Source organism: Trachypithecus francoisi, unplaced genomic scaffold, assembly GCF_009764315.1.
Source record: "Trachypithecus francoisi isolate TF-2019V2 unplaced genomic scaffold, Tfra_2.0 Contig00031, whole genome shotgun sequence".
Taxonomy (NCBI): Eukaryota; Metazoa; Chordata; class Mammalia; order Primates; family Cercopithecidae; genus Trachypithecus; species Trachypithecus francoisi.
Genome location: NW_022680464.1, coordinates 465,610 through 537,698, shown reverse-complemented (window position 1 = coordinate 537,698; position 72,089 = coordinate 465,610). Strand labels below are relative to the sequence as shown.

General features: G+C 42.6%; 1 protein-coding gene, 1 long non-coding RNA gene and 1 pseudogene across 2 annotated transcripts; 2 read left to right on the top strand and 1 right to left on the bottom strand.

The window, feature by feature from the left end:
• The first annotated feature begins 23,202 nt into the window (after positions 1–23,202).
• LOC117083830 (40S ribosomal protein S4, Y-like) lies at positions 23,203–47,844 on the top strand. The gene is given in 9 exon segments (XM_033211967.1): positions 23,203–23,263; positions 24,528–24,595; positions 25,126–25,203; positions 27,015–27,195; positions 28,571–28,668; positions 37,669–37,840; positions 46,300–46,457; positions 47,683–47,713; positions 47,716–47,844. Coding segments are annotated over 9 exon segments (900 nt in total). The 5' UTR covers positions 23,203–23,217; the 3' UTR covers positions 47,784–47,844.
• Positions 28,679–36,277, top strand: LOC117083886. Its single transcript, XR_004437245.1, has 2 exons — positions 28,679–29,375; positions 32,711–36,277. It is a non-coding gene; the product is annotated as an uncharacterized LOC117083886 (long non-coding RNA).
• A 19,396-nt stretch (positions 47,845–67,240) lies between the features above and the next one.
• Positions 67,241–69,548, bottom strand: LOC117083568 (annotated as a pseudogene).
• Positions 69,549–72,089: the final 2,541 nt, after the last annotated feature.

Below are 72,089 nucleotides of genomic sequence, written 5' to 3'. Positions count from 1 at the left end.
CCCAGCACTTTGGGAGGCCGAGACGGGCGGATCACGAGGTCAGGAGATCGAGACCATGCTGGCTAATGCGGTGAAAACCCGTCTCTACTAAAAATACAAAAAAATTAGCCGGGCGAGGTGGCGGGCGCCTGTAGTCCCAGCTACTCGGGAGGCTGAGGCAGGAGAATGGCGTCAACCCGGGAGGCGGAGCTTGCAGTGAGCTGAGATCCGGCCACTGCACTCCAGCCCGGGAGACAGAGCGAAACTCTGTCTCAAAAAAAAAAAAAAAAAAAAAAAGACAAAACATTTGAGTAAAGGATCACTGGCCTGGCGCAGAGGCTCAAGCCTGTAATTCCAGCACTTTGGGAGGCCAAGACAGGCGGATCACGAGGTCAGGAGGTCGAGACCATCCTGGCTAACACGGTGAAACCCCGTCTCTACTAAAAAATACAAAAAAAACTAGCTGGGCGAGGTGGCGGGCGCCTGTAGTCCCAGCTGCTCCAGAGGCTGAGGCGGGAGAATGGCGCGAACCCGGGAGGTGGAGTTTGCAGTGAGCCGAGGTCACGCCACTGCACTCCAGCCTGGACAACTGAGCAAGACTCCATCTCAAAAAAAAAAAAAAGAAATATTCCCTAGACTATTGCCCTGGAGAATCTTCCCAATGTTTTCTTTTAGTAGTTTCATGCTTGAGATCTTAGATTTAAGTCTTCAATACATTTTGATTTGATTTTTGTTTATGGTGAGAAACAGGAGCCTAGTTCATTTTTATGCATATGAATATGCAGTTTTCCCTGCGCTTTTATCAAAGAGACTTTCCTTTCCCCAATGTATGTTCTGAATATCTTTGTCAAAAATGAGTTCACTGCAGACATATGGATTTATTTCTGGTACTATCTTCTGTTCCATTGGTCTATGTGTCTGTTTTTATGTCAGTACCATGCTATTTGATTATTATAGCTCTGCTGAATAACTGCAAGTCAAGTAATGTGATTCCTCCAGTTTTGTTCTTTTTGCTCGGAATGGCATCAGCTGTTCTGGGTCTTTTGTGGTTTCATACAAATTTAAGAAATATTTTTGTTTTATTGTTGTGAAGAGTGTCAGTATTTTGATAGGGATTTCATTGAGTCTGTGGATTGCTTCGGGTAATATGGATATTTTAACAATTTAACAAGATGAATTCTTCTAATCCATGAACGTGGAATACCTTTCCATTTGTGTGAGTGTGTGTGCCCGTGTGTATGTGTGTGTCTGTGTCTGTCTGTGTGTATTCTTTAATTTCCTGCATCAGTATTTCATAATTCCCATTGTACAGGTGTTTTACTTATCTGAGTAAGTTTATTCCTAGGTATATTATTTTATTTTTTATTTTTTTGAGACAGAGTTTTACTCTGTCACCCTGACAGAGTGAGTGCGGTGGTACAATCTTAGCTCAGTACAATCTCCACCTCCTGGGTTCAAGTGGTTCTCCTGACTCAGCCTCCTGAGTAGCTGGGAATATAGACACCTGCCACTACACCTAGATAATTTTTGTATTTTTAGTAGAGATGAGGTTTCACCATGTTGGCCAGGCTGGTCTTGAGCTCCCAACCTCAGGTGATCCACCCATCTTGGCCTCCCAAAGTACTGGGATTACAGGTGTGAGCCATTGTGCACCGCCAACATTTTTAGTCTTAAAAATTTTAAAGTAAGGCCGGGCGCGGTGGCTTAAGCCTGTAATCCCAGCACTTTGGGAGGTCAAGACGGGCGGATCACGAGGTCAGGAGATGGAGATCATCCTGGCTAACATGGTGAAAGCCCATCTCTACTAAAAAATACAGAAAACTAGCTGGGAGAGGTGGCAGGCGCCTATAGTCCCAGCTACTCAGGAGGCTGAGGCAGGAGAATGGTGTAAACCCAGGAGGCGGAGCTTGAGTGAGCTGAGATCCGGCCACTGCACTCCAGCCTGGGCGACAGAGCGAGACTCCCTCTCAAAAAAAAAAAATAAATAAAAATAAAAATAAAAAAAAATAAAAAATTAAAGTAAAATACTGGTTACCAGAGGCTTATTGGTGGGGAGGACTGGGGAAATGCCGATCAAAGAGCACATAATTTTTTGGTTAGGCAGGAGGAATAAGTTTAAGAGATCTATTGTACAACATGGTGACTATAGTTAATAACTAATTTCATGCTTGAAAATTGTGAAGGGAAAACCTAACTCAACAACACATTTAAAAGATTGTTCATCATGTCCAAGTGTAATTTATCTAAGGGATGCAAGGATGGTTCAATGTATGCAAATCAATCAATGTGATACATCTTACCAACAAGATGAAAAACAACCCTCTCCAAATTATAAAATCTTTTCAATTGGTGCTGAAAAGTATTTGATAAAATATGCCTTCTCTTTATGACAAAAACCATCAAAAAACTTGCTATGGAAGGAACATAGCTCAACACAATAAAAGCCATATATGACAGACCCACAACTAGTATCATACTGGATAGGGAAAAACTGAAAGTCTCTTCTCTAAGATCTGAAACAAGATGCAATGAAAGACAAGACAAACATGCCCACTTTCATCACTGTTATTCAACATCATACTGGAGGCCCTAGCTAGCACAACCAGACAAGAGAAATAATGAAGGCCATCCAAATTGAAAAGAAAGGAGTCAAATTTTTTTCTTTGCAGATGATATAAACTTATAGTTGGAAATAACTAACACCTACATCAAAAGACTATTACAACTGATAAGCAAATTTAGTAAAGTTGCAGGGTACAAAATCAACAAGCAATAATCAGTAGCATTTCTACATTCCAACAGCAAGAAATCGGAGAAAACAAAAACCGAGAAAGTAATTTTCACGCCAAATTTCACTTGCGTCCATGTGAAGAGATCACCAAACAGGCTTTGTGTCAGCAACAAGGCTGTTTATTTCACCTAGGTGCAGGTGGGCTGAGTCCGAAAAGAGAGTCAGTGAAGGGAGACACGGGGTGGGGGTTGGGGTGGTGCGTTTTATAGGATTGGGTAGGTAGTGGAAAATTACAGTCAAAGGGGGTTGTTCTCTGGCGGGCAGAGGCGGAGGACAGAAGGTGCTCAGTAGGGGAGCTTTTGAGCCAGGATGAGCCAGGATGGGCCAGGCGAAGGAATTTCACAAGGTAATGTCTTCAGTTAAGACAGGAACAGGCCATTTTAGCTTGGGCTCAGAGGCCTGACAGTAATTCCATTTATGACAGTCACAAATAAAATAAAAAACCTAGGACCTGGTGTGGTGGCTCACGCCTGTAATCCCAGCACTTTGGGAGGCCATATTTGGGGATCACTTGAGGTCAGGAGTTCAAGACCAGCCTAACCAACAGGTAAACCCCCATCTCTACTAAAAACACAAAAATTAACCAGGTGGGGTGGCACATGCCTGTAGTCCCAGATACTCGGCAGGCTGAGGTGGAAGGATTGCTTGAACCAGGAGGCAAAGGTTACAGTGAGCCCAGATCATGCCATTGCACTCTAGCCTGAGAGACAGAGCAAGACTCCATCTAAAAAAAACAACAAAAAACACTGAAAATAGTAAGGCACAAAAAATTTGTATGCAAGCATGAGGTATAATGTGACATTTTTGCTGTATGTATATATGTTGAATGTATAAATCAAGCTAATTAGGTAAGCACATTTAAAGTCTATTTTTAGCAATTTTGAAATATACATTACTCACTGTAGTCACCATATCATACAATTGATCTGTAAAACTCATCTCCACTGACTTATCAAAACTTTGGCCAACTCCTTCCCATTCTTCTTTCCACCCATCTCTCCCAGTCCCTGGTAACCATCCTTTACTCTCCACTTCCATAAGTTCAAACTTTTCGGATTCTACATATAAGTGATAACACGTGGTATTTCTATTTCTGAGCCTCGTTTATTTCACATAACATAACTCCCTTTGGGTTCATACACATTGTCACAAATGGAAAGATTTCCTTCTTTTTCAAGGTTGAATAGTATTACACTGTTCATTTATACCACATTTTCTTCATTTCTTCATGTGCTGATGAGCACTTAGGATGATTCCATATCTTGGCTGTTGTGAATAATGCTGCAATGAACACGAGACTGCAGATCTTCAACATACTGATTTCATTCTTTGGAGATGTATCTAGGAAGGAGCTTGCTGGATTATACTGTGGTTCTATTTTTAATTCATTGAGATATGTCTGTACAGCTTTCCAAAGTGGCTATACTAATTTATATTCCCACCAAGAGTGTACAAGGGTTTTCTTTCCTCAACATTGTCACCAACATGTTGGTGATATCTCAGTGTAGTTTTAATTTGTGTTTCCCTGATTATCAGGATTAGTGACTTAAAGCATATTTTCAGATATGCTGGCTTTTTTCTTTTTCTCTTCACATATAGAACCTGATATGAAGATAAAATCCAAGGCTGGTGTATGCAGCCACAGCCAAGGAATGGCAGCAAGCACAAGATGCTAAAGAGAAACGTAATGGATTCTCAGAAATGTAATGGATTCTCTCCTAGAGCCTCTGTAAGGAGCATAGTCCCACCAACACCTTTATTTCCACCCTGAGATACTGATGTGTGAATTTTTTATCATGTGGAACTGTGAAAAAATACATTTATGTTGTCTGCCACCAAGTTTGTGGTCACTTAGTACAGCAAACACAAGAATCTATACATCCTCCTAAGTTTTTTCCTGTATGTAACTTCTTGTTTATTTCGCAGAAGCACCAGGCACTGATGATCCATACATAAATAAATAGGTCCTGCAAGTTTCCCTGCTCCTTTATAGAAGAGCCCAACACCTAGATTCTAAACATATGGAATAGTACCACAGTGATCCAAGTACTAAGGAATGAGAGGAGAGTTTTTGTTTTTTTGTTTTGTTTTGTTTTTGTTTTTGTTTTTGAGATAGAGTCTTGCTCTGTCACCCAGGCTGCAGTACAGTAGCATGATCTCGGCTCACTGCAACATCGGCCTCCCAGGTTCAAGCAATTCTCCAGCCTCAGCCTCCCAAGTAGCTGGGATTACAGGCCTGCACCACCATGTCTGGCTAATTTTTGTATTTTTAGTAGAGATGGGATTTCACCATCTTGGCCAGGCTGGTTTCAAACTCCTGAATTCAGATGATCCACCTGCCTTGGCCTCCCAAAGTGCTGGGATTGCAGGCATAAGCCACCATGCCTGGTCAAGTTTTTGCTTTTAAGTCAACCTCAGGGAGTTTGGGAAATGCCACTAAAAGATAATCACTAATATTTGAGCAGAGGAGGAAGCCATATTATATTCCAGAAGTGATAACAATCACATGCTTATGGTTCCTGTGATTGAGAATCACTTTATTTCCCAGTGTAAATTTGGAGGACCCACATAATATAAGTTCTGCAAGCTTCACATTTTGTAAATAAAATATCAATTAACATTTCACACTGTATTTATTGATGGAACTTAAGCAAGAAAACAAATTATCAGGAGTAAATTCTTCTGTGTTATTTTACCTGGCTCTTAGATAAACAAAAACCCCATCCACACTTATGATAACAAGTCCTACAGTACACAGTTGCATTTTAGAAAGTAACAAATTTAATCTTATCTCTTTGAGTTCAAAAATCTTTAAGAGTAACCAAGTTTGTATTCTACCACTTTGTGTTAACAAGGTGAATAGACAACATTTACTTACGGTTTTGTCAGATGTTGTTAATGTAAGAGGTCAGTGTTATGCATATCACTCTACTGCTTCTTTTTTTTATGGATTTATTAGGCACACCATAAAAGTTAGAAGATAAAGGATGTCATTTAAATTGTGACAAAGTAGCAAATGTAAGTAGCCAGGCTTGCTTACTGCTTGCCTGCAGAAATTTACAAAGCCCCTCACATAGTGACAGAGTGCAGCCCTCTGGAAGAATGCCCTGAAAATGATAAGCAGGACAGATTTCTATGTCTGTTGCATAAATCACTGTATTTTTAGAAAAGATAAGTCTAATGACCCTGACCCTTGCCTCTTCCTGTATATAAGATACAGGAATTCATGATTGTATGTCTATAATCTATAACCAGATATACCCTTGCACCCAAACTTTTGATGATATTTTGCTCTAGTGGCAACTTTTATAAAAAAATTAGATAAAATTTCCGAGCACATGCAGATGCTCCACCACCTGGGTATGGTGGTGGCTCTTGGTTGAATCATTGTGTTGGAGTAGTCTAACAAAAACTTTCCAAAAGACTTTCCTGGGTGGTAATTCTCACCAAAACTATGAATAACATCAACTTTAATTATTTGAAAGCTTGATTTTCTTCTTTTTAGTTAAAAGTTATCCTGCTATGTGATTCTCTCGAAACATTCATTATGTTTTGCAGGAGAAAAATAGCCTAATATTAGGAAATGGTAAATAATAAGCATCACTTATCATATAACTTCAAAAGATATTATAAAAGACTTTTACATTTTCTAGACTATTTTATATGCTAGCATTACTAGACTGGGTTTGATGGGAATGGATTTCTTGATGATTGGACAGGTATTGGACATTAACTTTTGAACTTTGTGAATACATTATATTTTCAAATGAGTTTATTTTCCAGTTAATTTTTAACTTAAATAGCATGCATTTTTTTGATACTGCAAATTATGCACAATGGAATCCTTCCTGGGGAAACAAGTAAATGTACAAAGATGTAATATGCTTATAGAGTTGTCCTTTTTTTTTTTTTTTTTTTGAGACGGAGTCTTGCTCTGCCGCCCAGGCTGGAGTGCAGTGGCCGGCTCTCAGCTCACTGCAAGCTCCGCCTCCCGGTTCACGCCATTCTCCTGTCTCAGCCTCCCGAGTAGCTGGGACTACAGGCGCCCGCCTCGTCGCCCGGCTAGTTTTTTGTATTTTTTAGTAGAACGGGGTTTCACCGTATTAGCCAGGATGGTCTCGATCTCCTGACCTCGTGATCCGCCCGTCTCGGCCTCCCAAAGTGCTGGGATTACAGGCTTGAGCCACCGCGCCCGGCCTAGAGTTGTCCTTAATAGAAACAGGGGAAGTAAACCTAAATATCTGTAAGTAGAGATGTTAATTTTATTTTATCTAAGTCCATATAATTTACATAAAATTTACATAAAAACATTAATGAAGAGACAGTTAAACTAACCTACATGTAATCTGTAATACATTTGCAGACTGATGTCTTTTCTTTTTTTTTTTTTTTTTTTTTTTTTTTTTTTGAGACAGAGTCTCGCTCTGTCGCCCAGGCTGGAGTGCAGTGGCCAGATCTCAGCTCACTGCAAGCTCCGCCTCCCGGGTTCACGCCATTCTCCTGCCTCAGCCTCCCGAGTAGCTGGGACTACAGGCGCCCGCCATGTCGCCCGGCTAGTTTTTTGTATTTTTTAGTAGAGACGGGGTTTCACCATGTTAGCCAGGATGGTCTCGATCTCCTGACCTCGTGATCCGCCCGTCTCGGCCTCCCAAAGTGCTGGGATTACAGGCTTGAGCCACCGCGCCCGGCCATGTCTTTTCAAGTTAGGAATGTCACCATTTCATTTTTTTTTTTTTTTTTTTTTGAGACGGAGCCTGTGTCTGTCGCCCAGGCTGGAGTGCTGTGGTGCGATCTCGACTCACTGCAATCTCCGCCTCCCGGTTCACTCCGTTCTCCTGCCGAGTAGCTGGGACTACAGGCGCCCGCCACAACGCCGGGCTAATTTTTTGTGTTTTGGTAGAGACGGGGTTTCACCGGGTTAGCCAGGATGGTCTCCATCTCCTGATCTCATGATCCGCTCGCCTCGGCCTCCCAAAGTGCTGGGATTACAGGCGTGAGCCACTGCGCCCAGCCCACCATTTCACTTTAAAATGAGGAAAGAGATAAGTAATAGAGTTTCAGCCCAGCAGACTAACTTTGATATGAGAAAAAAGAATAATGGAAGATAGGAGGGTTAGAAGTAAGCAATCATCAAATAGTTATGAAAGATACCCAGAATTAAATATGAGTTTATATATTGAGAAACCATATATTATATATGGTTTCTGTGACAAGAAATGTGGGTAGAAATGCTCCACAAAATGAGATTGTAAGCCATAACAGAGCTATTATAATGCAGGATTCTGGATTCAATTTGGAAAATAGTTGAAGTAGTTTTAATATGCATAGGATCGATGTGCAGAGGGTGTTAACAGGATTTCCTTTCACAAGATTACATTGAAGTCCCTATGTGAGGCTATACAAAAAAATACAGTTACATGTCTGAATAGTTAGGGCTATCTGAACAAATTTCACAGAGAACTGGGCCAAAGAACAAGCCTTGACACAGGGAAAGGAAGCATACACGTGCAGACACGCACACACACACATATGTAATGCTGTCTAGCAGTGAATACAGTTTACAGTCATAATCATGTAAAAACAGATTTATATATGGTCTTTTTTTTTGTTTTTACTGTTATTTCTTTTTCTAGCTGTTTACTTTCCTGTATAATTTTGTATTTGTAACTTTTTTTAAGATGGAATCTTGCTTTATTGCCTAGGCTGGAGTGCAGTGGTACAATCTAGCAATCTTAAAAGATTCCTGAATAGTGGTTGTGACTAATTCACCTCTTTGAAGGTTTGTTTTTACATTTCAGAAGGTAGATGGAACCTAAGACTGTGGAGGCATTCCAGGAGTTTTAAGCCTCAGATGCCCCTTTTCTCCATGGAGACAGTTCCCAAAAAGAAACTATTTAGTTTGAAGAGTATAAAGCTTTCTTTCCTTCTCAAAAGAGATTAAAGGGACAGAGTATATGCATACATAAGTCAGGTTCAAAACTTCTGGGTTCCTTATCTACAGCACAGACCATGGCTTGTGTAGAGTGACATGGAACTGGCTCTCATCACTTTTCCTCAGAAAATGAGAGAATTGGAGTAAATGGGATCTGGAACAGTTATTGCAGCAAATTGGTGATAGTTAATACATTCTCTTCTCCAGGAACCTGGGGTCTGCTTTCAGGATAATATGAATAAATGTAGATATTAAAAATGCATCACTCATATTCTGATATGTTTCAATATACTGAAAGAATATATGTGCATGAACCTCAGAGCCTCAGAGCTTGGTAATGTATGTGCAAATGGAGCTAAACCCAACAAAAACACAGGGAAAGGAAACACACACCACACACACACACACACACACACACAGTGCTGTCTAGCAGCGACTACAGTTTACACAGTCATAATCATGTAAAACCTGAGATTTACATATGTCTGTTTTTTGAAAGATATTTTACTGCTATTTCTTTTTCCAGCTGTTTACTTTCCTGTGTAATTTTATATTTGTAATTTTTTTTGAGATGGAGTCTTGCTCTGTTGCCCAGGCTGGAGTGCGGTGGCACAATCTCAGCTTACTGCAACATCCACCTCCTGGGTTCAAGTGATTCTCCTGACTTGGCCACCTAAGTAGCTGAGATTACAGGCACATGCCATCATGCCTGGATAGTTTTTGTACTTCTAATAGAGATGGGTTTCACCATGTTGGCCTGGCTGGTCTTGAACTCCTAGTCTCATGTGATCCACCATAGCCTCCCAAAGTGCTGGGATTACAGGAATGAGCCACTGCACCTGGCCTTGAAATTCTTGTATTTTCCCAAATAGACCCTTTGCTTGAAAAGTCATCTCTTTATATCTTATTTATGTTTTTAAAATTTATTTTATTTAAAAAACTGGATGTTCCTCTGTCACCTAGGCTGGAGTGCAATGGCAGGTCCATAACTCACTGCAACTTGAAACTCCTGGGCTCAAGCAGTCCTCTTGCCTTAGTCTTTCAAAGCACTGGAATTATAGGTATGAGCCACCATGCCCACCTATCTCTTTACATTTTCATTTCATGTTAATTTTATGTTATCAAAGAACATAAAATGACTCCACAGATGAAGTCACTTTTGATCTTTCACTCTTTGTGGCTAAGATAATGCACAGGTTTTCAATGGCAGCCTTGTCAATTAGGACCACTTACTTTATAATCCTGGTTCTTGCTATCATCTTTGAGATTTAGAAGTTGCAAATGGAACAACAGCAACAATGGCAGCAGCAGCAGATACTTCTCCAGCTTTACAGCATTGTAAAGAGAAATTTGTTGTCAGGGGCTCTACATTTACTTTCTGGAAAGACTTAGATTGTGACTGCTGTTTTTGGGTTGCCATAGTGAGACAAGGGCTTTAGTGCCACTCTGACGTACCATCATTTGGGTTTCCCAGCTCAGCACATCATTCATAGTTTATTGCAGATTTCTTTCTTTCTTTTTTTTTTGAGACGAAGTCTTGCTCTTGTTGCCCAGGCAGGGCAGGAGTACAGTGGCCTGATTTTGGCTCATTGCAACGTCCACCTTCCAGGTTCAAGGGATTCGCCTGCCTTAGCCTCCTGAATACCTGGAATTACAGGTGTGTGCCCCTTGCTCGGCCATTTTTTTTTTTTTTTTTTTTTTGTATTTTTAGTAGAGACAGGGTTTCACAATGTCGGTCAGGCTGGTCTTGAACTCCTGACCTCATGATCCACCCACTTCGATCTCCCAAAGTGCTGGGATTATAGGTGTGAGCCATCGAGCCTGGCCTGGTTGCAGATTTCTTTCAGCTCTTGTCATTTCAGTTGAAGAGAGACCATGCAACATTCTAGAGATGGCTGCAGGCAAGCATTTAAAACCTTTGAGAGAACACAGCACATCAGGGAGAGTACTGTCATGACTACTGGGGGGATAATACCAAGAATTTGGAGTACGGTCTTTACCTAAGGTCCCCACAAACCAGACCCCTTAAGATTAAATAGATCAAAGGATAAGCTAGATAAAGAGTCTACTTACTTAAATAAACCCTCATTAATCCGCTACCAGTGAATTTCTCCAATAGGCCAAGAGTACCAGCAGCTGGAGAGATACTTCTCTGTTCAGCCAGTTCTGTGGGAACTCCACAAGAGAATTTAAGTTTGTTGTATCCTTTACAGTAGAATTTGCTATAGAGCCTATCATGAGCGTACATTTCTAATCATTACTTCTTTTATTTTAAACCATGGAAGGAGAATCTAACAAATGATGCCCTTCTAGAAGAGTGAAGGCCTCCTGGTAATGTTCTCTTTAACCCAAGAAGTAGGTTAAGAGGATTGAACCAATATTTTGTTTCTGACTGATGTACCATTAAAGTTTCTTACTGACATTGGGCATATCTACCAAAATATAAAGTTATCCATGTATAAGGCTGGCTGTAAACACATTCACAAATAAAGTATACCCCATAAGTGCACTTAAGAGATCTCTTTTCCATTTCTATTGTTCACAGAAGCATAAGCAAGAGAAGATATTCAAAGGTAAGTTTCATGATAATAGAAGTCTTAATCTGTGAACTTCAGAAAAGTTGCTTAAGTCAAGGACACCATGCTCTTCTGGGAGAAACCTCTCTGGTTAGTTTTACCTTAAGGGTTCCAATGGATGTACAGTTCCAAGAGTATGGAGGGACCTTCTCAGCTGTGAGATGATAACTTAAAGTTCAAGGTCCTTACGTTTTGCTGTAGTGTGGATGGCAACGTCAGTTTTTCTTTGATGTTCTCAGAAGATCCAAACTGTAAAAAAGCTTTCGCAGCAAGGCTGCTGTGGCCAGACTGCCTCTCTAGATTCCTCCTCTCTAGGCAGGGTGTCTCTGAAAAAAAGGCAGCAGCCCCAGTCACAGGCTTATAGACAAAACCCCCATCACCCTAGGACAGAACACCTGGGGGAAGGGGCAGTTTCAGCAGACTTAAACGTCCCTGCCTATCTGCTCTGAAGAGAGCAGTGGATCTCCCAGCACAGTGTTTGAGCTCTGCTAAGGGTCAGACTGCCTCTTCAAGTGGTTTCCTGACCCCTGTGTATCCTGACTAGGAGACATCTCCGAGTAGGGGCTGACAGACACCTCATACAGGAGAGTTCTGGTTGGCATCTGGTGGGTGTCGCCCTGGAATGAAGCTTCCAGAGGAAAAAACAGGCAGCAATCATTGCTGTTCTGCAGCCTCTGTTGGTGACACCCAGGCAAACAGGGTCTGGAGTGGACCTCCAGCAAACTCCAGCAGGCCTGCAGCAGAAAGGTTGACTGTTAGAAGGAAAACTAACAAACAGAAAGGAATAGCATGTCCAGAAGGTCATCAACATCAATGACCAAAGATGGATAAATCCATAAAGATGCGGAGAAACCAAAACAAAAAGGCTGAAAATTCCAAAAAGCAGAATGACGCTGCTCCTCCAAACTATCACAAGTCCTCGTCCCCAAGGGAAGAAAAATGGGTATAGAGTGAGTTTGATGAATTGACAGAAGTAGGCTTCAGAAGGTAGGTAATAACAAACTCCTCCAAACTAAAGGAGCATGTTCTAACCCAATACAAGGAAACTAAAAACACTGAAAAAAGGTTAGAGGAACTGCTAACTAGATAACCAGTTTAGAGAATAACATAAATGACCTGATGGAGCTGAAAAACACAGCACAAGAACTTTGGGAAGCATACACAAGTATCACTAGCTGAATCAGTCAAGTGGAAGAAAGGATATCAGACATTGAAGATCACCTTAATAAAATAAAGAGAAAAGACAAAATTAGAGAGAAAAGAATGAAAAGGAATGAATAAAGCCTCCAAGAAATATGGGACTATGTGAAAAGACCAATCTACATTTGATTGGTGTACCTGAAAGTGATGGGGGAGAATGGAACCAAGTTTTACAACACTCTTCAGGATATTATCCAGGAGAACTTCCCCAACCTAGCAACTCAGGTTAACATTCAAATTCAGAAAATACAGGGAACGCCACAAAGATGTTTCTTGAGAAGAACAACCCTAAGACACGTAATTGTCAGATTTACCAAGGTTGAAATGAAGGAAAACATGTTAAGGACAGCCAGAGAGAAATGTCGGGTTACCCACAAAGGGAAGCCTATCAGACTAACAGTGGATCTCTCTGCAGAAACTCTATAAGCCAGAAGAGAGTGGGAGCCAATATTCAACATTCTTTAAAAAAAAAAAACAATTTTCAACCCAGAATTTCATATCCAGCCAAAGTAAGCTTCATAAGTGTAGGAGAAATAATCCTTTACAGACAAGCAAATGCTGAGAGATTTTGTCACCACTAGGACTGCCTTACAAGAGCTTCTAAAAGAAGCACTAAACATGGAAAGGAACAACCAGTATCAGCCCCTGCAAAACATACCAATTGTAAAGACCATTGACACTATGAAGAAACTGCATCAACTAATAGACAAAGAAACCAGCTAGCATCATAATGCAAGGATCAAATTTACACATAACAATATTAATCTTACATGTAAATGGGCTAAATGTCCCAATTAAAAGATACAGACTTGCAAACTGGATAAAGACTCAAGACCCATCGGTGTGCTGTATTCAAGAGACACACCTCACATGCAAAGACACACATAGGCTCAAAACAAAGGGATGGAGGAATATACACCAAGCAAATGTAAAGCAAAAAAAAAAAAAAAAAAAAAAGCAGGGTTTACAATCCTAGTCTGTGATAAAACAGACTTTAAACCAACAAAGATCAAAAGAGACAAAGAAGGCCATTACATAATGGGAAAGGGATCAATGCACTCTAGTCAGTTCCACTCAACATTGTGCTAGGGGTTCTAGTTAGGGGAATTGGGAAGGAAAAAGAAATAAAAGTCATATATATTGGAAAGAAAGAAGGAGACCTATCTCTTCGGGAGGCTGAGGCAGGAGAATGGCGTAAACCCGGGAGGCGGAGCTTGCAGTGAGCTGAGATCCGGCCACTGCACTCCAGTCCGGGCGACAGAGTGAGACTCCGCTTCAAAAAAAAAAAAAAAAAAAAAAAAAAATCAGTTGTATTTCTATACATTAGCAATGAACATCCAAAAGTGACATTAAGAAAACAATGCTATTTGCAATAGAATAAAATACTTTGGAAAATTTTAACAAAAAAGTAAAAATTATATACTGAAAACTCTAAATAATTGTTTAAAAAAAGTTAAAAAAATCTAGCTAAGTGAAAGACATCTCATGTTCATGGATAATATTAATATTTGTTAAGTCTTTAAGATGCCAATGCCCCACAAATTGTTATGCAGATTCAACACAATCTCTATCAAAATCCTTGCTGCCTTTTTTTTTTTTTGTCAGAAATTGACAGGCTGAACTTAAAATTCAAAAATGCACAGGACTCAGAATGGCCTAAACAATTTTGAAAAAGAACAAAGTTGGAGGGCTGACACTTCCCAATTTCAAAACTTACTATAGAGTCATTAAGATAGTGTAATACTGGCTTATAGATGCATATGTATATTGATAAAATAAAATTGTGAAGCCAGAAAAAAAAAACAAAACTTTCTTTACCTGGTGAAAATATCCTGTACCATGATAATTTACTGTTATAACATCAACCCTCTTGCGTGCTAAAGCTTTTATACAACCAGAAAACATGCATTGAAAATGAAAATTGAGGCCGGGCATGGTGGCTCAAGCCTGTAATCCCAGTTCTTTGGGAGGCCAAGGCGGGCGGATCACGAGGTCAGGAGATCGAGACCATCCTGGCTAACATGGTGAAACCCCATCTCTACTAAAAAATACAAAAAATTAGGTGGGCGAGGTGGCGGGCGCCTGTAGTCCCAGCTACTCCGGAGGCTGAGGCAGGAGAATGGCGTCAACCCGGGAGGCGGAGCTTGCAGTGAGCTGAGATCCGCCACTGCACTCCAGCCCGGGCTACAGAGCGAGACTCCGTCTCAAAAAAAAAAAAAAAAAAAAACTGAAAATGAAAATTGAAATCCCTAAAAAATGTTTAAATGGCCCACCAGCTGACCAAGTATACATAAAATTTTGTTTTCCCAGGAATATGGGACCAAACATTGGATATAAGCTATTTTAGTAATTTGTTAAGTTACCACACAAATGTATTCAATTTGGATTATTTTATCTTTTCCATGATGAGTCATGGAATGCAGAATTTTTAATAATAAGGCTTTAAGTTCAGAATGACAAGGTGGTCATCCTGCTGGTTCTTCATGAGTCCATGCCTAATTAACATTAGAGCCTCTGAAATACCAGTTGATTTTCCAATTAGGTGCATAGCACTGATAACTAATGGGTTTATCATTAGCATTGATAATTAATGGTTTATCATAGGTAATGCGACTGAGACTGTGGAGTTTATTCAAATTGTGTATTTAAACAATTTCAGTATCAGCTGTTTAACATGAAAATCTGACAAAGCATTTTCTTGGTATTTAATTTTTTGTTCTACTTGGGTTCGTAGGTTTATATAACAAAATTTGGTTATTCTGTGATTTCAAATTGTAGCAGGACAGGCCACAGACAAAACCTCTCAGACACCAAGTTGTAGAAGGAAGGGCTTTATTCAGCTGGGAGCATAGGCAAGCTACCCTCTTAAAATCCGAGATCCCCAAGTGCACAATTTCTGTCCCTTTTAAGGGCTCACACACTAAAGATTTCATATGAAAGTGACGTGATTGATTGAGCTATCTAGGGGATACGTGACAGGGGTTTCAAGCACTGATAGACAGAAACAGAACAGGGCAGCGAGTTTCACAGTTCTTCTACACAATGTCTGGAATCTATGAATAACATCGGTTTCTACATCATGAGTTGATTTTTAACTACTGGGTTTAGGCCAGGCAGACCCAGGCCTGGTTTCAGGCCTGGTGCCAGGCTGCCTGTCTTTGGTTTCACTTCCTTGTTTTTTTCTTAAAACAGGTACCGAGTATAAAACAATATAAAACAATGTGAGAGGGTTTCTTTTCTTTTTTTTTTTTTTGAGACGGAGTCTCGCTCTGCCGCCCAGGCTGGGGTGCAGTGGCCGGGTCTCAGCTCATTGCAAGCTCCGCCTCCCGGGTTGACGCCATTCTCCTGCCTCAGCCTCCCGAGTAGTTGGGACGACAGGCGCCCACCACGGCGCCCGGCTAGTTTTTGTATTTTTTTAGTAGAGACGGGGTTTCACCGTGTTAGCCAGGATGGTCTCGATCTCCTGACCTCGTGATCTGCCCGTCTCGGCCTCCCAAAGTACTGGGATTACAGGCTTGAGCCACCGCGCCCGTCCGACAGTGTTTTTTTAGAATAAATCTGACAGGGGCTTCTGGCTGATTTCAATCAGAAGCACTTTCTCTTACAGACTATAAAAGTATATATTGGTCTTAGGGTAAGGGGGTTTATTACAAGTTTGGAATGTTTCTGTATGGGAGAGAAGTTTATGGCAGGTATGGAATGTCTCTGGGAGCAGGGGAGGTTATCTGGGGCTGACATCTTTCCAGCAGTAGGGGGTTATCTCTGGGCTAGCATCTCTCTGGATTGGGAGAAGTTTGGAATGTTTGTTGTTGGAGATGTTATTTGTGGTTTATGGTCATGCTGATCTTTGCCATTAGGCTGATGTTCTTTTGATTTAGGCAGTTTTTGATTAAGGTGAATTTTAAAATGAGGTGCTTGTTCATGATGGCGATATTCCTGTTCTGTCAACATGACCAATAAGGACTCCAGTACTGGCACTATCCACATAAAATAGTAAACATAGTGTGAAGCAATGCAAGCATGTTTGTTGAAACTTGGCTCCACACTAAATCCAGCTTTAGGCTTAACTATATGTGAAAAAAAAAAAAGAACCGTCAAACTGCCAATGCATTTTTTACAATACTTCTTACTTTACTTTAATCAAGACTAAGAGCTTAAACTATGAAAATGTTAATTAGCCAAATGTGTCCAATTCTTTATCAGCTTTTAAAGAATATTTTATTATATAACTTTTCCACATTTTTCTCCCCTACTGAATGGTTCATTACTAATTGTTTCATGAATAACCTTTTCAAATCTGTAATTTGAACTACCTTTTGAATAACTATTGAATTAGACAAATTTTTTTTTTGTGTTCTCTTTGGAGTCTGGGGAGGTACTAATAACATAATCCTAATAACATAACCTTTCCTAGCACATTTTGTATATAGAATTATATGTTAACTGGAATTCTTACCCTCAAACTTAATGAATCCCTAAAATGCTAAAACTTAATGAAACCCTAAAATGTAAGAAATTCTGAACTATCAGATATGGGCGTTTAGAAATAAGAACAATTCCACAATTTTAGAACATATTTCCCCACATTACAACCCTTTCTTAATTGGAAATGACCCAGATATGAGATGAGCATCAAAAATAACTTTTAAGATATTAATTTACACAAAAAGTTTACCTAAAACATTTATTCCATTCATTGTACTCAGTTGTTACACATTATTATTATTATTATTATTACTATCATCATCGTCATCATCATTATTTTCTTGAGACATAGTCTTGCTCTGTCGCCCAGGCTGCAGTTCAGTGGTGTGATCTTGGCTCACTACAACTTCTGCCTCCCAGGTTCAAGTGACTCACCTGCCTCAGCCACCCAAGTAGCTGGGATTACAGGTGTCTGCCACCATGCCTGGCTACTTTTTGGCATTTTTAGTAGAGATGGGATTTCACCTTATTAGCCAGGATGATCTCGATCTCCTGACCTCTCCTGATCTGCCTGCTTTGGCCTCCCAAATGCTACACTTTTATCAACGGAGACTTGAGACATGAATTAACACATGTAAAATGAAATTGGTTCCATGTGGAAAGGCAGGACAACTCAAAGTGTGGAGGGGGGTTGGGAACTTTCAGGTCACAGGCAGGTGAGAAACAAATGGTTGCATTTTTTTGAGTTTCTGATTAGCCTTTCTGAGGGAGGCAATCAGATATGCATTTATCTTAGTGAGCAGAGGGGTGAGTTTGAATAGAATGGAAGGCAGGTTTGCCCTAAGCATTCCTAGCTTGAATTTTCTTTTCAACTTAGTGATTTTGGGGAGCCCCAAATATTTTCCTTTTGTAAGTTACTCTTATTCATCAACAGAAAGCCTGCAAACCAAGATCATTTTGTTTTGGCTGAGTTTATAGTTTTATAACCTTCTATGCCAAACGCTGACATGTCAAAATATCTAGCAAAGACAAACATAAAATTCAGACAAAATGTATGCTGACAATTCAGAAGGCATTTCTATTTTTATTCTACCAATAATTTGAAAACCAGCTTGTTGAGTAAAGTTATACTTGAGTCACATGAACTTGAAAATTGCTTATACTTATTTATTAATTTATGAGCACTCTTTTTACTTATAAACCAGTTTGGCAGATGCACCATATAATAATAAGTGTATATACTGATTAACACATTAGACCTGTATACACACACATACACAAAGATCCATAGCTTAGAACATTAGCCATGAGATAGCAACATAAGCTTGCTGATTTTACTCTGTTTGCCCTAACAGATAATTCAGTGAAGTCTGTGGACCAAAATTTCTGGTAAAGGAGTCTCCATGGCAGATTTTTAAAGGCCAAACCTCCCCAGACTCCAAAGAATACTGGGGTCAAACAACACCAAATGAGAGTGTCATACATTAACCAGGCACCTTACTTAAGACAGCAGTACAAAAGCCTGGATACATGCAATGTCATCCCACTTTCCCATTCAACCGTGAACTCCAGGTTCCAAACAATATTGTGGATGAGCAGTATTGCAACTCAGAAAATTCTAAGGAGGGCTTAGAACTAGACCTCTCTGGTACTCTGCCAAGAGTCTCTCCTTTGGAGATGTTGAGGTCTGAAGAATTCCCCTGCCTATGCATCCCCCAGTGGGGTCCAATCTTAGAGTCAGATGTCTCTGACCTTAGGAGTGTACCAGTGCCAGTTGCATGTTTTCCCTTTAGAGGGAGGGAGGAAGAGTTTTTATTTCTACAACCAGTTATAAGGAGAAGGCCTGGAAATTATTGCCAGGCCAACTCAAAATTACAAAATTTTCCAGAGCTTAATAGCTTCTAAGCTCTATATCTACATGTAAGTGTGCATTCATCTAAAGACACATGTGATTACTTCTTTTAATCTATAAGCAAGGTCTGAGTCCTGAAGACCTTCCTCTGGAGTCTCAGCAAGTTTACTTAATCTCAGTGGGTAAAGGTGCTGGGGTGATTACACTTGTTTCCTGCTAAATCATAAAGGTTTGGGAAGTTCCTTCAGACCCCCTAATAAACTTGTTTGTGGAGGCCTGAGGAGTTTCTTCAGACTCCCATTAAAATCTGTTTAATCATGCTTTTAAGGTTCAGGAAATGCTGGGAAAAACTCTAGGTGGACTTTTGTTGCATTCCAGCCTTTGTATAAGGACATTGGTTTTTCAACTTTTAATATTTAACTTAACCCCTCAGTCAGTGCTGAAAGTGTGGTTATAAAGGCCTGCGTTAGTGAGACCTGGCCTGCCACATTAGCACACCCCTTAGCCTGTTTGGCTAAGGCTCTTTCAACACACTGAGACCACGTGAAAGGTGAAAATGCATGCCTGGCACAGAATAAGTGCTCAGTAAACACATCAATTTGTTACTGTTTGGAAGGAAGTTTTATCATCCAATATCTGATTTAAGGTAAAAGCGTTTATTGCCAAGTTGTTTGTTACATTTTCTTACAACTTGATCATTTTGAAATTATGCATATGGCATTACTCAACTAAGAGAGTGTAAAAGGAAAAATAAATGTTGGAACCCCCAAATCACTAGGCCAAAGGGAAATGTCAAGCTGGGAGCTGTGGCAGGCAAACCTGAGATGAGAATAAGACAGTTACAAAGCTAAAAAACAGCTACATAGGGCTGGGTGCAGTGGCTCGCGCCTGTAATCCCAGCACTTTGGGAGGCTGAGATGGGTGGATCACGAGGTCGGGAAATTAAGACCATCCTGGCTAACATGATAAAACCCCGTCTCTACTAAAAATACCAAACATATATATATATTAGCCGGGCATAGTGGCGGGCACCTGTAGTCCCAGCTACTTGAGAGGCTGAGGAAGGAGAATGGCATGAACCCAGGAGGTGGATCTTGCAGTAAGCCAAGATCGTACCACTGCACTCCAGCCTGGGTGACAGAGCAAGACAGACTCTGCCTCAGGAAAAAAAAAAAAAAAAAAGCTACATAGATTCCTCACAATTGTGCCAAAAGAGAAATTCATTGCGGACCTCAAAGTCTTTTTTTCTGAGACGGAGTCTTGCTCTGTCACCCAGGCTGGAGTGCAGTGTCGTGATCTTGGCTCACTGCAACCTCTACCTCTCACGTTCAAGCAATTATCCTGCCTCAGCCTCCTGGGTAGCTGCGACTACAGGCGTGTGCCACCAGGCCTGGCTACTTTTTTGTATTTTCAGTAGAGACAGGTTTCACCGTGTTAGCTAGGATTGTCTCGATCTCCTGACCTCATGATCTGCCAGCCTCTACTATGAGCCTTCATTTTTGTCACTACATGAAGGTCTTGACTGCTAGCATCCTTATAACTTAATAAGGCCATGATTTCCCATGCTTCCCATTCCATGAACTTTAATGATAGGAACTGGAGGCTGGGTTGGGTTTTTGTCCTTAGTGGGTTGAGTAGGATAATGGGAGAATATGAAAAGAAGGTTTACGTCTTCTGAAACATGTGCAAGTCTGCTTTGAGCTGCATCACACATAGGAATCAGAGAGCACACCTGGAACAAATTAAAAAAAAAAAGTCCTTCCCCCTTCTGGACAGTACAATTATTCCCGTTCACTCCTTGCATTCAGGTAACACCAGAGAGTGATCCTAGCCAATTGCCCTCAATTTCCAAGGAGCTACTAGGAAACAGCCACCAAAAGACTGAAAAAAGAAAAGGAAAAAAAAGTCTGAAAAAGACCCAAATGCCTTAAACAAATTGAGCAGTGGTGATTTGGTGCCTCCACAGGGAAACCCCTAGTTTCACCGCCCACAGCCAGAAACCTGCAGTTGACTCTGTGTTTAGGCGCTGCCCACCAAGGGTCTCATATGGGAAAGGGCAGAAGTTCTGGCGTCTAGTACTAAGCCCTCCTTAGAATCTTCCCAAAGTGCTGGGATTACAGGCATGAGCCACCACGCCCAGCCATGCACCTCAAGATCTTTACCCCAAAGCAGTTCTGTTTAATTTCACCCTGGCAATGTACATTGATAGCTCATCTTCATAGACTTAGGACAGAAAGTCCTCCATCTTCACATTTGCAACAAATGTACATCTCATTGCTTCCTCTGCTACACTGTTTATGTAAGAATGCAGACTCACTGAGCCAGACTATGATAGTAACTGAGTATTCCTCTACCCCTCCTGTTTTTTTTTTTTTTTTTTTTGAGATGGAGTTTTGCAAGTGATTCTCCTGCCTCTGCCTCCTGAGTAGTTGGGATTACAGGCATATGCCACCATGCCTGGCTAATTTTTGCATTTTTATTAGAAAAAGGGCTTCTCCATGTTGGTCAGGCAGGTCTCGAACTCCCAACCTTAGGTGATCCATCTGCCTTGGCTTCCCAAAGTGCTGGGATTACAGGTGTGAGCCACCTCACCCGGCGTCTACCCTTCCTCTTACACTTAAATTGTGTATTTAATGAAAGACTGATCAGAGACCCAAAAGAATGCAACCATTCATCTCTTATGACATCAAACTCTATCTCCCCACTGCCCCAACCCCCTACCAACCCACCCCAACCTGCTGCACCATGTACATCTTGCATACATTCACTGAAGTCTCTTGTCTTCCTAAAATGTATGAAATCAACCTGTGCACTGGCCACCTTAGGCACATTTTGTCAGGACCTGATGGGGCATCCTTAACCTTGCCAAATAAGCTTTCTGAATTGAGACCTGTGTCAGGTACTTTGAGTTCACCAGAGACACACAGCAAACTGGGTTAATATATTTAACTTATTCCTACTAAGTGTTCAAAGCCTTCTCATTCTCAAAAGCTCCGAAGAGCAGCAGGCAGTCAGGAACTCTCTCTGTTTAACAGAAGTGTAAACAAATTCTCACAGTAGAGTTTGGTGTAAGCCTGGATAGAGAGGATTCCATACAAATATCTATGAAAACTCACTGTCATCTGAGACACTTCATCTATCCCCCTGCCTACATATGTATTTGACTAAGAATCTTCTGAAAATGATCCAGTCAGAAAAGTCTGTTTTAGTCAGAAAGCAGTATTCTGCACTAATCTATCTGGATGAGTGAATGCATTATTTGGGAGAACAAGAAGAATGGAAAAGAATAGAAAAGTGAGTGTGGAGCTGTCTGCTACCAAGAGTGGGAGGAAGAAGCCCAATTAAGGGTAAGGACTCTCCTTAGGCTGTCCAGAACAAGAACTGAAATCAGGCAGGAGACCTGAGAAATGGCAAAAGGGATCTAGGAATCTTGGAATAGAAGAGATGAATCCCGTTACAGCGCAGAGTGTGGAGTCCAAATCTTTTCCAGTCTGCTCTCACGACAGCTGGCACATACACTACCTGAAGCCTTAAGTCAAGGAATTGAATGCAAAAACAAACAAAACAAAACAAAACAAAAAAAACTTCAGGTACTGTTATGTGCTTACAAATTGGTAAAGTCGGTGGATCTTATGTTGCGTTCTTGCAACAGTTAAAGGAAAAGCAAAGCCAGGAAGTGATGACAGGTGCCTATAGTCCCAGCGCTGTGGGAGGCTGAGGTGGGAGAATTCGCTCGAGCCCCGGGAAGTCGAGGCTGCAGGGAACCTGGGCGACACAGCGAAACCTTGCCTCATTCAAAAAGACAAGAAAAGAAAGAAAGAAAGAAAAGGAAAGGAAAAAGAAAACAAACACTCAGAAAGGAACACAAGAAACTTCTGGAGGTGATGGAGATGTTCATTACCACGATTGTGATGGTGGTATCGTGGGTTTTACGCCTATGTCCAAACTCGTCAAATTGTACACATTGAGGAAATGCAGCTTCATATGGCTGTTTTTAAATTTTATTATGATTATGATTATGATTATTATTGAGACGGAGTCTCGCTCTGTCGCCCAGGTTGGAGTGCAGTGGTGCGATCTCGGCTCACTGCAAGCTCCGCCTCCCGGGTTCCCGCCATTCTCCCGCCTCAGCCTCCCCAGGAGCTGGGACCACAGGCGCCGCCACCACGCCCGGCTCATTTTTTGTATTTTTAGTAGACGGGGTTTCACCGTGTTCGCCAGGATGGTCTTGATTTTCTGACTTCATGATCTGCCCGCCTCCGCCTCCCAAAGTGCTGGGATTACAGGCGTAAGCCACAGCTCCCAGCCTGGCAGGTTGTGCTTTGTATATCAATTCTGTCAGGCGGACGCACGTGAAAAATTCCACCTCAATAAAGCTGTGACTACACACACGCGTGCGCAGTGCAACTTACAGAGCTGACTTCACTCTCTTAAAAGTGAATTGTTTTGGAGGTTTTACCACATGCACAGAGCTGTGCAGCCATCAGGACGAGCTAATCCAAAGCAAGGTATTCAACTTAAAATTCACATGCCATAAAATCTATCCTTTCAATGTTTACAATACAGACGATTTTAGTACATTCCCAAACCTGTGAAATTGGCCCCAATCCAGAACAACGAATGATTTGTCTCTGAAACAAATCATGATTTTGCAAATCACGATTTTGCAGTCACAGTATGTCACAGTCACAAGGACTCATATACGTTATTTCTTACGATTGGCATTTTTTTGTTTGTTTGTTTGTTTGTTTTTTTGAGACGGAGTCTCGCTCTGTCGCCCAGGCTGGAGTGCAGTGGCCGGATCTCAGCTCACTGCAAGCTCTGCCTCCCGGGTTTACGCCATTCTCCTGCCTCAGCCTCCCGAGTAGCTGGGACTACAGGCGCCCGCCACCTCGCCCGACTAGTTTTTTGTAGATTTTTAGTAGAGACGGGGTTTCATCGTGTTAGCCATGTTAGCCAGGATGGTCTCGAACTCCTGACCTCGTGATCCGCCCGTCTCGGCCTCCCAAAGTGCTGGGATTACAGGCTTGAGCCACCGCGCCCGGCCTGTTTGTTTTTTGTTTTGTATGAGACGGAGTCTTGCTCTGCCACCCAGGCTGGAGTGCAGTGGCCGGATCTCAGCTCACTGCAAGCTCCGCCTCCCGGGTTTACGCCATTCTCCTGCCTCAGCCTCCCGAGTGGCTGGGACTACAGGCGCCCGCCTCGTCGCCCGGCTAGTTTTTTTGTATTTTTTTAGTAGAGACAGGGTTTCACCGTATTAGCCAGGATGGTCTCGATCTCCTGACCTCGTGATCCGCCGTCTCGGCCTCCCAAAGTGCTGGGATTACAGGCTTGAGCCACCGCGCCGGCTAGTTTTTTTGTATTTTTTTAGTAGAGACAGGGTTTCACCGTATTAGCCAGGATGGTCTCGATCTCCTGACCTCGTGATCCGCCCGTCTCGGCCTCCCAAAGTGCTGGGATTACAGGCTTGAGCCACCGCGCCCGGCCCCACGATTGGCATTTTTTTAAAGGCTCCTAAATTGTGCTCTTTCAGGGCTTTTGCTAAGTATTTTGAAGGTCGGTGACAGATAAGTTAAAGAGTGCAAACTAGGTCCTCCAACTCAGCCGACCTGACGCGGGGGAGGCCCAACAAAAAGTCCTGCGGCATAACTGACACCTGTAAATCAGTATCAGAAACTGAAAATACTAAGAAATTCAGTTCCAGGCTGTGAACTCTACAGCGGAAGAATAAGAAACCGGAACTGAACGTCTCAGTCATCTGACTTCCTGCAGGTTACGACCACAGAGTTTCGTGGCACCGGAAAGGAAGAGGTTCTCTTCCGTCGCAGGGTTTCGCCATGGTAAGACTGATACGCCCGAACTCCGAATATATCTGCCTCCATCCTTTGAAAAAAGGCCGTTCCACCTTGGCAGTGTTTCGCTTCTCGGTCGCCCCTACTTGGTGGGTGGGAATGCTGCTGGTACTGCTTCAGGAAACCCAATTTGGAGAGCGGAGGTCCCAGAAGTGTGCGTCTAGTTGTGCTCGACATGGGGGCCGGCACAAGAGTCCTTTGACGCAGCCCGGCAGTGGCTTTTTACCCGTATTAGCTTATTTCCACACGTTGAAGCAGCCTCAGATTCTCTTGGAGAGCACTGTGGATGTTTTCGACGTATGGTAGGGAGACGCGCGGTTTTCAAAGATCTGTGCTTTACGCGGTCTCTGTTCTGGGGTCTGGCAGGAAGTAATACTTGCTCAAAACGGGGCGTGAGTATGGGCTGGTCGATCTTTTCTCCTTGGGTGAGGTATTACCCGTTAGCAATTCCTGCAGCTGAAGATGAGGACATTTCACTCAGCGGAGACGAATTTCTCTGAGTTTGGTGTCCTTTTCAGGCCCGGGGTCCCAAGAAGCACTTGAAGCGTGTTGCAGCGCCGAAGCATTGGATGCTTGACAAACTAACGGGTGTATTTGTAAGTATAACTTCATTTTTTTTTTTTTACTCGAGTACATGCTAAATACCTGTGGCTTGGTATTTCTTGGGGGCAGTGTTTGCTTATTTGTTATGTGGGATTTTCGTTGGGAAAGACTTCCTGCACCCGGAACTTGTCCTTGCACTTTTCTGTGCAACAGAGGGCAAGTATATCACGTCCTGGTGGTCTCCTTTGCTGTTTGAGCTCCCCACTTTAGAGGGCACTTGCTGAGCCCAGAGCCGGGTAGGTTAATGAATGTGTCCAATTCCATGTAAGAAAGGAGCTCAGTGATAGTCCACTGAGTCCCCATTGATAAACAGATGCGTTTAATTTAAAGTTACCCTTTGTTTCAGAGGGTGGAGTAACTGCATTTTACGTTGAGCCCGAGTTACTGGTTTAGCAGTAAAGGCTACAGGAGCCCACGAAACAAGGGCAAGAAATTGTGTGAGAAACGCTGAATGCTCTTGAAGTGAACGTGAAGACCTGGTAGGATGAGGGCAGTATACTCAGGTGCACGGGAGGCAAGTATCTCACAAGGAGACTAGGCAGTTTCCACATTGGTGGTGTGGTGATATTGGGGGAGAGTGGTTGAAGCCATAAAGTCTTGGTCTTTTGAGAGAGAGAGGAGTGAGTGTGAAGAAGACAGAACCGAGGTGCTTAAGATGCCAAGGGTTTTTTTGAGCAGGAATAAATGTGGGGCATCCTTAAGAGACTGTATCTACCCGAGGGTCTACAGCCACATAGGAGGCACTTGGTAACTAGCTTGATTTGGCCTCCTCTTTGTACAGTTTGAACTCTGAACACTGAGTAGTAGAAGCTTGTCTTCCTTGTCCTGATATTTTCGGAGAGAACCTAGGCCGTGTGTTCGCCGGGGACCTGGATTTGCAACCTGTCCTTGTCAGTTTCTGCTTCCAAGTGCTGCCTCTGCTACTGTCCCCTACTATCTGACCTCCCTGGGTGGGCCATTGTTTTCTCTATTGTTATGTGGATGAGCAAGGCACTCTTTTTAAGAAGACTTGCTGGGAACTTAGTCCTTTAGTCTTGTGGGCTCTTCTCCTTTTCCCCGTGGCATTGATGAATGTGTGTGGTTAATGATTGTGAGTCCCTTTTAAGAGGGACAAAGCTAAAGTGGGATCTGTAGAAGCAGCTTGAAGAACAGTCTCCATTAGAAGGGATTCCTGTGTGATCCAAGCTTAAAAGATAATTGGGGAGTGATGTTCAAGACCTTGAGGCTTTTGTAGGTACTGGTAGCAGATATCCAAAGGACAGTATAACACTGAAATTGCAAGAGTATAGGTTACAGGATTTGTTGCAGTGTGATTTTGATGACAGTTAAGCCAGCAAGCAGCCAAGAAAGGAAGAACGCACACTGGGTGTTACGGGGTGGTCCAGCAATATAGGCAGGACTTATGTGGAACTTTGAAGCCTGGAATGGTGACAGAGTAGTAGAATATGTCTTCGTAGGGTTTTGGGTAAAGTGTAAGCTACACCCGAGATACATGGGATGTAGTGTTGTGTTCAAGGGAGGTTTGAGGAGGCAGTACCAGTGGCAGTGGTGCTTGGGGCAGGGCAAAATGGGGAGATTGTTGTGAGGCTGGATTTGGGGAAGGAAGGGGCACAAAATGGAATTTCCATGGTTGGAGACATGATCTTACTAACAAGACAGACCTCTCTAAATTGATGACATATTGGCCTTTTGTATTCCTCTTCCCCACGACAAGTTAAGTTCAGCTGAACTTATGCAGGGCTAAGATCTAGTTACATAAGGACCTGGTTACAAAGATCAGGTTATCTGCCCTTGTTTTCTACAGGCACCTCGTCCATCGACAGGTCCCCACAAGCTGAGGGAATGTCTTCCCCTGATCATCTTCCTCAGGAATAGACTCAAGTATGCGTTGACTGGAGATGAGGTAAAGAAGATATGTATGCAACGCTTCATCAAAATTGATGGCAAGGTTCGAGTGGATGTCACATACCCTGCTGGATTCATGGGTAAGGAAAGAGCTTTTTGTTTTGAAGAAGGAATGGGTTGAGAGAAAGACAAGGTGTAGGGCTTTCATGTTGCCAGTGATAAGACCGGACACCGAACTTTTGATTGTACAGAAGTTACTGCTGGTCTTTTCAGAAGGAGAATGAGGGATAGGGAGAGGAGTGGGAAGGCTGAAGTAAAAAGCAGGAAAGGGGTTGGTCACTGTAAATGGGATGAGACAAGCAGTGGCTGCTAGCTGGTGGGTTATCAAAGTTAGGCTCCTACCCTCGCGTCAGAGACTGGGAGACAGAGCAGCTGTCCTTAGGTGTTGGCTGGAATAAACAGTAAATTCTTTTGGCAGCCCTGAGTTTTCTCAGTAGGCACTTTGAGGGGGATTGGGCTCCTCTTGAGCTTTTAGAAGCCATGTTAGTGTTGAGGTCTTCATAGGCCAAGGTTGAAGCTTAGCCAAGAAGAGGGCTCAGAGGAATCTGGCTAACGATTGGTCGTTTGGTCGAGGAGAGAATCTTTGTCAGTCAACAGAGTTTTGGCTCTGTCTTCCCACTTTGTTGATGACTTAACTATTCTGCATCTCCAAGGATGGATTTGCAGCTTGGTTTCGCGGGGGGTGGTGGGGGGGGGGTGGGGGGGGGGGGGGTTGGCAGAAGGGTCACACACTTCTATGAAAAAAGTGTACTGAGGTAGGAAAAGGCACTAAGGAATTCTGACCTAGTGCTTTTTTCACCATTTTAATGGTGAAAGGCTCAATTTAGCCTAGTATTGTTCCAAACGCAGGGGGATGATGAGTTTATCGGATGTGGAAGCTACCGAGTGGATGGGGTTCCAGGTCAGACTTTCCTAGAATGCAGCCACTGAATTAGAAAAGACAGACCTTCCTTTTCTTACTTTCCTTCCTTTTTTTTTTTTTTTTTTTCCCATCTTGCTTTCTTCCTCAAAACCCCAAATCCCGAGTGAGGCAGGACTCTTGATAAGTCATAGAGGGAGTAAAGGGGGCCAGGCCATTGACTGCTGACCCTTGAGTCTTGCTTGCTTAAATGTGAGTTCTGCTTGTTCATTTGGTTTCCTGGTATGTGTGGGTGTGCTCATGTGTGTTTTCTTCTCAGGATTCTGAGTGCATGAACCCAGAACACAGTCTCAAGCAGCCATTGCATGAGAACATAGGAAGCAGTAGAGCAGCCATAAATGTATTCACTTTCTTTTGTTGGATGACATGTATTGGGACAGGAGCAGGGGTTGGTTTCGTTCAAGCACCCCCATCAAGTGCTGGGTACTCCTAGCCTGCTAAAATGTTCTCAGGTTCAACCTGGCATAGAGTGTTCCTGCTGTGCAGGCAAAAGAAACTTTGTGTTAACAATGTTCCGTATACCTTTTTGTGATCAGATGTCATCAGCATTGAGAAGACAGGTGAACATTTCCGCCTGGTTTATGACACCAAGGGCCGTTTTGCCGTTCACCGCATCACAGTGGAAGAGGCAAAGGTATGTTGTGCAAATTAAGTGAGCTTTGTAATTTCCAGACAGCTAGTCTGTTACCAAGGTTGTCAGAGGGTGTTTAGGCGAGATTCTGGGAGTATTTCCTATCTCTGCTTGTTCATCTGGTTTTTAATCCAGGCATGTAGGTGCACAGTGATGGAAGGTAATGGATTTTCCACGAGACTGTTTTAAAAGCAGGGTATGAGTAAGCAGTTCTCTGAAGGACAAGGTGTTTCTGTACAGGAAAGGTCTGTGGTACTGGAACCAGGAAGGCCTGGGTAAAAATCCAGACTCTTGTCGTTCATTCCTTATGTAACTGCAGGCAATAGTACATAGAACCTTTTTTGAGTCTTTTGTTTTCTTTGTAAACGGTGATAATACGCTTTCTTGCCAGCTTTCTGTGACTATGTTAGTAGTAGTGCTGCCTCGCACTTATTAGTAGTGCTGCCTTGCACTTATTAGACGTAGAAGATTATTGACTTCTGATGTCTACCTCAGCCCTTAAAACTCCCTCTTCCCTCCCCAGATTTAATGGCTGAAGTTTCAAGGAAACTTTCACAGGAGCTCCTTTCTGTGTGTACAGGACTTAATCACCCCTCTAAGTCATCCATTCCTCTTTTTCCTGAATTTAGGGTCATGGGATGACTTTGTTTTTCACGTAACCAAATCACCTTTACAGTGACCAGATGCCATCTGAATATGAGATGCATTCTGTAAGTGAATCACGACATGTTTCCTTGGATGTTGTTTCCACTTAGTTTAACCGGCTTGCCTTTTTCTCTGTTACTTGTTTGGAACACATTAGAGTCCCTGTAGGAATTGACAAGTATTTTCATGTCTGGATAGTTACTTAATTGATCGGTTGTTTGGTTGTTTCTGACTTCTTTGGTCGTGTCGCTTGATGCAGAGTCCATTCTGTTTTTGTGGATTGTTCCCACAGGAGGTGCTTTGTTTTAGATGGTAGTAGTAGGCCTTGAATTCTGCAGGGTGTTCAGTCACGCAGGCTGTTATGTTCTGTTGTACATAAAAGCTAGAAAGCACAGGGGAAATCTTAAATCTGATGACCGGTTTCTGCTTTTGTAAGGAATTTGGATCTCAAGAGACAACGCAGATCGGTAGTCCCTGTGAGTTTTTTAAGTAGGGAGAGGTGGAGTGGGACAAGGAGATACTGGAGTGTTGTTATACCTAGTACTTGCCGTAACGGATTGGCCAGCCACTGTGTAAAAAGCTTGTGTCCAGGAGAGTATCACATAGTAGAGAGAAGTGCCAAATGGTTACCCTGGGTTAGGGTACAGGCCTTACCCTTGTGTAACAGGTAAGAGACTGGGGAAGTTTTAGTTGAGCTTATTTGTTTGCTGGTTGTTTCTTTGGGCAGCTGGAAGGGAGCATTCCTTATTACAAACTCAGGTTAGCTTGGCTTGAGCCAAGAGTTGAAGGACACAGCGAGTTCACAGTGGAGAATCACAGGCTCCTGGGTTGTCAGTTATGTGGGACACACCAGGGAGCCTTTTCATAGTTATTAGTCCACCAGGTAGCATAGGTTAGTGGAGAGACAGAACATCCAAATAGCCCTCCACCCTTGAAAATAAGACAGAAAAGGAGTATTTTGTGGGTCTTGGGAAAACAGCTTGATGGATTTCAGACATAATTTTTTCCCTTTAACAACTTGGTATTTGTTGAAGACCAAGGAAATAGAAGTCACTGGATTTGGCCGGGCGCGGTGGCTCAAGCCTGTAATCCCAGCACTTTGGGAGGCCGAGACGGGCAGATCACAAGGTCAGGAGATCAAGACCATCCTGGCTAACATGGTGAAACCCCGTCTCTACTTAAAAGATACAAAAAACCAGCCGGGCGAGGTGGCGGGCGCCTGTAGTCCCAGCTACTCGGGAGGCTGAGGCAGGAGAATGGCGTAAACCCGGGAGGCGGAGCTTGCCGTGAGCTGAGATCCAGCCACTGCACTCCAGCCTGGGAGACAGAGCCAGACTCCGTCTCAAAAAAAAAAAAAAAAAAAGAAGTCACTGGATTAAGAGTGGGACATTACATCTGTTTTGTGGGGGATTGCCACTACAGTGGATGGGGAAAAAAAAAGATTTTGGGTGAGCCCATCATGAGCCTGCACAAGAATAATGGGAACTAAGGCAGTGCCTGTTCCCAATGTGAGTAGGGGTAGAGAGCACAAGTATCACCTGGGAGATGCAAAGAAGACAGGGGTTTAGAATATACATCCCCTGCTGTGGTATGGAGGAAGCACATGTGGAACAGGGTGATTGAATATTAGGTGGTAGGGTAAGGAGATGGTAGCTCCAGATCTTGACGAAATACATGGATGCTTGAGAGTTGTGGATGGAAGGACAGTATCATAATGCTTTGGGTTCAGCTTGCCTTGTAGCTTGCAAGTACATAATAAGACAGAAAAAAGTAGGTGCTGACTGAAATACAGGACTGAAACACTGCTCAAAGGAGTTACAGTAGATGCTGTCTGAATAGTTGGCACAGTATCCTCATTGATGTTGGGCAGCTTGTGTTCAATGATAGGTGTGCATAGGGAGGGGGAGATTTTACACTGCAGAAGGTTTATGAACAGGATCTAGGTGGTGCAGGTTCTCTTTCCTGAAAAGTGGAAAACACTGGTTAAAGAAATCAAAAAGAGGAAATCAGAGAGTAACCAACCACCAGAGACTTGGTTTTATGTATTACCATTCTTGAACGTTGAGAAGACTGAATCTCATAAAGGTGACCGTTATTTTCAAAGTAGAAGATACAGGACAGTGGCTAGAAGGAGGCAGAAGGAGGAAGTTTCTTTTAAGATAGTGGGTAATGTTTGCCCATTTGTTTTAGAAAATTGGAGATTAGTGCAAAAGGAGGTGTTGAAGACCATGAGTGTGGAGACTAGTGCTTTTTTTGGTGGGCAAGGAAGAAGACAGGTGGGAGGGAATAGGCAGTTGAAGTTGAAGTTCAGAAAGGTTGGAACCTGGCCAGTTAGATTTATTTCTAAGGGAGGCCAGCTGAGAAAGATTTAATATTGGTTTGTGTAGGTGTTGTACAAAGGGCGGTGGAAACTTGGAGCGAAGACTCATCCGTGTTTCGAGAGGGACAGGGTAGAATGCTCTTGGTGAGATTTGACATTCATTTTGGAGAATGACAGGAAGCCTCACCTTGCAGTCAAGATTGTATGGAAAGGGTGTCAGTGGGGCAGGCATGTTGTAGTAGGTGGTGATGTAATTACAGATTATGACTGGGAGTCAAGATTGCTGAGCAGACAGAAGGCAGAGTTGAGGTTTTCTTGTGGTAGAGCGCTATTCAACAGTTAAGAATAAACTCTTTTTCTCTGTAGTTCTTTTAAAAAAAAAGAAATTTGAAAATATTCAGTAACTTTTTGGATACAAGTGTTTTTTGGATTACATGGATGAATTATCCGGTGGTTAATTCTGAGATTGTAGTGCACCCATCACCCTAATAGTGTACATTGTACCTAATGTGTATTATTTTTATCTCTGGCCCCGTCTCAACCTTCAGATATTCAAGAGTATTTGAAGTATCTGAGTATCTGAAGCCTGTTATATCACTCTGTATGTCTTTGCATACTCATAGTCTGGCTCCCACTTACAAGTGAGAACATAGGGGTTTTGGTTTTCCACTCCTGTATTATTTCACTTTGAACAATGGCTTCCCGGTCCCTTCATGTTGCTGCAAAAGACATTATTTTGTTCCTTTCAATGGCTCTTTTTCTCCAAACGTCTGTCTCTGTGAGGGCTCAGAAACTGACACGTTCCGGAGACTTCCCTGTCTAAGCATTTTGCTTAGATATGCATGGCTTACATATACCTAGGCTCAACTGCTTTTTATTTCCCTGGCTCCCACCCGTCTCTTTTTCTCTCAGACATTTCCATTTGTCTCAGACGTTTTATTATAAGCAGTTGGTTTGGTGTACTCCAGCTCATACTGTCTTGTTTTCATCCATTATATCCTTGCCTTCATGGCTTTTAGTCTGCCTACTTGGAGGACTCAATCCGAACTCTGATTCCTGTTCTGGAATCTTGCCACACAGAGGCTGAGCCCCATGCTAGGAACTGAGGATTGAACCCAGAGCAGTCTCCTGTTTGCTGTCTTTTTGTGCTTTTCTCACTGGCCAGTGGTGACCCAGAGGGCCCTACAGTCCTTGGGGCTGGAGGGAGGTCTTGGGGCTGGAGGACAGAAGGTGATGGGGTATCACATCTTTAAAATCTGAAGACAGTCTTTTCAGCTGTGGGACAAAGGAAAAATAATTGGTTTTCCGCAGATGTTGAGCTACCCCTGTGGTAAGAGGGTTTAGCTCAACTGGAAGTTCCCTTCATGATACCGCCAGCCTTACCCTTAGTGAACCTCTAGTTTTCTCACAGGATGGGCATCTACTAAGCAAGAGGACCCAAGATCTAAATCCTGAGCTGTTTTGGCCACATAAAGGTTTGGTGCACAGGTAATAAAAGGCGTTTGAGGTGGATACGAGGAAAGTGTGCTGAGGTTGGCTTTTGCAGGAACTCTCCCCCTAATAAACGTGTTCAAAAGTTTTGAGCCTGCCTTAGTCCTGGTCTTAAAGCACTGCAAACCTGGTCAGGCAGCTCTGTGTAGTGGTTAGACATGGAACTGTTACCTGTTAATGTGCTAGCATGCTTACAGGCATTTCACTCACTCATGGATAGTTGCTATTTGTCATCTCTGTTCCACAGTTCATCTCTGGATCCTTCAGGGACAGACATGCATCATGAAGCTTGGGTGAGTGGTTCCAGAGGGAACCGTCTGACAGGATGGAGGGAGGCCCCTTGGAACTGGGGGCACTTTTAAAGAGAGAGGCCATGTGTTTTTCAGAGGGTGTTTCATGTGTGCAGTTAAAGGCAAAGGACCTTTGGGCCCAAGGGTTCAAGTTTGTTGCTGTGATGTAGTAGTGAACAGCAGGGTGCTGTTGCTCTCTATGCAGAAACTTGGTTAGTGAGAGGATCTGTGGAGGATATAGGAAAAGAAAATGTTTTTACTTGTTTCGTTGTTGCATTCTTTCCTTTCTCCTGATTGTCAGCTACCTGCTGACTATTGTGACTCCCTTAGCACCATTCTCAGCTCAGCTGAGACAGTACACTGCCCAGGATGTATGTGAAAAGTAGAGGGCAGCAGGTAGGCTTTGAGGTGTGAATAGGCCTTCTATGAGTTCACAGTCATAGAACTTAGTTGGACCTGTCTTACCTGGGATATTTGAAGCTAATGAGCAAAAGGGGAAGGATTAACTTTCACTGGAAACATTTTAGAATCACCCAAGAAGGTTTAGGATGTCACCTAGAAAAAATGTGTAGGACAGTTGGGTGAAAAGAATGCATTCAGCAGGCCATGATGCAAAGACTTGCCTCGTGAAGTTGGAGGGGCAGAGGTAGAGAGGGCCAGATTTTATTCTGAACAGGGAGCAGTGATTGTAATAGGGGTGTCAGTAATAGTGACCTCAGTAACTGTGGGTAGAGCCATTTCAGAACTGGAGCTTACATTTCAGAGTTCTTTCTCTGGTTATCAAGGACAGTGGGTTTCTTATATCTAGCATGGAGGAGAGCTGGAGAAATTGAAAATCCCACTATTAGCCTTAGGTTGATTAAAGTAACACTGCATTAGTAAGCGGTCACTGGATTGGTACTGGATTGAATAGTACATTTTAAAGGTGAAGTGCAAGTTGCTCTTCTAAATGGGGATGGAACAGTGAAGTCAACAGATTGTTTTTGAGTCTGGCTCCACTGGTTGCAGAATGTATGCTGTGTGTTGTAATCTTTCTTATGGTTTGGTCCCAGGGCCTTTGGAGGTATAAGGGGAAAAAGTGTTTTCTCTGTCTGCATACCCAGCCTTACTTACCTGGACTCAAACAAGCCTGGATTCTTTGCCCACTGCTTTGGTGCTTAGGGACTGTAGCTTGGTAGTTTTCCACTTTGGAGTAGAGGGCAAAGAAAAGAATGGACTTTGATAGTCATGTTATACCTCATCCACATGTATTCACCCTGAAGTTGGGCAGGTTAGTAACCCTCTGTGACCGTGGTATACCATTTATTGTCTGAGGCAATTCTGCTTGGCTCCTCAGTGAACCTCAAAGACCTTTCAGTACCCTGGACACTCTGTGTCTGTGTCCATGTTCCCCCTCTGCCTCATCACACTTAAGTATTTTGCCTACTGTAGCACCATAGCTTGATGATTTTCTGTTCTGGTATGTAATCTTATCAGCTGAATTTGGTTGTATATTTGATCTGTCTCTCTTATGGGGGTATTTATACCTGGTTGGAAGGAATGTGCCAAGTTGTATTCAGTATCTCAATGACAGCGCCCCCTATCCTGCCTCTGCACACATTACCTTCATTACACTTGCTTATGGATGGCCAAGTACTTACAACCCTGGGTGGTGGGGCCATTCCTGTAGTCACCTTGGTTTGCACTATGTTCAGTTTGCTCTCCTTCGGCCACCATTCACTCCCTCCAAGTCCCATCCAGACGTTCAAGGGGCTTCTGTCCTACTGTGCCTTCCTGCAACAGGCAGTAGAACAAAAGTTGTAAACACTGCGGCCTTTTTGTGTGTGTGTGAGCAGGTTTCTGATGTCTTGTCCTTTTGGCCAAGTTCTGGACCCAAAGGCATTCCTAAAGTTAATTTGGGGGTGGTACACACACTGGCAGGGTAGCAGGAAAGGAGAATGTGGTTTTTCTTTTCCTTTTGAAAGAAGAGGGCTCAATCAGCCTAATTGTCCCTTGGAGTGCTTCCGACTTTTCTTTAAGAGCTTCAATTGGTATGTTTGCATGCAGCATCTGGGTGTTTCTTAAATTTCTACATTTATGTGTGACTTCTGTATTACAGTCTTGAAGGTTTTCAGTTGGTTGGTCCAGTAGGCAGCTCTGATTGGGGAGTTAGGCAGCTTTTGATTCTTTGCTTAACTCACTGGCCAGGAAAGCTGGAAATGATCTTGAGTTTGTATTTGTAGTGGTGGTAAATGTGAAGTGGTGGTGGTAAACAAACTGACACTCAACTGAAGAATGCCTGGAAGAGTGTGTCAATTGTGAAGTTTTGAGTTGAAGAGAGTGCTCTCATTAGATTGACTGCATAGGTTCTAGACCTTAACATGGGTAAGTGTGGTTGGATATGCCAGGGTGGTGAATTCCAGATTTACTTTAACTGGTGGAGTTAATGTGGCCTAAGTTCCACATGTGGAATAAAAGTTTTTTGTCACCTTCTTGGACTGCTGGCTTATATTAAATGGCTTCACATCTCCATAGCACCTTGAATGGTGTTGGATCTATAGTAGCATAAGGAAGAATATTAGCTGACGTTTACTGCTTTGCTCGGTCCTTTATGTTCCATTATCTCAAACATTAGATGTAGTAGTGTGCAATAATTATTCGCATCCTACACCTGTGAAACCTAAGGGGACAGTATTTCAACTTGGGCCTTTTTTATAGAAGAGTGAGCCCAAGCTCTGGTTACTTTACTTACCATACATCTCTTTCCACTCCCAGGCAGGTCAAAAGCAGTGATAGAGAGAAGCTGGCAAACCTAGTTAGTCCTGAGAGCCCAAATATAGGGGAGAGAGTTAAAATATCTGTAGAGGAAATGCAGGCGCTGATTTAAAAAAAAAAAAAAAAAGTGGCTCCTCGAGTTCATTCATTGTACAGTTTTTGGACTGTTTCTGTCATCTTCAGGGGGCTCTTTCTGTGATCTGGCAGTCTGCATTTGTCCTTGTTAGTTTCACATTTACCAGAGAGTTTGTCCTGAGACTTCAGAGGACTGTACTCAGTTTAAGTGTGGGGTTTTTAATATCTTTTAACTTTCTATAAGCTTTTTCTTCCAACAAAACTGAAAGAAAACCCACTTTGTCACTTCTGAGCAGTGACACTTTCTGGGGAGCCTAGGGTACATAGGATGGGCATTGGCAACCACACATGGATTATGTTTGTTTGAAATTACATCGTGTACCATTTGAAGCTCCTGAAAATTGCTTCTGGAACAAAATGGGGCTTGGATAACTCTTGGGCTGATACTTGTACTTGGTATGAGACATTTTGAACTGCTCCTGCTGGTAGATGTCACAAGCAACACCAGAGTGGTAAATGTTAACAGGGAAATAAAGCAAGTATATAATGGGTTGTGCCATTTAAAAGTGAGATGAGGAAGAGCAGCATTGTGTACTGAAAGCATGTAGCTGGCTGGCACAGCTGTTTTTACCTAACCTGGTCATAAAAGCCTCATGTTTTTGTTTTCTTTTTCTTTGAGACAGAGTTTCGCTCTTGTTGCCCAGGCTGGAGTGCAGTGGCGCAATCTTGGCTCACCGCAACCTCCACTTCCCAGGTTCAAGCAATTCTCCTGCCTCAGCCTCCTGTGTAGCTGGGATTACAGGCATGCACCACCACCCTGGCTAATTTAGTATTTTTAGTAGAGACGGGGTTTCTCCACGTTGGTCAGGCTGGTCTTGAACTCCCGACCTTAGGTGATCCGCCTGCCTTGGTCTCCCAAAGTGCTGGGATTACAGGCCTGAGCCACTGCGCCCAGCAAAAGCCACACATGTTCTTAGCAGTTTTTAGTAGTGGTAGAGTTAAGTTTGTCTCTGGGACTCTTTATTACCACCGCTCCAGAGTTGCCGGATGAGAACTATCAGTTGGAAATATGTCCCTGAGGGGAAAATGATATACCAGTTGACTATGTGTTATCACTCATATACACAGGCAACAAGCTTTTAGGGTGTGATAAAGGACCAGAGGTCAGTTCAGCTGAGCACTTTTCCAGTAGCCACCAGAAGGTTCTGAAACAGATTCCCCCTTGGTGAGATTTCCCAGATGTTTAAATTGCCAGATCAGTATGGGAGATCATCAGCTCTGTGACTGGTTAATGTAGCTTTTCCCAGGAGTACTCCTTCTCTGTCTGAGGACATGCTGGGAATAGATAGGATAGGAAATATTTGGGTGACTGCTTTAGGCTGGCTTTGTGTTTACATATTAAATTGGTTTTCTTTGCTGTGTTTATAGTACAAGTTGTGCAAAGTGAGGAAGATTACTGTGGGAATAAAGGGAATCCCTCACTTGGTGACTCATGATGCTCGTACCATCCGCTACCCAGATCCTCTCATTAAGGTGAATGATACTGTGCAGATTGATTTAGGGACTGGCAAGATAATCAACTTTATCAAATTTGACACGGGTAAGTTTTTTTTTCCCTTATGTTGTCTGCTACCTCCCTCCTTGTCTTTTCTTTTTCGGTCTTTCTGTTTTATTCTATTTTGTCTGTACACCTATTACGATTAGAAAGAACTAAAACACATTTGGTTCTCCCTAAGAGAGAGCATATTGTGTCATGGTCTCTTGGGTTTGCAGTGGGTTCTTGATGTTGAGTAGTGGTGTGATGTCCCTTTGGGCTATCTGCAATAGCCCAGCCTCATTCAGAATGTAAACTATAACTATGTAAACTCTGTGTCCATTCTGTTTGTCACCAGAGGGGTACTTTGTTTTAAATGAGATAAACTTTAGGTGTGTTCCTTGAGGTGAAGGGCTGAAGTTGTCCAGATAACCTTAAACTAGTTATGAGGAAAAGATGTGTCTACAGCTTTGTTTCTCCTCCCTACACCACAGGCTCCTGGCAGGTTTACACCCAAATGCTTGGTAATACTTGATCAGCTAAGGAAGTAAAATATTTTGTTTTAACAGAAATTTCTAGAAATGAAGAAACACTGGAAAAACAGGACAGGGACAACAAACAGTGGCAGCTCCTTTTGTGCCAACCTTCAGTGACTGCATTTTGTTATGTTGCCTATCTGCCTTCCCTGTTTACCTGCTTATGGCACCCCCACAGTCCCCACTTGGACTGTGATTTAAGATCTAGCCAAAGTCCTCAAGTTGCCTTGGTGTTTGAGCCCAGGCTGGCTGTCTTGAATTCAGTACTGCACAGGCTGGGGTTGTCTGATTGTTGTTTGACCACTATGACCTTCTACCTGCGCTGCCTGCACTTCTGTTATTTACTGTTGACCTGAAAATTTTAGCCAAGAATGTTTCTTGGCTATGAAAGTTGAGAGGCCTTCTCATTAGGAGAAAACATTGAGAGAAGGGATATTTAATGGGATGTGTCATGCTTGTCATACCTAAACCTATTGTTTGATGTCATTGCGACCACAAATGAGATAACTAGACATCTTGCATCTCCTAGTAATAGCAGGAAGTAATAGTAGGGATACTTCCATTCAGGAAGTATTCTTGTGAAAGAATCAAGACAAACTTCGATAAAGGGACAAAGGAAAGCATGTATATATTGGAACACACTTAAGACACCTAGAAATTATTTGCAGAGTTACTTAGATTTTCGAGTGGCTTGCTAGATATTTCAGATTCAAATGATTTGGTACTGACCATTTGTTTCTAAGTGATCCAGCGAAGGACTGCAGGAGTTTAAAAATGTTATGAAGCTGGAGAGTGAGTAGCTAGGATCATATTGTGCTTGTCTCAACTTTTGCATACCTTTGAGAATAATTTTTTAAATGAATGTGGACTTCTTATCTCCAATTAAATGATAATGTTGTTTCTCATTTATTAAATCAAATTCCAAGTTAAAATTCAACAGATTTTTTTCTCCCCCACCTAACTTGTTTTTTGTTTTGTTTTGTTTTTTGGGTTTTGTTTTGTTTTGAGACAGTCTTGCCACATTGCCCAGGCTGATGTGCAGTGGTGCAATCTCAGCTGGCTGCAAGCTCCGCCTCCTGGGTTCAAGTGATTCTCCTGCCTCCGCCTCCCAAGTAAAGACAGGGTTTCACCATGTTGACCAGTCTGGTTTCAAACTTCTGACCTCAGGTGATCCACTGCCTTGGCCTCCCACAGTGCTGGGATTACAGGAGTGAGACATTGCCTTTGGCCCTGACTTTGTTTATTTGAAATATGTATCCCTTTGTCTTACACAAACATGCTTGGTATTAATTTGTTTGCTTATTTGCTTATTACTTGTTTATTACTTAGTTTACTCCTGAGAGTTTACATAAAATCTCAGAATGACAAAGCCAATATTCCTAGTAACAAGAAACCTACTGAATGGGCAAAGGTTTCTTTGTAGTTCTTGGTTGGTTTGGTTTTAAATGCTTAACGAATTTTTAATTGTGGTTTTAAAAAAAAAAGATACTTCCAAAATTTAGCACCTTAACCATTTTTAAGTGTACAGTTCATTAGTGTTGTCAACTATATTCACATTTTTGTGTGGTAGATCTCCAGAACTCCCTCGTTTGTGCTTTAACCAACTCCACCACTTTCTGCTTTCTGTAACCTCTGACAACCACCATATCACTCTTTGCTTCTGTGAATTTGACTTTTTTGGGTGGTTTCTTAATAAGTGGAAATGATAGTGTTTGTCCTTTTTGACCAGTTAACTTTGCTTGGCCTAGTGTCCTCAGGTTTCATACATGTTGTGGCATGTGAAAGTATTTCTTTTGTCTTTTTTTGAGACAGTTTCACTCTTGTCACCCACGCTGGCATGCAGTGACGTTATTTCCACTCACTGCAGCCTCCATCTCCTGGTTTCAAGTGATTTCCCTGCCTCAGCCTCCTGAGTAGCTGAGATTTCTGGCACCCATCACCACACCCAGTTAATTTTTGTGTTTTTAGTAGAGATGGGGTTTTGCCATGTTGGCCAGGCTGGACTCAAAACTCTTGACCTTAGGTGATCCACTGCTTTGACCTCCCAAAGTGCTGGGATTATAGGCGTCAGCCACTGCACTTGGCCAGTATTTCCTTCCTCTTTAAAGGCAGAGTAATACTCAGTTGTGTATTATACCACATTTTGTTTATCCATTCCTCTGTGGATGGACATTTAGGTTGTCTCTACCTCTTGGCTATTGTGAGTAGTGCTGCTAGGAACACAGCTGTGCAGACAGCTCTCCCAGATCCTGCTGGATGTTTCTGTGTACATACTCAGAAGTGGCATTGCTGGACCATATGTGATAGTTTTGAAATTTTTGAGAAATCTTTGTGCTGTTGTTTCATAGCAGCCTTGCTGTTTTACATTCTCACCACCAGTGCAGAAGAATTTCAGTTTCTTCACATTCCTTCCCACACTTTGCTGTTGTTTGCTTTTTATATTTTTTCTTTTTTTTCTTGTGGCTATCCTGGTAGCTATGAGGTCATATCTCATTATTATTACTTTTTTAATTTGGAGTTCTGTGATGAGTAGAGACATTGAACATCTTTTTGAGTGCTTGTATGCTTTTGGAGAAAGATCTTATGCCCTTTGTCCAGTATTTAGCCAGGTTGTTTCTGGTATTGTTGAGTTGTAGGACATCTTTAGATAGTATCAGATGTAAGATTTGTGGATGTTTTTTCCTATTCCATAGGTTGCCTTTTCACCCTTACTGATGCTTCTTTTGGTTGGCAGGCTTTTTAAAATTTGTCCGTTTTTGCTTTTGCTGTGTCATGTCCAGGAGATCATATCTCTTGTGTCACTTGTGGTTTCTGTGTGTGTCTTGGGAGCTTTACAGTTTGAGGCCTTACGTTTAATCTGTTTAGAGCTTGTTTTTGTATATGGTGTAATGTAAGATATTCTCCTTGTTGTTCATTTATGTGGGGACCTAGTTTTACCAACACCACTTGTTGAAGTCACTGTCTTTTCTCCACTGAGAGGTCCGGGCATCCTTGTTGAAGATCATTTGGCATATACACTTGGGTTTATTTCTGGGCTCTGTTTTCTTTCTTTGGTCTGTTTGCCCGTGTTTTATGCCAGTATCACACTATTGGATTGCTGTCATTGTGTATTTCGTTTTCAGATTAGAAGTGTGTTATCCAAGTTTGTGTTTATTTTTCTTTTTTTTTTTTGTTGAGACGGAGTCTCGCTCTATCGCCCAGGCTGGAGTGCAGTGGCCGGATCTCAGCTCACTGCAAGCTCCGCCTCCCGGGTTTACGCCATTCTCTCGCCTCAGCCTCCCGAGTAGCTGGGACTACAGGCGCCCGCCATCTCGCCCGGCTAATTTTTTGTATTTTTTTAGTAGAGACGGGGTTTCACCGTGTTAGCCAGGATGGTCTTGATCTCCTGACCTCGTGATCCGCCCGTCTCGGCCTCCCAAAGTGCTGGGATTACAGGCTTGAGCCACCGCGTCCGGCCGTGTTTATTTTTCATAATTGTTTTGGCTGTCTTTGGTGCTTGAAGAGGAGGTGTGTCCCTTGAGATTCCATATGAATTTTAGTGTGATTTTTTTATTTCTGCAAAAAGAAAAAATGCTATTGGTATTTGATGGTGATTATATTAAATCTATAGGTTGCTTTGGGTTATATGGACTTCTGAAAGATACTAAGTTTCTGCATCAGTGGAGATGACTGAGTGGTTTTTGTCTTTTGTTCTGTTAATGTAACATTGATTTTTTTATGTTTCATCATTCCTTGCATTCCAGGAGTAAATCCTACTTGATTGTAATGTATTGCTGTTGAATTTGATTTGCCAGCATTTTGGTCACAATTTCTGCATTGTATTTATTAAGGACAGTGGCATGTAGTTTTCATTCCTGGTGGTGTCCTTGTCTAGGTTTTATATCAGGTTGATGCTGGCCTCACAGAATGCACTTGAAAGTGTTACCTCCTTCCCAGCCTTTTCAGGAGGATTGGTGGTAATTATTATTCTAATGTTTTCAGGTCCTGGGCTTTTATTTATTGCGAGGTTTTTGGTTACTGATTCAAACTGCAAGTCTAGCTATAGATCTGTTCAGATTTTTTTTAAAGTTTTAAATTTTTGGTTTTTTTTACTTTTGAGATACTCTGACTCTGTCGCTCACGCTCTAGATCTTGGCTCACTGCAACCTCTGCCTTCCAGGTTCGAGTGATTCTTCTGCCTCAGCATCCCGAGTTGCTGGGATTAGAGGTCAGTGCCCCCACACCTGGCTAATTTTTGTGTTTTCAGTAGAGACAGGGTTTCATTTCACCCTGTTGGCCAGGCGGGTGTTGAACTCCTGACCTCAGTTGATCTGCCCGCCTCGCCTCCTAAAGTGCTCAGATTACAGGTGTGAGCCACTGTGCTCGGCCTCAATTTTTTTTTATTTCTTCACGAGTCAGTTTTGGTCCGTTGTATGTTTTTAGGAATTTGTTAGTTTCTTCTAGGTTCTCCAATTTGTTGGTGTATTCATGGTATTCTTATGATACTTTTATTTCTATGACATTGGTTATAATACCTTCTTTTTCATTTCTGATTTTAATTTTTTTGAATCTTTTTCTTAATTTTGCTTACCTCGGAAGGTCTTTTTCTTAATTTTGAAAGATATGGTATTCTTGTGAGGACTAAACCCTGATTATTATCTTGTCCCAATTGCTATCTAAAGGATCTGGGAGTTATGCCCTACAAATGAGCATGACTAATCATCAGATGGGTTTTATTTAACCCTATATTTCATGACTGACTTTCCAGTCTGACTCTGGGATAACATTACGAGACAATGAAGAAAATAAAAATATTTTACCCCAAAACATTTTTCTTTGCTGTATTTTGAAATGACCCTGCGAAGCTCTTCTTTGTGGGAATGGGGGACATCTGCATCAGTAAAGAATCTCTGTTAAAATTGTTACATCTTTTTCTTTCAGACCCTCCCAATTCTAAAGAGATAAACTAAAATCTGAATAAGAAACATTGATCATCTATTGTCTCTAAGGGCAACCACTTTAAGACTTCAGAAGAACTTTGGTCTCCATCATCTTTTATCTTAACCTGAGCATTCCCTTTCCCTTCTTACCAATCCCAGGCAAACTCAAACTTCAACCAGAAAAATACTTAAATTCACCAATAGACTACACCCAATAACCCCCACAACCGTGCTCTTTCTGGACCAAACCAGTGTATTTCTTAATGTATTTGATTGATGCCTCATGCCTCTCTAAAATGTATAAAACCAAGGTGTGTGCCCTGACCACCTTGGTTACATGTTCTTAGGGCCTCCTCCTAAGGGTTGTGTCATGGGCCATGGTGACTCCTATTTGGCGGTTTGATAGTTTGACTCTTTTCGTTGTCTCTTGGTTGACAGTTTGTTCCTTTAAGCACATTGAATATGTCATCCCACTGTCTTCTGGACTGCAGAGTTACAGCTTATCTAGCAGGAGTTCCCCCATAAATCATGAGTCACTTTTTACCTGCTGCTTCCAAGATGCTTTCTTTGTGACTCTTGACTCTTGATTATATTGTCTCTTGATGTATATCTCTTTGGGCTTGTCCTAGTTGGAGTTCAGCTTCTTGAATTTGTATGTCTGTCTTCTTTCTCACAATTGGGGAGCTTGGGCCATTATTCTTTCTAGTAGGCTTTTTACCCCTCCCTGTCTTTCCCCCAAATCCTGTTCTCATTTTCTCTGTTTCTGTCTATTCTTCTAGGACTCTTGTAATTTGTATATTGTTCCTCTTGATAGTGTCACCTCCTCCCTGTCTTAGGCTTACCTTTATTATTACTTTTTCCTTTTTGCGCCTCTGACTTGTTAATTTCAGTGGCTTGTCTTCAAGTGTGCAGATTCTTTCTGGATCTATGAATTTTTAAATTCAGTTCAATTGTATTCAGCTCCAGAGTTTGATCCTTTTTTTGTGGGTTTCCTTTACGTTGTTGATAATTCTTATGTTGTTTATGGGTTGTTTTCTGATTTTGTTTGTATCTGTGTTTCCTTAGTTTGATGTGCATCTTTAAGATGGTTAGTTTGAATTCTTTGGTAATCATTTCTGTAGGCTCATTTTTCTAAAGAAATACAGCCACCTCTTCCAGTCTTCACCAAGTATCTTCATACAGGGAGTATGACCTTCACCAGTCAGCCAGGCTAGAGGTTTTAGGGATTTCAACTCAGGGCTTGCATGTGCACTTTCTTGGCTGTGCTTTTCTGAAGCCCCTAACATCTTGGTTTGCCTGATGCCTGTCTGTGATACTGTGGCTTCTCTGCTATTGTAAAAAACTCTCCTGTGTACCCTGCTCCCACCCCAATCCCTGCATATCTTTTTTTTTTTGAGATGGAGTTTCATTCTTGTTGCCTGGGCAGTACTGCAATGGTGTCATCTCAGCTCACTGCAACCTTCGCCTTTCAGGTTGAAGCGGTTCTCCTGCCTCAGCCTCCTGAGTAGCTGGGATTATAGGCATGTGCCACCATGCCTGGCTAATTTTGTACTTTTAGTAGAGATGGGATTTCTCCATGTTGGTCAGGCTGGTCTTGAACTCCCAACCTCAGATGATCCGCCCACCTCAGCCTTCCAAAGTGCTGGGATTACAGGCGTGAGCCACAGTGCCTGGCAATTTTTGTAATTTGTAGTAGAGACAGTTTCATCATGTTAGCCAGGATGGTGTTGAACTCCTGACCTCAGGTGATCTGCCTGCCTTGGCCTCCCAAAATGCTAGGATTACACATGAGCCACCATGCCTGGCCTTTTTTTTTTTTTTTTTTTTCCGAGACAAGACTCTTGCTCTGTCACCCAGGCTGGAGTGCAGCGGCACGATCTCGGCTCATTGCAACCCCTGCCTCTGAGGTTCAAGCATTCTGCTTCAGCCTCCCAAGTAGCTGGGGTTACAAGGTGTGTGCCACCATACCTAGCTGTGATCCATTGCAGTAGAAAATGTTGTTTTCACATACTGCTTTGTCCATAATCTTCATCTCACTTCAGTTTTTGGGACTTGTATTAGAGGTTTTCACAGTAGACCCACTCGTCCAGTCTTCTCTGTTTTTCATCTTTTTGTCTTTCCATGGTGCATCATGAACAGTTCTTTTCAGCACCTTCTGTTTTTCTCATTCTGTCTTCAACTAGCTGTAAACATGTTTCTTTAAGCCCATTCCTTTCCATTCTTAATTTTGGTAACCACATTTTTCATTATTTGTTTGATTTTCAAATCCAGTAGGTTACTCTGCAAAGGTGGGCTTCTTGTTGATTTGCGTTAGTTTTGTTTTGTTTTTGCTTTTATCCTTGTAGACTACCCTTTCAAGGCAGTTCCAAGTTTTGCATTTGGTTTGATGCTGTGTTGAGGGTGGTGGTCTTTATCATGATGTCTTAGTTCCTTCCATGCTAGATACTACATGTAAAGTACTGACACATACAAGAATAGTATGTGGTCAAGACAAGGTAGCCTGTGCCCTATATAGTGTGCTTATAATAGATGGTTATGTCCCACAAAAGTAACTCTAGATATCTGAAACAAATGTATTCTTCCTGGGGCTGCCTGAGAGCTCTTGGAACATTGGAAGATTCCCCCTCGAAAGACTGGATTAGCTAGCCATCCAGTTAAAGGCCTTTCTAGTTATTGTCTAGTGCCTTTCTCATAGCCTGAATTTCTCCAGTTCTCCCTCCCTCTCAGTCATCTTCACTGTCTCTCCACCTATCCACCTATCCAGTGCTGTTCCATACCATCTTTGTCAACCCCAAAATGATTATTTATTCAACCTTTGAAGAATTATTGTTGGACAAACAATGCAGGGAAAGCTTATGATTTGAAAAATCCTTAGGGGCCTGCCTTTAAATGACGACTGCAGTGTAATTCACAAATAGCATTCGTTTACAGTGACGGGAGTTCTTGAAATTACAATTTTGGGATGATACTCCATTTTTGTTGCCTGTGTGTGTTAATTTGTTTTAAAGGCAGCAGGCTTCGGTCTGGTTTTAAAATGACTGCTCTCCTGTTTATTTTCCTTTCCCTCTAGGCAATGTGTGTATGGTGATTGGTGGAGCCAACCTCGGTCGTGTTGGTGTGATCACCAACAGGGAAAGACATCCTGGTTCTTTTGATGTGGTGCATGTGAAGGATGCCAATGGCAACAGCTTTGCCACGAAGCTTTCCAACATTTTTGTCATTGGCGATGTAAGACTTACACTCTCTTCACTTCTTTCTAAGAAGACTCACCCTAAAAAGCATAAAGATAAAGACCTGCATCCGCTACTGGTGTTTGTCTGCTTGTTGTTGTTCTTGTGTTAAGGTTCACAGAGTGCAGCAAGCTTTCTATTTAGAGTCTCAGAGAAGAAACAAGATTAGATCTAGAGCCTTACACCTGCCTCTTCAGGTTGTCTACATGAGATGCCAGCAGTGTCATGCAGTAAATTAAGTTAAACTCAGCCTTGCAACTTTTGCAGGGCTACACACCACTGGTATGGGCTGGATTAAGGCCACTGGCTCCAATCCTGGTAGTACCATGCCCCCTTACTTTTGTAAGTAAGTCTGCTAAACCCCTCTGAGACTCCCATCATATAGCTCATCAGTGAACATGGGGGACTTTGATGCAAGGGACCTGTGAATGAATTGCTAATTTGAGAATAAGAGCATTTGCAAGGCATATAACACTTGTTAGTTTCCTTTACTTGTTCAAGATGATCTTGCCCTGGGATCTTTTGAGACCTTTTCAGTGAAGGAGCACCTCTGAAGTCATGCAGTATCCTTACATGGGAGTCTGTTACCCCAAGACTTAAGGAAAGGGCAAGGGATGTAATTGAAAAGCTTTTCATCAAGCTATTTAGCCCCGAGAGCAGCATCTTTCACTTGTACCCTGGCAGTCCTTAGAATATTTGAGAGGTGATACAGAGGCGAAGCCTGCTGTTGTTTTTTTGGCTATGCCACTCAGCAGCTCTATAGTTGGTCCATTCCTTTTCTCAGTATTGAATTATGACACCTCAGTTTATACCTTTGAAAGCAAGGGATCAGAGAAGTGAGTAAATGCATGTCAAAGTTCTTTAAAGCTGATGATGGGGTGATGACAATTCACGACTTCAAAACTCTATGAGAACCTGAAGTTAGTGTCCTTGCCTTTAACGATGCTTATGAAAAACTTGTTGGCTGGTTGCTTCATATAAAATAGAAGCAGGAAGACCTTTAATAGCTCAGCAGTGAGGAGTGAGGTAATGTGAGAGGCAGATAACCTTTCAGGAGACATATATAATGAAATCTTTTATTTTGTTTTAAATTTTGTTTAGCGGTCTTCTCTTAGCTGGCTCTTAATGTAAAGGAAGGTATGAAGTGTGTGTGTTTTGTTGGGATGTTATTTTTCTCTCTTCCCTTTCTTTCTGTACTTACTTTATCTCCTTCTCAATTGCAGGGCAATAAACCTTGGATTTCTCTGCCCAGAGGAAAGGCATTCGACTTACTGTTGCTGAAGAGAGAGACAAGAGGCTGGCCACCAAACAGAGCAGTGGCTAAATTGCAGTAGCAGTGTGTCTTTTTTCTTTGCCGAAATAAACAGTGAATTCTGGTTTCCTAATGTGTTTTTCCCCCCTTGTGGATAATAGTAGGGGTTGAATTTGCTCATGGTTTTGGCACTATCTTAAGATCTCTAGGAATACCACCTATACTTTGACCCTCCAGTAAGTAAACCTTCACTTCCCTCATACATGTTACCCACACTGTCTGTGTGGGCAGAGTGATGGAGTAGCATTACAAACCAAGTACAAAAAGCATATGACATTTCTGATGCCTCAGAGAATGAGCATTAGTCGAAATCATAGAAGAAACAAGTGTTTGTAAATTAGGGAGTTTAATTTTTCTTTACCAGGGACGTGCTTTCTGTACCTCCCCTTCCCCGACCCCAGTTCTTTAGGTCAGAAGTTCAGCCTGTCTCAGAAAGGATGGCATTCTTTTATGGAAGCTATGGGGGATGGTCTTAAGAGTCCTTGCTTGTTCACATTATTGGCAGAAATTAAATCCTATGGCTGTAGGACTGAGGTCCCTTTTTCCTTGCTAACTGGCAATCTCAGAGCTTTTCTCAGCTTCTGGAGGCCATGTGCATTCTTTGCCTAATGGTCCCGTTTCTCCATCTTGTTCAAAGTCAGCAGTGGCAGGTCAGGTCCTTCACATACAGAGTGTTTGGTCTTTGACCCAGTCAGGAATGGTTCTCCACTTAAGGGTCCATTAGAATAACCTCTTATTTTCATAGATTGTCACTTTAATGTCATATTTATAGGATCTTTGGATACTGCTTTTCTTACCAGAAACCTCTATGGCTGGTGGTGCCTTTGCCTGAGTTTTGTTTTGGCCTGTTGGGCTCATTCTGCCCACTTGGCATGGCAGGCTAAGCTTGGCCTATAATATTAGCTTAGATCCCATGCCTGCCAAGGGCAAGTCAGGCGTGGAACAGTTAGGGGTGTGTGAGCAAGCATGGGGTCTGGCCAGTGTGAAGTGCCACATCCTGGCTGCTGCCGCAGGGCAGGCAGCTCTAGGTGCCAGGATGGTCGCTGGCTCACTGCAGTGCTCCAGCTGGACCAGGTGCACTGCAACAGCTTCCACAGCTGGCTGTGGGGAACACAGTAGCACTCAGAAGCTTGGAGATGCCAGGAACTGCGTGGCTCAAATGGGGAGCTCAGCCCTGGCTCAGGGAGCTCCCAGGTCTTGGCTCCCTGAAGTACTGCAGGGCGTTTTTCTTCATCACCTGCAATGTGACAACCAAGGGGAATGTATCAGCTCTTTTTGTGTTATGGGTATTTTAGAATTGTCATTCGGTGGGTCCTGAGTGCTTATCCTGCTTCCAGGAAAAATGAGGTACGTGGACAAGTGGAGGGTGAGCAAGACAAAGAGGAGCTTTATTGAGCAACAGGACAGCTCAGAGGAGACCCATGGGCAACTTCAGTCCTCACCCAAGATTGGAGCAGGCTCTGGGAGCCAGGAGAGGTCAGTGGGAGCAGACACCCTGATCCTGGGGGCTGCGAGTGCCTTCTCAGGCCCCCAAGGTTGCAGAGTGCAGAGACACTGTTGGCAGCAGGAGTGATATATCTGGCAAGTCGTTCTGTGGCCCCAGTGCTCCCCTTGCTCCCCTTTGACAGGCGCCTGACCCCTGGAGGGGAGTGGGGGTGTAGCGGGACCAGGGTGCCTCCCGGCGTCGATCACCATTGCTTGATGGTCACCCCATAGGCCCCAGAGACACAGCCTTAGGAGGCTGTGGCAGAGCCAGGTGTATGTGTGCATACACCTGTGATAATCAGATTTTTTTTTTTTAGGCGGAGTCTCACTCCCAGGCTGCAGTGCAGTAGTGTGATCTTGGCTTACTGCAACCTCCCCTTCTTGGGTTCAAGCGATTCTTGTACCTCTCAACCTCCCAGGTAACTGGGACTACAGGCACATACCACCATGCCTGGCTGATTTTTGTATTTTTAGTATACAAAATTGGCCAGTCTGGTCTCAAAACTCCTGACCTCAAGTGATCCACCCCTTTTGGCTTCCCAAAGTACTGGGATTACAGGCATGAGCCATTGTGCCTGGCTGATAATCAAAATTTTGACTCAAGTGCAGCAAAGATACTACACTGGAAAGAAGTGGGATAAGAATTCCCTTGAGTACTGTCTTTATTGTAGTCTCATAGACACATCTATTTCAGTGTCGCTTCATTTCCTTATGCCTGACAAATGCAAAACTGAGTATGTTGCTCAAAATGTTTTCTCTTACCAACCCTTCCTCCCTGATGTAAGGACATCCTATTCCTCATCACACTTGAGAACCTACGGTTATTGCTACCTTATGCCTCACCTTCATGTCATCATCTCCCTCAAATCCTTTCTGTAAGTGGGTGAATTTTAAATCATGTGTAAGTAAAACTAATCAGCCACCAAACATTACCAGCTGGTGTAAATCTCTTTCTTTCTATTGCCACTGTCACTCCTCTGGAGGCTTTTATCCCAGAAATATTTCCCTGACTTCTCCTCCTCCAACCACTGCCTGTTAGTTGAGTTTGGTCTTCCTGTATTTATCTAGCTGGTGAGCTCAGAGAACTACAGTGTGAATCCATGACTTTGTTTCTGAGCCTCTTTCAGGTTTGCCCTGGGGCTCAAAGGCAGGAAGTCTTGCCCTCACAAAATACCGCTCCTTCATTGTTTGGTATCTTAAACTCTTAAGTACATGGCTGCACATTGGTCCTAATCTTTGCCCTACACAGGCCCAGGACCTGACAGCCTCTTTCTGCCAGAGATCGAGCCCTCAGGCTTTGTGCTCAGGCTTTGAAGGTCTAATTTTCCTCCCAGGTCTTTCCTACCAGGAGGGGTGGTAGAGCAGGAATAAGAACTCACCTTCTGGCAACTGAGACAAACTGAAACAAAAACACACTCAGCAGTATCTGGGAAAGAACTCAGTCCTATGACTCATCATGCAGTAAGTCCAAATACTTAATCACAGCCCTAAGAGACAGATGGAAGAAGGGAGGAAAAGTGGAATAAGAAAGGAGTGAGTACCATCAGTATCAAAAACACTTGACCGGCCGGGCGCGGTGGCTCAAGTCTGTAATCTCAGCACTTTGGGAGGCCGAGACGGGCGGATCACGAGGTCAGGAGATGGAGACCATCCTGGCTAACACGGTGAAGTCCTGTCTCTACTGAAAACTACAAAAAACTAGCCGGGCGAGGTGGCGGGCGCCTGTAGTCCCAGCTACCCGGGAGGCTGAGGCAGGAGAATGGCGTGAACTTGGGAGGCAAAGCTTGCAGTGAGCTGAGATCTGACCACAGCACTCCAGCCTGGGTGACAGAGCGAGACTCCATCTCAAAAAAAAAAAAAAAACACTTGACCATACAAAAAATCTGTATTCCTGAATTTTTTTTTTTTTTTGAGACGGAGTCTGGCTCTGTCACCCAGGCTGGAGTGCAGTGGCCGGACCTCAGCTCACTGCAAGCTCCGCCTCCCGGGTTTACGCCATTCTCCTGCCTCAGCCTCCCGAGTGGCTGGGATTACAGGCGCCTGCCACCTCGCCCGGCTAGTTTTTTGTATTTTTTTAGTAGAGACAGGGTTTCACCGTGTTAGCCAGGATGGTCTCGATCGCCTGACCTCGTGATCCGCCCGTCTCGGCCTCCCAAAGTGCTGGGATTACAGGCTTGAGCCACCGCACCCGGCCTGTATTCCTGAATTAAACATTACTTTCTTATATCCATTCTTGAGATATTTTTTGAGTACCTACTGTTTGACATGCGCTAAACAGAACAGACAAAACACTAAAGCTGAGCTCAGGTGTGGGAAATTGATGATTTAAAAAGTTAGCAAAACTAAGCAAGGTTGTGTCAGTGATAAGTCTGTGAATGAATGAAATGGAATAGAGACCTCTTGGAGCAGTCCACAAGGCCTCTCTGAGCATTGACATTTGTGAGTCAGTAGAATAAAGAGTCGACCAAGAATGCAAATTAAAGGCAAGTTGATAGATTTCCTCTATAAAAAGGTAGATGCATGCTTCCCATTTGTATCAGTTTGCTGAGCCACAAAATGGGTAAGACAAATGAAGGCCCGGTGCGGTGAACACTTGTCATCCTAGCACTTTGGGAGGCAAAAGTGGGTGGATCATGAGGCCAGGAGTTCAAGACCAGTCTGGTCAACATGATGAAAATCCATCGCTATTAAAAACTAAAAAATTAGCCAGGCATGGTGGCAAGCACCTGTAATCCCAGCTGCTCGTGAGGCTAAGGCAGAAAAATCGCTTGAACCCGCGAGGGAGAGGTTGCAGTGAGCCAAGATCATGCCACTGCTCTGTAGCCTGGGCATTGGAGCAAGACTCCATCTCAAAAATAAATATAGAAATTAGTTGTTTCCTATTTCTAGATGCAAGAAGTCCAATATCAAGGTCTTGACAGGACCGTGCTCCCTCAATGGATAGGAGGGATCTGCTCTAGGCCTCTCCTAGTTCTGGTAGTTCCTTGGCTTGTGCAGCATAACTAGTAGTCTTCACATGGCATTCTCCCTGTGTGCTGGAGATACACTTAAGTGAAACTTAAACTTGTTTTGTTCTGTTTTGAGACAGTCTGGCTCTGTCGCCCAGGCTGCAGTGCGATGACGCGATCTCGGCTCACTGCCAGCTACGCCTTCCGGGTTCACGCCATTCTGCCTCAGCCTCCCGAGTAGCTGGTGGGACTACAGGCACCCGCCACTGCCTACGCTCATTTTTTGTGTTTTTAGTATAGACCGGGTTTCATCTGTCAGCCAGCCATCCTTGATAAAGGTGTTGGCCTTTCGAACTGTAATAGATTTGTCTTTTTCTTTCATATTTTTAGGTTTTGCTTGACATATTTTCAGTTTTGTTTCTTGGTGCATGGACAGTTCAGACTGCTCTTCTAGATTAATTGTTCATTTAGCATTATATAATGGCCTTTACATCGCTGGTAATTTTATCTTCTCTCATTTACTTTATCTGGTAATATATCTATCCACTCCTGTTTTCCTTTTCACTTTTGAACTTTTCAGCCTGTCTGTACTTTTACATGAAAGTGAATTTCTGTAGTAAAGCCGGGCGCGGTGGCTCAAGCCTGTAATCCCAGCACTTTGGGAGGCCGAGACGGGCGGATCACGAGGTCAGGCGATCGAGACCATCCTGGCTAACAGGGTGAAACCCCGTCTCTACTAAAAATACAAAAAAAAACTAGCCGGGCGAGGTGGCGGGCGCCTGTAGTCCCAGCTACTTGGGAGGCTGAGGCAGGAGAATGGCGTGAACCCGGGAGGCGGAGCTTGCAGTGAGCCGAGATTGCGCCACTGCACTCCAGCCTGGGCGACAGAGCGAGACTCCGCCTCAAAAAAAAAAAAAAAGTAAATATGTGGGGCAGGTTGTTAAATACACTGCTAATCTCCATATTTTAGTTGGTGCATTTAAACTATTTAGTGTTCACATTTAGTATTAATTTTTGGTATGTTCATAGTGTACTTGGAACCAAGCCAGGTCTGGCTGCATTTTCTCATGGCCTAATAACTAGAAGCAGACAAACTACATAAGAAGGGAGTTTACTGCTGTAACTAGATACAGAGAGAAGACGAGAGATATTTCCAGGAGACCAGCCTGTTAGTCCCTTTATCATTTCCCTTTTTATACTTGCTTATATATTTTCTCTACATACATTTAGGATGATCTCAGACTGTGATACATAATTTTTGTTACAGATTTTAGTTTTAAAATTTCCTTTTCTTTGTTGAAACCCGTAATTTTTCTGCTTTATACTTACTCATTAGTTTTAAGCATGTTCATAATTCTTCATTTAATTATTTTTATTATGGCAGTTTAGGAATCTTTCTCAGATATTCCTGATAACATTGACATTTCTGTATTGCCATTTATCATGTTGTTTCTTTGAGGTGGAGGCCTTCCTATTGCCTGATTTTTATGAGTGATTTTTATTTGAAATGAAACTTGAATTTTAGGGGACTGTTAGGAGACTCTGGACCTTATTATGATGTTCATTTTTATCTGGCTTTGTCTAATACCACCCTAACAGAGGAAAGGGTGTGCTTGTCTAGTAGGGACACAATTCCAAATTCCCTTCTTCGTTTCCTTTGACACCCAAGGCAGGGCTCCTCATTACTGATAAATAAATATGCAGTTTCCAGTGTCATACAAAGCCTTACTTGCACCTCCTAGGGAAGGGTGTCTTGTTAACACATGAAAACTCTAGCTGTCTACTGTGCCTTCTCTGATTCCACTCCAGCAGAGGATTGGAGTGCTTCATTACTCTCTATACAATGGATGCTCACACTTGGACTTTGTTGACCTGGGTAGGTTTTTTTGTTTTGCCTTGTTTTTGTCACGCGTGTCCATGTGAAGATACCACCAAACAGGCTTTGTGTGAGCAACATGGCTGTTTATTTCACCTGGGTGCAGGCAGGCTGAGCCCGAAAACAGTTAGCGAAGGGAGATAAGGGTGGGGCCATTTTATAGAATTTGGGTAGGTAAGGAAAATTATAGTCAAAGGGGGTTGTTCTCTGGCCAGGCAGGAGTGGGGGTCACAAGGTGCTTAGTGGGGGAGTTTTTGAGCCAGGATGAGCCAGGAAAAGGAGTTTCACAAGATAATATTGCTTAGGGCAAGGACGGGCCATTTTCACTTCTTTTGTGGTGGAATATCATCGGTTAAGGCGAGGCAGGGCATTTGCACTTCTTTTGTGATTCTTCAGTTACTTCAGGCCATCTGGGTGTATAGGTGAAGTCACAGGGGACACGGGATGCGATGGCTTAGCTTGGGCTTAGAGGCCTGACAGTTTTGTGTTGTGTTGTGTTGTTTGGCTAAAGTAAGGTGACTGTTGTATAAAAGCTTTTTGTCTTAGTAAGATGTCTTTTTCCTAATCCTGTGGCTAGAGAAGGCAGGCTTGGGAGAAGATTTTTATCTGTGCCTAGTTACATTTTTGCAGAACATTTGTACTCTTTTTGGTCAGAAAACTCAAAGTAATTTTTGCATCAAAACATTTTCAACTAATTTAACCTAAATAGAGACAGACTGCTTTACAAGGTACAGTGTCAGTTGGGCACAGTGGGTCATGGCTGTAATCCCAGCAGTTTGGGAGGCCAAGGCAGGTGGATCATTCAAGGTCAAAAGTTTGAGACCAGCCTGGTCAACATGGTGAAAATCCATCTCTACTAAAAATACACACACACAAAAATTAACTGGCCATTGTGGTGTAGACCTGTAATCCCAGCTACTCGGGAAGCTGAGGCAGGAGAATCACTTGAACCTGGGAGGTGGAGGTTGCAGTAAGCCAGGTTGCAGTGAGCCAGGATCGCACCACTGAACTGCAGCCTGGATGATAGAGCAAGACTCCATCTCAAAAAAAAAAAGGGAGGTACAGTGTCTTTGATTCTTAGAGGAAGCTAGGATAGTTTCTAGGTTAAATTGCTCCAAACATAAAGAGTTTGCAGAGGGTGGGGACACATATTCTAATCATGTTGACCACTTTATTTTTGTGTTTGTTTACTGTTTGCTCCTTCCCCCGTCTTCCCCTTCCTGCATTTGTTTTGTTGTTGCTGTTGTTGTTTGTGTGACACTTGCTTATTTTCGCCTTAACCTTACAATGTTGTCTTCCACATCTTTTTCCATCCTGTCATTACTTTTTCCTGCTCCTAAAATTTAATTTTCTTTTTGCTTTGTTCCCCTAGTATTTACCCAAGTTAGTCTGTTCACTTTTCATCCTTTTAGGCATTGTACTTTTTTGTTAAAAAAAAAAAAATTGTGTTCAACATTTAATCATGTTTAACCACACTACCCTATGAAAATACAGTTTGAAAACTAAAAAGTGGGCCAGGCATAGTGGCTCATGCCTGTGATTCCAGCATTTTGGGAGGCTGATGTGAGTGGATCACCTAAGGTCAGGAGTTCAAAAAGCCTGGCCAATATGGTGAAACCCTGTCTCTAAAAATACAAAAATTAGCCAGGCTTTTTGGCTCGTACCTGTAGTTTCAGCTATTTGGGAGGCTGAGGCAGTAGAATCGCTTGAACCTGAGAGGCAGAGGTTTCAGTAAGCAGAGATGGTGCCACTATACTCTAGCCTGGGCAACAGAGCAAGACTCCATTAAGGGAGGAGACCACCCTTCTTATCGTCTTATGCCCAATTTCTGTCTCCAAAGAAAGAAGAAGTAAAAACTAAAAGGCAGAAATGATATCCACAGGCAGACAGACTGGCGCTGCACCCTGGGCCTGGTGGTTAAAGATCGACCCCTGATCTAATTGGTTCTGTTATCTATAGATTACAGACATTCTATAGAAATGCACTGTGAAAATCCCTATCTTGTTTTGTTCCAGTCTAATTACCGGTGCATGCAGCCCCCAGTCATGTATCCCCTTGCTTGCTCAATCAATCATGTCCCTCTCACATGCACCCCCTTTAGAGCTGTGAGCCCTTAAAAAGGGCAGGAATTGCTTACTTAGAAAGCTCGGCTCTTGAGACAGAAGTCTTGCCAATGCCCCCGGCCGAATAAACCCCTTCCTTCTTTAACTCAGTGTCTGAGGAGTTTTGTCTTGACGCTCGTCCTGCTGCATTTCTTGGTTCCCTGACCGGGAAACGAGGTGAATGGTGCATGGTGAAGGCAGCTCCTTAGGCGGCTTAAGCCTGCCCTGTGGAACATCCCTGCTAGGGACTCCGACCAGCCTGAGCGACAGGGATCCTGAGAGTGCTCCCAGATAGGCATTTGCCCTGGTGGGAAACCTTGCCAGAGCAGTGTGTGGCAGGCCGCCGTGGAGGATCAATGCAGTGGGTGAACACCAGGAAGGAATGGACACTTGGAGTCTGGACATGTAAAACTTGGTAAGACTAGTCTTTGAAACTTGCCCATTCCACTTGAGTGGAAGCGTGGCCTGATGACCCATGGCCTGCCTTTATCGGCACTTTGGTTTTGGTTTTGATTTGGTTTGAATTGCTTGACAGGACTGGTCTTGGGATCTTGCCCACTCAGTTTGAGTGGAAGTGTGGCCTGAACACCCACGGCGTGCTTTTATCGGCACTTTGGTTTTGGTTTTGACTTGAATTCCTTGACAGGATTGGTCTGGGAACTTGCCCACTCCATTTGAGTGGAAGTGTGGCCTGATCACTCATGGTGTGCCTGTACCGGCACTTTGGTTTTTGTTTTTGACTTGACTTGGATTGCTTGATATTTTGGTTTTGGTTTTGACCTGGCTTGGATTTCTGGACACTCTGATTTTGGTTTTGATTTTGGTTTGGTATAAACTACAAAAGTGTGTGTGTGCCCTTTCTACCCGTTCTTTTTGTGGTGTGCGTCTGGTGTGAGCGTGGTGTTTTGTCTAGAGGAAAGATGGGTGAGGCACAAAGTAAGCCCACCCCCTAGGAACTGTGTTGAAAATGTTAAAAAAAAAAAAGGATTTAAGGGAGACTATGGAGTACTATGGCGCCAGGAAAACTTAAAACTTTGTGTAAGATAGACTGGCCAGCATTAGAGGTAGGTTGGCCATTAGAAGGAAGCCTGGATAGGTCTCTTGTTTCAAAGGTATAGCACAAGGTAACATGTAAGCCAGGAAACCCGGCCAGTTCCTATATACAGACACTTGGTTACAGCTGGTTTTAGACCCCCTGCCACCAACACACAGTGGTTGAGAGAACAGCAGCATAAGCGGCTGACAGAGGCAAGGAAAGACCAGCAGACAGAAAAGGAAAGAGACAGGATAAGAGACAAAGAGGGAGTCAAGGAGAGAGAGAGAGAGATAGAGGCAGAGAGAGAAAGGAAGAGACCGAGGCAAAAGGAAAGTCAGAGAGTGACAAAGTCAGAGAAAGAAAGAAAGAAATATACAAGTAGTTAAGAAAAAAAAGTGGCCGGGCGCGGTGGCTCAAGCCTGTAATCCCAGCACTTTGGGAGGCCGAGACGGGCGGATCACGAGGTCAGGAGTTCGAGACCATCCTGGCTAACACGGTGAAACCCCGTCTCTACTTAAAAATACAAAAAGCTAGCCGGGCGAGGTGGCTGGCGCCTGTAGTCCCAGCTACTCAGGAGGCTGAGGCAGGAGAATGGTGTAAACCCGGGAGGCAGAGCTTGCAGTGAGCTGAGATCCGGCCACTGCACTCTAGTCCGGGTGACAGAGCGAGACTCCATCTCAAAAAAAAAAAAAAAAAAAGTGTACCCTATTCCTTTAAAAGCCATCATACCAATTCTAATTTGTACAAAACAAGGTCTTACTAATAGCAAAGGATAATTAAAAACCCAAACTTACAAGGTTTTCAACAAAAGTAAAGTTTACTAAAAGTTAAAACTGTAACATGTATTATAGTAATTTCTATTCTTGTGGCCTTAGACAGTCTAGTCCACAGACATAAAGAAAGGTTCGCTTTGGAAAAGAATGGTTATCATCTTCAAAAAAAAATAACAACAAAAAAAAAACAGGGGGCATAATTTTTATCAAGAGTATTATATGGTAAATTCTTGTCCTGAAATAAATTAACTGGTTGTTTAAAGAAAGAAATGTTTGTAATAAGTCAGAAAGTTAAGGCATGTCAGAAAATTGCCTGTAAAAGTCGCGGAAGAAAAATAATAGAGATTATAAAAAAAAGTGTGTTAAAAAAAGAATTTATGCAAAAAATGTTGTATAATTTAAAAGTAACTAGGCCTCTTGAATGTAAAACTATTAAAAACACAGTTTATATGCAAGTTGTATAAGAAAAGCAAAATATACTTTTGGTAAAAGGAATATAAGGAGGCATAAGACTGTACATTTTTACCTACATTAAAAGTTAAAAAATCATTGTTTTGAAGGTTTCAGCAATTTTTAAAAACGTTAATTTGTAAAGAACATTCTGTGTGTAAACATATTAGCTAAAGTTAAAGAAGTATCATCCAGTTTTTCTGTGAACTGGACATTAAAGTAAAAGCATAACAGGTTTTTCTTAAAGCACCAACCTGCTCTTTAGCAAAAATTGTAAAAGGTTAAAAAGAGTCTATAAAATCTTACCTTATGGTCAAACATTAAAAATTAAATAAATATGTCTACATGGTTTTATTAAAATTAGGTTTAACATTAATAACACTAATATAAAGATAACATTTAGCTTATCTGGTATAAAAATCATATGAGAAGCTTTGTTAAATCTAAAATGGTATTTGGCTTTCTTTGGTTTAAAAACTAATACAAATAGGTGCTAAAGGAAATTTCTCAGTAAAAAGGCACTAAGGACTATAAAGTCCACTGCCAAGGTCCCCACATGTAAAACAAAAGGTCAGTTTCTTAAAAATTATATACTTGGTTAATCTTCCACTTTCCTTTCTCGCAAAAAAAAAAAAAAAAAAAGAGAAAACAACACCTAAAAGTCTTTTAGCACATGTACCACCCCTAGAATTTCCAGTAAAGCAGCACCAGCCTGAAGATCGCGTTCTCATCGAAAGGTGGAAAGAAGAAAAACTTGAGCCAGCCTGGGAAGGACCCTACCTTGTATTACTAACCACCAAGACTGCTGTTCACACAGCAAAAAAAGGGATGGACTCATCATGCCCTAGTCAAGAAAGCGCCACCCCTCCAGAGTCATGGGCCATAGTCCCAGGGGAAAACCCTACCAAACTAAGGCTAAGAAAAATTTAACTCTTTTAATCTATTCTATTACTCTTTCTTCTTTCCTCATTCTGTTGCTGACCATCTAGTTATTAATATAACCAAGTCAATTTCGCCTCAAACTATTGCATTTAATGCTTGCCTTGTTATACCCTGCGGGGACTTGCCAAGTCAAAGACAGCTTTCTACTTCAGAAAAGTACTTTTGTCCCTCCTCAGGGACTTTTGACTCTCCTCAGACTGGGCATTAGCAAACTAGAATCATTTAATCTGGGGAGATTTCGAGAAAGACCCCAGTAACAACCAGGAGTGTTGCCCCCCGATGTACAGCTTTCATTGCCATAGTTGGTCCAACATTCTGTGGACCACTACAGAGAAAGGATGGACTGCCCCAACTGGTTTTTGTAATTTCCTAAAACCATACATTCATTTTACTAGAGGATCATAGAAATTAAAGACTTAAAACAAAGCTTAGCAATTAAGACCGGATACCAAGATGCAAATACCTGGTTAAAATGGATGAAATATTCCATCTGCATGTTTAAAAAAAAAGCAATTGTTATGCTTGTGCACATGGCAGACCAGAGGCCTAGATTGTCCCTCTTCCACTAGGGTGGTCCTCCAGTCGACCAGGTGTAGGCTGCATGGTAGCTCTTTTCCAGGATTCTATAGCCTGGAGTAATAAGTCATGCCAAGCTCTCGCTCTGCTATATCCCAAAGTCGGGCACCCTGTGGTTCAGCCCCCAAGGGCCATCCAGGTTCTGTCTCCCAACACTAAGTTCACTTCATGTTTCTCATGACAGGGAGGAAACAGCATTCCTTGGAGACCTGAAAGGATTCAGTGAGCTTAAGAATTTTCAAGAGCTTATCAATTAGCCCTTGTTCATCCCTGAGCAGATGTGTAGTGGTTTTGTGGTGGACCTTTACTGGGCACTCTGCTGAATAACTGGCATGGCACTTGTACTTTAGTCCAATAGGCTATCCCTTTCACCCTAGCATTTCATCAACCAAAAGGAAAAAAATAAGACATCATAAAGCGAGGGAAGCCCCTTATGGGTCTTTCGACTCTCATGTCTATTTAGATGCAATTGGAGTCTCACAAGGAATACCAGATCAATTTAAAGCTGGAAATCAAATAGCTGCAGGATTTAAGTCAATATTTTGGTGGGTGACAGTTAATAAAAATGTAGACTAAATAAACTACATCTATTACAACCAATAGCAACGAGATTTTCATGAGTTAAAAGAAAAACTCATGTTGGCCCCAGCCCTGAGGCTACATGACCTGACAAAACTCTTTATGCTCTATGTGTCAGAAAGAGAAAAAAATGGCAGTTGGAGTTTTAACCCAGACTGTGGGGTCCTGGCCAAGGCCTGTGGCCTATCTCTCAAAACAACTAGACAGGGTTTCCAAAGACTGGCCCCTAAGTCTAAGGGCCCTGGCAGCAACGGCCCTGTTAGCACAAGAAGCAGATAAACTAACCCTAGGCAAAACCTGATTATAAAGGCCCCCTATGCTGTGGAAACTTTAATAAATACCAAAGGACATCATTGGTTAACAAATGCTAGATTAACCGAGTACCAAAGCTTGCTATGTGAAAATCCCCACATAACCACTAAAGTTTGCAACATCCTAAACCGCACAACCTTGCTCCTGGTATCAGAGAGCCCAATTGAACATAACTATGTAGAGGTGTTGGACTCAGTTTATTCTAGCAGGCCCAACCTCTGATACATCCTTAAACATCAGTGGGCTGTGAGCAGTATGTGGATGGGAGCAGCTTCACCAATCCTTGCAAAATGACTCTGAAGAAGACGACAAGCCCTGCTCCAGTCACACCCAGAAGCTGACTGGTCCATGCACAGCCGAAGCATGAGAAAACTCATCGTGGGACTCATTTTCCTTAAAATTTGGACTTGTGCAGTAAGGACTTCAACTGACCTTCCTCAGACTGAGGGCTGTTCCCAGTGTATACATCAAGTCACTGAGGTAGGACAAAAGGTTGCGAAGTCCTATGATTTAATGGTTATTATAAATGTACTGGAACTCTAAAAAGAACTTTTTGTATAATGTTATTCTATACAAGGTATGTAGCCCAGGAAATGACCAACCTGATGTGTGTTATGACCCATCTGAGCCTCCCATGACCACAATTTTTAAAATAAGATTAAGGACTGAAACTGGTGGGGACTCATAAACGATACGAGTAAAGTGTTAGCCAAAACAGGAGAAAAAGGGGTGCCCAAACAAGTCACCTTAAAATTTGATGCCTGTGCTGTCATTAATAGTAATAAGTTAGGAATAAGGTGTAGTTCTCTTAATTAGAAAAGAGGCAAGCCTGTAATCCCAGCACTTTGGGAGGCCAAGATGGGCAGATCACGAGGTCAGGAGATCGAGACCATCCTGGCTAACACCGTGAAACCCTGTCTCTACTAAAAAAAATACAAAAAACTAGCCAGGCGAGGTGGCAGGTGCCTGTAGTCCCAGCTACTCAGGAGGCTGAGGAAGGAGAATGGCGTAAACCCGGGAGGCGGAGCTTGCAGTGAGCTGAGATCCGGCCATTGCACTCCAGCCTGGGCGATAGAGCGAGACTCCATCTCAAAAAAAAAAAAAAAAAAGAGGCTATATGGCAGAAAATAAGTACATCTGTCATAAATTAGGACTGTGTGGAAATAATGTAAATACTGGTCTTGTGTCATTTAGGCCACTTGGATTTAAAAAAAAAAAAAAAAAGGAGGCCGGGCGCGGTGGCTCAAGCCTGTAATCCCAGCACTTTGGGAGGCCGAGACGGGCGGATCATGAGGTCAGGAGATCAAGACCATCCTGGCTAGCATGGTGAAACCCCGTCTCTACTAAAAACACAAAAAACTAGCCGGGCGAGGTGGCGGGCGCCTGTAGTCCCAGCTACTCGGGAGGCTGAGGCAGGAGAATGGCGTGAACCCGGGAGGCGGAGCTTGCAGTGAGCCGAGATTGCGCCACTGCACTCCAGTCTGCGCGACAGAGCGAGACTCCGCCTCAAAAAAAAAAAAAAAAAAAAAAAAAAAGGAAAGAATCCAGTGTACCTTCAGAAAGGAAAAAATGGCCCTTCTTGTACTAAGGGACAGTGTAACCTCTTAGAGCTAGTAATAACCAATCCCCTTGATCCTCACTGGAAAAAAAGGGGAACGTGTAACCCTAAAAATTGATGGAGGTAAACTGGATCTTCAAGTAAATATCGTGGTTTGAGAAAAAGTTTATAAATGCTCTCCTGAGCCAGTATTTCAAACCTTCTATGATAAACTAAAAGTGCCAGTACCAGAAATTCCAGGAAAAACAAGAAATTTGTTTTTGCAATTAATCGAGCATGTAGCCCAGTCTCCCAATGTCACTTCCTGTTATGTATGTGGAGGAACTGTAATGGGAGATCAACAGCCATGGGAAGGCCAAGAATTAGTACCTATGGACCCAGTTCCTGATGAATTCCTGGCTCAGAAGGATCACCCTGATAATTTCTGGGTCCTAAAATCCTCAATTATTGGACAATATTGCATAGCTAGAGAAGGAAAATAATTCACTCTCTCCATAGGACGACTTAGTTGTCTGAGACAGAAACTGTATAATGGTACCACAAGAACAGTCACTTGGTGGAGTTCAAATCACACAGAGAGGAATCCATTTACTAAATTTCCAAAGTTGTCCCACTTCGAATGTGGACCCACCTGGAGTTCCATGGGGACTGGACATCCCTCACTAGATTATACTGGATATGTAGGCATAGAGCTTATGCCAAATTACCTGACCAGTGGGCAGGTGGTTGTATTATTGGCACTGTTAAACCATCTTTCTTCCTACTGCCCACAAAAGCAGGCGAACTCCTGGGCTTCCCTGTCTATGCTTCCCGCAAAAAGAGAAGTGTAGCTATAAGAAATTGAAAAAATGATAAATGCTCCCCTGAGAGAATCATACAATATTATAGGCCTGCTGCTTAGGCACAAGATGGCTCGTGGGGATACTGGACCGCCATTTACATGATCAACCGAATCACATGGTTACAAGCTGTCTTACAAATAATCACTAATGGGCTGGGCGTGGGGGCTTAAGCCTGTAATCCCAGCACGTGACGTGAACCCCGGGGGCAGAGCTTGCAGTGAGCCGAGATCGCGCCACTGCACTGCAGCCTGGGGCACAGAGCAAGACTCCGTCTCAAAAAAAAAAAAAAAAAAAAAAAATCACTAATAAAACCAGCAGAGCCTTGACTATTCTGGCCCAGCAAGAAAGTCAGATGAGAAATACTATCTATCAAAATAGATTAGCTCTCCACTACTTGCTAGAAGAGGTCTATAGGAAATGTAACCTTACTAATAGCTGCCTACACATAGATAATCAAGGGCAAGTAGTTGAAGACAGAGATATGACAAAACTGGCACATGTGCCCGTGCAAGTGTGGCATGGATTTGATCCTGAGGCCATGTTTGGAAAATGGTTCCTAGCATTAGGAGAATTTAAAACTCCTATAATAAGAGTTATAATAGTAATAAGAACCTGCCCATTACTCCCTTGTTTGCTACCTGTACTTCTTCAGATGATTAAAAGCTTCATTGCTACCTAAGTTCACCAAAATGCTTCAGCACAAGTGTACTATATGAATCACTATTATCTCTCTTGCAAGAAGCCATGGGTAGTGAGGATGTGAGAACTCCCACTAATGAGTGACAGTCTCAAAATGGGGGAATAAGAGAGGAGACCACCCTTTATATCATCTTATGCCCAATTTCTGCCTCCAAAGAAAGAAGAAGTAAAAACTAAAAGGCAGAAATGAAATCCACAAGCAGACAGCCCAGCGCCGCACCCTGGGCCTGGTAGTTAAAGATCGACCCCTGACCTAATTGGTTATGTTACCTATAGATTATAGACATCATATAGAAATGCACTGTGAAAATCCCTATCTTGTTTTGTTCTGATCTAATTACCGGTGCATGCAGCCCCCATTCACGTACGCTCTGCTTGCTCAGTTAATCACGACCCTCTCACACACACCCTCTTAAGAGTTGTGAGCCCTTAAAAGGGACAGGAATTGCCCACTAGGGGAGCTCAGCTCTTGAGATGGAAGTCTTGCTGATGTCCCTGTCCGAATAAATCCCTTCCTTCTTTAACTTGATGTCTGAGGAGTTTTGTCTGCTGCGTGTCCTGCTACACATCTCAAAAAAAAAAAGATAACAAAAAAGAAAACTAAAAAGTGGTATTATGTTTTAATGGCATGTGGACATAGGTGAAATGACCATTGTTTTGTGTCCTGGTATGCCAGCATAAGGAATCAGGATTCCCTGTATAGATCATGGATTATTCATTCCAAGCTTTTCCTACTTAGGCACAATTTGAAAAAATATATATATATATGGTCAAATGGCAGCAGTAAGTTTCCAGCCTGAGAAATCTGACTGTACAAATCCATACACCATCTCAACTTCAGCTTTCCCAGAAAACTGAGTGATGAATCTTGTCAGGGTTTAGCTTGTGACACCAGCAGATTTATAGTATACAAAATCCACTCTGAATTCTGCTTCTGAACTGTTGCATAGCTGGGATCCCCAGTGTAATCCATTTCATCACAACAACTGGGAATCCCTGCTGCAAATAAAGGAAGACGTGGCAAGTATGCAGCTAGTTCTTTCAGGCAAGGACTTGGCAGTTAAAGCAGAAGATAGAAAAGAAATTTTAGAAGAGGCAGGGCAAAATCAGCACATTTCAGTGAGATAAAAGGAAAGAAGCCTTATGGTGGTGTTGCTGAAAGTATGTAGATTTGCATAGTGGTCAGATAATTGGAAGCTAAAAAGAAAGCATGATAGTGGAATTGATAGCCAGTGACAGTAGTTTCAGTAAGTCAAAATTGTTTCAACTCTAGTGAAAACTGCTTTGGCCTACCCCTTAAAGGTTGTAGAGAAGAGCAATGAGGAAAAGTAATGCCTGAACACCATGAATGTTTGTTTTTGACAATGAAAGTAGATTTTAATGGGTTTCAGTCCATAGTCAATATTTACTGATTCACACACACATATATATATAAACATATATACATATATCAGACACTGTTAGGTCTCTGCTGGGTGTCCAAGACAGGTAAGAAAATTAATGTGATAGATAAGAAACATCTCCTGGAAGGAGTGATACCTGTGCTAGAGGAGTCTTAAGTAGGCAAAGAGGGAGAGGGCCTTTTATCCCCAGGAAAGAAATGGGGCAAAAGGTACAATATGGGAAAGGGCATGGCTGAAAGTGATTTGTTTGAATCTTGCTCCAGAAAAACAGAAAGACATGAAACTGAAAGGCAGACAAATGTCAGATCTTGAAGTGATTTATTTAGCCATCGTGAAGACCTGGGCTTAGAATCTAGAAGGCTAACCTAAGAAATTGAGTATTTGGATGGAGCATGAAACCAATGTGATGAAAGTATGCTTTAGAGGCTAGGTGTGGTGATTCATGGCTGTTATCCCAGCACATTGGGAGGCAAAGGCGAGTGGATCACCTAAGGTCAGGAGAGCCTGGCCAACATGGCAAAACCCCATCTTTAATAAAAATACAAAAATTAGCCCAGCATGGTGCTGCACCTCTGTAACCCTAGCTACTTGGGAGGCTGAGGCGTGAGAATCACTTGAACCCAGAGGTGGAGGATGCAGTGAGCTGAGATCACTCCAGTGCACTCTGGCCTGATGACACTGTGAGACTATCTCAAAAAATAAAAAATAAAAAGAAAATAAAGTGTGCATTGGAAAATGTGAAAGGTGGCCTCTTGTGGGAGGTAATTAAAGGCACAAATGTGCTGGAATGCTTTGACAGAAGGTCAAAAATGGCCATTGCTGATGCCAGCTGTGAAATTCCAGCATGTCCTGACACTGATGCAGTCCATGAGTATAATATGTGAAGTTTGTTACTCAAGTGATGACACAAATAATGGTGATCACATTTACTGAGCTGGCTAGGTATGAACTGTAATGAAGATGATCTTTGCCATCTAAAATTCAAGTTTAAAATAACTAGGGAAATGTAACAGAAAATACCGAAGTAGATAGTGTGTATTAACCTTTCTCTGGAGTTTTTGTATGTGCATGTATGTGTAGGTATGTGTGTGCATCTATTCCCTCCTTTGTGCCATCCTAATTTAGACCCTCATATGATTCAGTCCAGATTTTGAGAAGTTGCTTATTACCTTTTCCTAACTCCACATCCTTTTTTTGCCCTTGCCCAATGCCATGGTTTTGAATGTCCCCTCCAAATCTCACACTGAAATTCTGTGGCCATTGTAATAGTGTTGGGAGATGGGACCTTTAAGAAATGACTAGCTGTGAGGGTGCAACCTATCATGACTGGATTGATGGCATTATGTTGAGAATAAGTTAGTTATTGTGCGAGTGGGCTTTGGATCAAAGGATGAGTTTGGCCTTTATTTTCTATTTTCACATGTCCTTCACCATATGATGCCCTCCTGCCATGTTGTAACATAGAAAGAAGGCCTCAACAGATGCAGCCCCTTGGACTTCCCCAGTCTCCAGAAACATGAGCAAAATGAGTCTTTTTACAAATTACCCAGTCAATGGTATTCTGTTGTTGCAGCAGCAAATGGACTAAAGCACTTTATTTTTTTTTCTCTTTAGAGAACTAAATAAACTTACAAAAAGACATGTCAAATTTCCTGTCAAATGATCAAAAAGGCCATATATGTTTTAAAAATTGTACAATAGCCCACCACTGAAATAAAGCACCATTTTCCTCTTCACCTAGTTTTTAGAAATAAGGGAAAAGCAACCATAAATGTAAACATGTAATTGTATTGTTTAATAAGAGAATTATAGGAATTTTAAAATTTTTTATCAGTGCAAATTTCAATCCCTGTTGTCCTGCCTAATCTGTTACCTTTTTGGTGGAAGATCAGTTGTAATTAGGGTGATGTTTGTCCAGTGAAGATGATTGATGAGATGGCCTGGAAAGACAGGCAGCCAATGTATCAAATGTCATAGGCATTTGGAACCACTGGTTGCCTGCTGGTAGCAGGTTAGGATAAGGAGCCTCACTGACTGATACTTCAAAATATCTGGTTGGAAAAGTAGATGGTTCCACTGTCAGCCCCAAAAACTATTCTGTAAGGGAGGTGTGATGTGGTATTGAGAAGTTGTGGTGATAACAAAATTCACATATGTCCATTTGTTTGCATGTAGGTGCTATGAGAGTGCAAATGAATGTTGGTCAATTAATTTAAATGTTGATCTGTGGCAATTTTGTCTGACAGTCCAACTGAAGTTGAAGATGGAGGAGGAAAACCGCTTCTGATTGGGTCAGTTGAACTAGCTGATACAATATTTCCTTGATAGAGGCATATTTAAGTTTGTAGAGGTTGGAAATAAACTTTCTTCACTAGTTTTAGCAGCTAAGCCAGAATTACGATTACCCATGTTACCCCCTGCTCTGAAGTGCTTCTTGTTGAAATCTTCAGCAAATAAAGTAGATAAAGGAGAAGGATTTTTAATCCCAACTTTTCATTCTTACTGAAAGTTGGGGACAGTCACGTTTGAAATTTGGATTACGAGAACTGTAACTAAAACCAAAGGAGAAGTTTATTTAGTGTCATTTTTAACCAAGAGACAAGTGACTATCACAAATCTGACGTGTAAAGTCTCAGATTTCTGTTGTACCACACAAAGTTAATGTTATCAACTAATAAATGCACATTCTTGACTATTTTTAAGAATGCACTTTTTCAGAAAAAAGCATTCAATTAGTAAAGCCCTCAAGTGAAAACATATTATACATTGACAGTGACATTTCACTAATGGCTTTGGTATCTTTATTTGGAGTTCACTGATAAGATTCAAAGTTGTTGGCAAAGTTTTTTATTTATTTATTTATTTATTTTTATTTTTTGAAATTTATTTATTATTATTATTATTTTTTGAGACGGAGTCTCGCTCTGTCTCCCAGGCCGGACTGCAGTGGCGGGATCTCAGCTCACTGCAAGCTCCACTTCCTGGGTTTAGGCCAGTCTCCTGCCTCAGCCTCCCGAGTAGCTGGGACTACAGGCGCCCGCCACCTCGCCGGGCTAGATTTTTGTATTTTTTAGTAGAGACGGGGTTTCACCGGGTTAGCCAGGATGGTCTCGATCTCCTGACCTCGTGATCCGCCCGTCTTGGCCTCCCAAAGTGCTGGGATTACAGGCTTGAGCCACCGCGCCTGGCTGGCAAAGTTTTTTAAGACGCTGAAAGTTTAATGCTTAAGCTGCCCTCAATGATTTCAAAAAATTAAATAATTTTAACCTTAATATTTCACATAATTTTTGAAATCTGGTCTTAACTGCATATATTAGTGTGTTTACTGATGTATAAAATAAAATCATATATATACTCTACATAAAGTAGTAACTGAAAATATTTTGAATACCTTGCTTGAAACAGAGACTTGTTTTTCTTCTGCCAGAAAGTTGGCCAAAGAAGCAGAAGTTTGAAAATTCTGTCGATTGGGCCGGGCGCGGTGGCTCAAGTCTGTAATCCCAGCAGTTTGGGAGGCCGAGGCGGGCGGATCATGAAGTCAGGAGATCGAGACCCTCCTGGCTAACACGGTGAAACCCCGTCTCTACTAAAAATACAAAAAACTAGCCGGGCGCGGTGGCGGGTGCCTGTCGTCCCAGCTGCTCGGAGGCTGAGGCGGGAGAATGGCGGGAACTCGGGAGGCGGAGCTTGCCGTGAGCCGAGATCGCACCACTGCACTCCAGCCTGGGCGACAGAGCGAGACTCCGTCTCAAAAAAAAAAAGAAAATTCTGTCGAATTTTACTAAATACATAGAGATTGAGCTGTTGAACTAAACTTTTCATACTGTCAGTTTCCAATATTCTGTAAGGAGCCCGTCTTTCCAAAATTTCTTTCTTGAAGAGTTCATTAATCACATGCAAGTTCCATTCTCGTCCTATCATATAGACTTGAATTGGTCACTTTCAATTATTTTCCAAAGTTTTTTGGGAAACATCAGGGAAAGAAAATCATTATCTTTATCTGGCTTAGAGACACAAACTGTGTAAGGTGGCCTTTTTGTCAAGGATCCTTGTGACAAAACCCAAAAAGCAGTTTCTTCAATCATTGACCTTAAGTCTAAGTCCCCAGGGAATGTGTTTTCACACAATGGAGACCTAGGGGAGGCTTCTGAACCAGTTAATTCATCTTTGGGAGTTTCTGAGTAAACACCTGCCATCTCAAGTAAATATTTCTTTAGCTACTCTTTCAGGCTGCATTGTTTTCTTTTTTTTTTTTTTTTTGAGACGGAGTCTCGCTCTGTCGCCCAAGCTGGAGTGCAGTGGCCGGATCTCAGCTCACTGCAAGCTCCGCCTCCCGGGTTCACGCCATTCTCCTGCCTCAGCCTCCCGAGTAGCTGGGACTACAGGCGCCCGCCACCTCGCCCGGCTAGTTTTTTTGTACTTTTTAGTAGAGACGGGGTTTCACTGTGTTAGCCAGGATGGTCTCGATCTCCTGACCTTGTGATCCGCCCGCCTCGGCCTCCCAAAGTGCTGGGATTACAGGCTTGAGCCACCGCGCCCGGCCTGCATTGTTTTCAAGACTGCAGCTTCCAAAGCTGCTTTAGAAGGCCTAGGCAGGTAATCTATATCCTCACAGTGGTTCCTAATCTGAGTAGCAATGACATCACAAGAGGACTTTGGTCTCCTAGTAATGTATGTAAAAATTCAGCCAAGTATGAGAAATGAAAATTTCTTCATTTTCATTTTTCATTCCTCATTTCTTTACAGGAAAATTCTTCCCAGAAATGTATCCAGTAAAAACAAAATGTGAACTTACTGCTTACACAATGTGATCTCCAAAATCTCATTCCTGCAGAATCTTTTAAGTAAATAAGGAAATAAATGAATAATGTCCTCAGTACCTGAAATAAAAGTGATTTTCTCCGTTACACACACACTCATACTATATTGGTGCCAGGAGCATAGGGCCTGGTAATTGGACAATGGAAAAAAACAACAATAACAAAAAAAGATTTTAAAAGCTCTGTCAGTTTGGCATGTTGGATTGGAAATTGATGCAGTGCAGAACCTATATGTTAAAAATCCTCTCTCTACTAAGATACAAAAATTTAGCTGAGCATGATGGCATGCACTCAGGTGGCTGAGGCAGGGGAATCACTTGAACCTGCGAGGTGGAGACTATGGTGAGCCAAGATCACACCACTGCACTCCAGCCTGGTGACAGAGCAAGACTCTCAAAACAAAACAAAACAAAAAAAATGCATGGCCTTAGAGATAAAAGTAGGTTACCGGTTGCTGGGGGAGGGGCGGGGGAATACAAAGAACTGTTTAGTAGATAAGAGGTTTCCTGTTGGGTGATAGAAATGTTTAAGAACTAGAGTGAGGTGATAATTGTACAACATCATAAGCATGTAAATTCCATTGAATTGTACACTTTAAAATAATTTTATATTATGTGAAATTTGCTTTAAAAAATTAAGGGCCAGGTGCAGTGAGTCACGCTTGTAATCCTAGCACTTTGGGAGGCTGAGGCGGGCAGATCACGAGGGCAGGAGATCGAGACCACCCTGGCTAACACGGTGAAACCCCATCTCTCTTAAAAAAAAAAAAACAACCATCCTGGCTAACATGGTGAAACCCCGTCTCTACTAAAAAATACAAAAAAGTAGCCAGGCGACGTGGCGGGCGCCTGTAGTCACAGCTACTTGGGAGGCTGAGGCAGGAGAATGGCATAAACCTGGGAGGCGGGGCTTGCAGTGAGCTGAGATCCGGCCATTGCACTCCAGCCTGGGCAGCAGAGCGAGACTCCGTCTCAAAAAACAAAACAAAACAAAACAAAATTAGCCGTGCATGGTGGTGGGCGCCTGTAGTCCCAGCTACTCGGGAGGCTGAGGCAGGAGAATGGTGTGAACCCAGGAGGTGGAGCTTGCAGTGAGCCAAGATCACGCCACTGCACTCCAGCCTGGGTGACAGAGCGAGATTCCGTCTCAACAACAACAACAACAACAGCAGCAGCAGCAGCAGCAGCAGCAAAAAAACACTACTTGAATTTCTCCTTCATAATCAGAGTCAACAACTCCTGGGACTACAGTAATGCCCTGTAAGTTAAGATGGCTTTTGCCTAAATTTAGTCCCATGTATCCTGTTGGTAAAGGTCCCCAAAAACCAGTGGGAACTTTGATGGGTTTGTATCCCACAACTAACTTGATTCTTTCTCTTGGGGCGTAGATCTAATCCTGCACTTCCTGGTGTTCCTGGGGTGGGGGAATCAATGTGCCTCCAGGAACCCATGCCTGAAACAGTGTTGAGGGCTGAACTGGGATTGACCTTATTGTTTGAGGGGCCCGGGTCCAGGCCCCCATTTCGTTTCCCAACAGCGGGGTGCCATTCTGATGAATCTTCAGTGGCACTGATTAGCCCAGTGATATCCTTTGTTACAGTGAGGACAAAGTCCTGGCATTTTTTCTGCTGGGTGGGACAATGCATTGTAGGTCTTTTCTGTCTTGAGGTCTGGCAGCATTCCTTTTTAAAATGTCGTTTTTCCACAATTACAACATTTTCCCATTTTAGGATTTGATCCTTGGCTCCTTTTAGATTTGACTGTTAGGCTTCTGAGCCCAAGCCAAGCCAAGCCATCGCATCCCCTGTGACTTGCATGTATAGGCCCAGATGGCCTGAAGTAACTGAAGAGTCACAAAAGAAGTGAAAATACCCTGCCCCTGCCTTAATTGATGACATTCCACCACAAAACAAGTGAA